General features: G+C 35.6%; 2 protein-coding genes across 2 annotated transcripts; both read right to left on the reverse strand.

The window, feature by feature from the left end:
- Positions 1-9305: 9305 nt before the first annotated feature.
- On the reverse strand, positions 9306-29298 carry CRISP2 (cysteine rich secretory protein 2). Its single transcript, XM_045542158.1, has 8 exons — positions 29244-29298; positions 26413-26490; positions 19992-20108; positions 18937-19024; positions 16177-16322; positions 15651-15748; positions 13646-13734; positions 9306-9835 (listed from the first exon to the last, which is right to left on the reverse strand). Exons 2-8 carry the CDS (start codon positions 26479-26481, stop codon positions 9708-9710), a joined length of 735 nt encoding a protein of 244 aa, XP_045398114.1. The 5' UTR covers positions 26482-26490; positions 29244-29298; the 3' UTR covers positions 9306-9707.
- An 8941-nt stretch (positions 29299-38239) lies between these two features.
- On the reverse strand, positions 38240-59913 carry LOC123632022 (cysteine-rich secretory protein 3-like). The gene is made up of 8 exons (XM_045542159.1): positions 59807-59913; positions 50064-50137; positions 47213-47329; positions 46328-46415; positions 44580-44725; positions 43701-43798; positions 41656-41744; positions 38240-39695 (listed from the first exon to the last, which is right to left on the reverse strand). The coding sequence occupies exons 2-8, from the start codon at positions 50133-50135 to the stop codon at positions 39568-39570; spliced, it is 738 nt and encodes a 245-aa protein (XP_045398115.1). The 5' UTR covers positions 50136-50137; positions 59807-59913; the 3' UTR covers positions 38240-39567.
- Between the last annotated feature and the right edge of the window lie 12176 nt (positions 59914-72089).

A 72089-nucleotide genomic window follows, 5' to 3' on the forward strand; every position in this document is an offset into this window, starting at 1 on the left:
TTTCTAATATTTTACAATTACAAATAATGTCTCAATGAATAATCTTGCATATATGTATTTTAATATTCTTGGAAAAACAATATGAAATTCCAAGAAGTAAATTAAAGATGAATTCTAAAAGAGTTAATGGATTAAAGAGTAAATGCGTATGTATTTTGATAGCTATTGCCAAATTTCCCTCCAAAAACCTGTACCAGGGTCTCCCCACTTTTGAATGAAAGTAACAATAATAAAAGAATTTATTTAATTTATATACAATTATCAGCACTGAGTATAAGCCTAAAAATTTGATTTTAAACTTATATTTAATGAAAAACATAATCCATAAATTATCAAATAAAACATGTAGAATGAAAGTATTCAATTAGTATATTTAATACAACATTGAAAAAGCATAAAATCATTGTCAGGCTATTAGCATTTTTGTTTTCTTATGCCGTTTTCTGCTAGAGGTAACATTATCTAACTCTTTCTTATCCTTTACATCACTAGAGCATTACAGGATGTATTTTTCAGAAACTTCTGCTGAATATTATGTGGACTTATTTGTGCAGTTTTGCTTCTTTAAGTGTATGTGTAGATTTGCTTTTCCATTTTCAAGCACTAAGTCTATATCTGTTTGTATTCTTTTCTAAACAAGCTTTATTAAAATTATAAATTTTATCATATAACTTATATACAGCTATAATTGTAAAAGTTAATACATATAATTAAAATTAACTTTTGAAGTGGAAATCTCCAGTAAGAGATATAGCTATTTGACTGTTCTTTTCCACTGTCTTTTAAAACCAGACAGCAATATAGTATTTTTTTGCAGACAAAATCTTGCTATTCTAAACATTTGTGGTACTGTTTCCTATTTGTTATACCTTCTAGGTTCACAATTTCAGTCTAGTTTTTGTGTAGTTATACAGTTTTATCCCTTTTCATAAATAATTTTTTTTGGAAAAATAGACCTCCATGAGTTTAATTATATGTTTTTAGAAAATTTTTATTTATAATAAATAGCTTTATTCAGTCCAGAAAAATTTTTGATCCTATTTTGTATGTGCCCTATTCTCATTATATGTCTACATAGTTCATCAATTTCTAAAAATTCATAAGCATAATTTTAAATTTAACCTTTACCTTTCCCCCTCATTCTAGATTACCTCAGTTTTAGTACAGGTTATGACAATGATATGAGATAGCTGGAGTCTGTTTGGAGAATATGCATCCTGCATGGGAAGTTCTGTGGCCAAACATTGCTTTTTAAACTTCCAATGATAGAGCGATATTTAAATAGCCCATCTCCTCCCTTTTCTGTTACAGGTATAAAACATTCTGTCAGACCCTGAGAATACAGCTGTGAATAAAACAAATGAGATCCTTGTGTTCAGGGAGTTCACATTCTAGAAGAATCTCGGCTGTCTTGTTCCTAGCTGTACATTCACAGCCAGTCAGAGTGTTCCACATAGGAGGGATTCAGTATATATTTTGGAAATAAAGAAATTATACATAATATTTTTCATCTTAGCTTTTGAGAAAAATCACTTTTAGAACTTATGCTACTTTTGCTAGTTTACGCTACTTACATGTAACTTAGTGAAATATTATTTAACAGTGAAATATTTAATAGTGAAATGACATTCATAGCATAAACTTTTCCCATTTTAGCATCTGTCAGTATTTCTAAAACTTGTCTAAAAAAGATAACTAGATTTTCAGACACATTTATGAAAATGTGTTTATGGCTGCATGAAGGATTCTCCTTCACTAAATTTTTAAATAACAAATTAATCATAAGATCTTCTTGTGAGAAAGAGCTGACTCACGAAATGATCTGTGTAATTGGCGCACTAAAATTAATCCAGTGAGCTTCAGATGTAGCAGTAAAAAGCAATCTTTGAAGGAAGATAGATGTATGCCTACTTTTTACACTAATAGAATCTGAATTATTAATACTATATCTTGGAGAAACATGGACTTCATTTATTTATGCGGTTCTTAAACAGTGCACTGAGGAGACCTAAGTTGCATCTAGAGATGGCTCTAACTTCTGGGAAGAAAAAGGAGGGATTAGAGGAAATGATGAGTAACTCCAGGTTACTTACTCACACGTTAACTGAAGATAGTTCCTCTTTATACATTATACATTATATACATTGAGCTGCTAGATTTTCCAAGCAGGAAGTTTGCGTTCCTAGAAACTTGAAATACGTGTTCTAGTCCAAAATGCTTGTTATGCAAACAAGGGCAAATGGCCAAACGGTATACATGCCAGAACTGCTGGAGTAGTGACTACTGGGGAAAATTCATAAAGAAGGATCAGCAGCAGATGATGGTCACCCTGTTGACCATCACCGTCTGAGGCAGTGCAAAGAGTTACAGTAGGTTCCGACATCAGGCTCTTAGAGATTTCTATCCTTGGGCCCTGGAGCCTTTAAGTTGCATGGTCACAAAACAGTGGGTCCCCTTGTGTACCCAGGGGCTAGGATTCAGGAGGGAAATGAACCTCACTCCAGTCCCATCATGATTTCTGTACTAGGGCAGGCTCAGGGAACAATGACCCCTCCCCGGACGTGCGTGAGCAGAGGCCTGGGGTCCAAGCCTATGGTTAAAGACATATGACATAACAAATAAACATCGGTGTCAGGTACACCTGTGTTCATGGCTGGGGAAATACCAGCTCTTCCTCTGAAATGCTGAGGCATTGGCATCCAAGTTTTGAGGAATTGATTGTCTAATCACTGGGCCATAGCTTGTTGCCATGGAGCTTTGTAGGAGGTTAGTTCCATCCCTGGGAGGTCAGCCTGCAATGGATCAGTCTTAAACAAGCAAACTCTTACTGTTCACTCTAGTTTTTCTTTTCCTTATTTTTTATTTGAATAAATTTGGGAGTACAAGTAGTTTACTATTCAGTCTTAATTTTATGTCATTAAAGCAAAAAAAATTACAGTCCTGAAAAATTAAGTGCCTTGCATATTAATAATTGGGAAAAAGCTTGAACAGGATTCAGTTGTCCTTGCACTTAGAAAAATATGTTTGTTTTTGAATTATACAATGCTTCTTCTGTTAATACTAGGAGGCTTTAAGATAAGGATGTTTCTTTTTATTATTTTTTACAGCTAGTCAAGTGAAGCAGTGGGAGTGAAGAAAGAACAAAGATATCTGTAACTGGTTGTAATCAATTAGTTGTAGACAGGCCACCCTGGGACCAAAGGAAATTCCCCTGGGAAGTGCAGTCTACTGATATTTATGTGTGCATTCTACTGAATAAAATGCAGATATGTTGTGTGTGTGTGCACGTGTGCGTGTGGACTGCATTTGGACTGGCCAAGGATGCTGAGAAGAGATAATTGTTAATAGCTTGGACATGTTTAGTGAGACCGTGTAATTTGAGCTTACCATGCCTCATATTATCACTACTACTAGCCTAGTGTTATGCTTGAAATTCTACCATTGCAAACCAAGTCATATGATTAAAATAAAAATGGAATCCTTAGGAGGTTCCTGTTAAAATTTTTTTTATTAGGAAAATGCATTAAGCCATTATCTGCTATAAGTGATTCACTGAGAATTTATTAGCAATCTAGCTATAACTAGCTGGACCTTGAAAGAACAGGCAATAAAACTGTTATGTGCTGATGAGAAATTAGTATGAATAAAGATCTTACCCTGTTAATGTTAATTCTTTTCTTCTTTTTGTAATTTCAAAATATTAAGGAGAAATGTTAATTCTTAGGTGGGGATTGTCTGTACATTTTTTAGAATATCCTGAATACCATTAATTTCAACACTGAGAACTCATTTCTAAAATGACAAATTAACAGGCCATTAATTTCACAAAAAATCCATTTTTAAATTTCATTATTTTTATTTAAAAAGTCGTATGTATTGATTAAGGTATTGGTAGTTGAAATATTTGTAGCGGTTACCTCTATAGTTTTCTCTGAGTAGACACCAGCTATATACTCTGGATTATGAATTTCTGATTAAAGAAAATGACTGTTCCTAAAGTGTAGTTTAAAACTAACACACAATTTAGATCACACTGTTTATGCTAGAGCATTTTAAATTATATTGAAGACATCAAAACACTTCTATTCTTGGACTGCCATTGTAATTTATATGTACCTCTAGAATGATATGTATCATATTGGATTATAGTTGTTTATGTATTTATTATTTCCCTTCCTTATAAGTCTTTTGATGCTATGGAAAGACTCTGAATTACTTATTAGACCATAGTAGGTATTCAGCAGATAAAATATAGTTGTACCATACATAATAGCATTGCTTATTAGTCACTCAGTTACTCACTATGTGCCAAGCAGTATTTTAAATAACAGACTATCTAAACAACTCAAAATATTACAAAAACTAGTTATACAGTTTAATGAGATGACTAGATAAAAGATAGCATAAAAATAATTGTCTTTAAAAAATAGTAGCAATGACATGTTAGTCATTAAAAATATATCATTACTATAACTATAAAAATTTTACATTTTTAGAAATAAATTTTATTAAAAAGGAATAAGAAATCTATATGAAGAAACATTAAAATCACTCTGTCTCCCAGCTAGATAGAGTATAGTGGAGTCATTGTAGCTCACTGCAACCTCAAACTCCTGGGCTCAGGTGATCCTTCTGTCTCAACCACCCAAGTAGCGGGGACTACAGGCATGTGCCATCACACTCAGCTAGTTTTTCTATTTTTTGTAAAGGTGAGATCTCACACTCCTGAGCTCAAGCAATCCTTCTGCTTCGACCTCCCAGAGTGCTAGAGTTACAGGCCAGAGCCACTGCGCCAGGCCTCAAATGTTATCTAAAAGCATGAAGTATACTCTGAATAAAAGGAGGAACTTACTATATTCTCAGACAGCATGTGTGAATATAACTTCTGATCAGAATGTCACACCTTTCTTAACAAAAAGGTGATAAATTCACCCTCCTATTTATCATCCCTCCCAGAAAGAAACCAGGGTAGTGGACAGTGTGAGGGTATTTTCAAAGTAGGAAACAAAGATGAGCATATAAAATAGAAACTCTCAGCTGTTTATAAGAGCATCTTCTACCCTTACTATTTTCATATCTACTTTTTTGTAATTAATAAATATGTCAAAAATTTAATTTGCAATAGGGAACATACTAATGGATTTTCCTAAAGTTATACAATTTATATTGTTTACTTATTAAAAAGCTTCTGCACAGCTAAAGAAATAATTAACAGAGCAAATAGAAAACCTCAGAATGGGAGAAAATATTTGCAATCTATACATCTGATAAAGGGCTAATATCTAGAATCTATAAAAAACTCAAACAAATCAGCAAGAAAAAAATTAACAACCCCATTAAAAAGTGGGCAAAAGACATGAACAGAAGTTTTTCAAAGGAAGATAAACAAATGTCCAACAAACATATGAAAAAATGCTCAACATTTCTAATTATCAGCAAAATGCAAATTAAAACCACAATGAGAAACTCACTGTACTACTGTTAGAATGGCCATTATAATATTAAGAAGTCCAAAATCAATGAGTGCTGGCGTGAATGCTGAAAGAAAAGAACACATATACACTGTTGGTGGGACTGCAAATTAATACAACCCCTATGGAAAACAGTATGGAGATTTCTCAATGAACTAAAAGTAGACCTACGTGGTTGATCCAGCAATCACATTACTGGGTATTTACCCAAAGGAAAAGTGGTCATTTTATCAAAAAGACACCTGCACTCAAATGTTTATTGTGGCACAATTCACAATTGCAAAGATGTGGAATCAACCCAAAGTGTCCATCAATACAGGAGTGGATTAACAAAATGTGGTATGTGTATACCATGAAGTACTACTCAGCCATAAAAAGGATGAATTAATGCCTGTTGCAGCAATTTGGAAGGAATTGAAGACCATTCTTCTAAGTGAAATATCTCAAAAATGGATAAACAAACACCACAAGTACTCTAATAAATTGGAACTAATTGATGGGCACACAAATACACAGAGGAAAGTAAAAGTCATTGGAAATCAAGCAGGGGAAGGGGAGAGGGGAAGGGCAAAACCCCATCTAACCAGTGCAATGACCCTATTTGAGTGAGGGGCACATTTATAGCCCTGGCTCAAGCCATGCATTAAAAACATCTATACCCCCTTAATATTTTGAAATTAAGAAAGAAAAAAAGCCAGTTTTAATATTTTATACTTTTAGGTATCTTGTTTCCCATTTAGTCAATACCTGATTGAGAACAGAACTGGTGATAAAGATGTCTGCTTTCATGCAGTAAATACTGAATGATGGCCCACTATATGTACACACCACTGTGCATGCACTGCAAGCCACAGGAGTAAACAGACATGGTTCTTGTCTGGGGGAATGTTATATTTAATGGCAGAAGCAGATTGTCACATAAATGAAATTAAAGCACATCTTGTGTGATCCAAGGGGAAGGAGTAATGTCATATGAAATGTTGGCTTGAGATTAAAAATAAGATTCCGACCAGAGTGAGTAAGAAAATCCAATATAAAGAAAAACAAGGAAGTATGAAAATGAATAGTTTGACTGAGGAACAATCAAATCTCAGAAATGAATGAATTATGGGTGCATGAGCATAGAAGTGAGCAGTGATGAATAGTTAATACGTGACCAAATCAAGGAGGAACTCGATTGCCATGCTTGAGTTAGTAATATCAAAACGCTCATTGGAAATGTTCATTTTGGAAAAGATTTAGCAGTCTATAAAGTCAAATGTTTGTGGATATTGGGAGTGGAGTGCAGTTACAGACTCCGGTGCTGGGCAACAGGCTCTTTCTGAAGACATTTCGGGTTAGATTTGGACATTTCAGTTGGTTAAAAAAAACTATATATAAAAACTTTTCATTAACATTTTGACAAAATTGGATAGTTATATAATATCTCTGAATTTGCTATATTGATAATTATTGTAGAATGAAATAATCTTAATGATACAAATCAAATTATATGAGACAAAAATACACTTACCGAAACAACTGTTCAGTTTAATGGGAGAAAATATTTTGAATGTTTTCACTTTTAATTAGCAATTACATTTTAAAGATTCTAATATAGTTTTCTGAGTGTGTTTTGGACTTCTTGCCAGCCACCAGAGTGAGATAAAATTTGGGAAAGTTCTGTTCTTGCATGGCCAGATAAAAGGAAAAAAACAAAACAAACAAAAAACCCAAAAACCAAAACAAAAATAAATTAAGAGCCCCATAGAGAATAGCAAAGGTTTTCCTATATCTAAAAGTATTTATAAAGGTTATTTTCTGGTCAATTCTGATAAGGACCAAATCAGATCTTTCACCCACAAAGGTAAATCTAATTTTAAAATAAATCCTGGCCTGGTGCAGTGGCTCATGTCAGTAATCCTAGCACTGTGGGAGGCCAAGGTGGAAGGATTGCTTGAGCTCAGGAGTTCAAGGCCAGCCTGAGCAAGAGTGAGACCCTGTTTCTACTAAAAAATAGAAAAATTAGCCAGGTGTCCTGGCTTGCACTTGTAGTCCCAGCTACTCGGGAGGCTGAGGCAGGAGGATCACTTGAGCCTAGGAGTCTGAGGCTGCAGTGAGCTACCATGATGCCACTGCATTCTACCCAGGGAGACAGAGTGAGACTCTGCCTCAAAGAAAAAATAAAAATAATAAATAAATAAATAAAATAAATCCTAAGAAAAGCTCTGTGTTTAAACCCCTATGCTACCTCAAAAACTGAATGCACTTCCTATGAAAACCACTCAAGAGAAAAATTCTGTATGCTTCCCTCACACATTGTCACTTCACCTCTGGGCTCTTGCAGTAACAAAAATAAATTTTACTTTTTCTTCCCTGAACCAGGCTTAAATATTTAAAAACACAGTTTATGACATAATTGAGTTATTAAGGTTAGGAGAAAGAGATACTAATCTTGTGGGGGAATCAATTTCCAAAGAAATTCATGGGGAGCTATGTATGCAATGAATGTACTCCATAATGAGCAATTTATCTGCTAAATAATGCCATTTAGGCCAGACATGGTGGCTCACACCTATAATCCTAGCACTCTGGGAGGTTGAAGCAGATGATTACTTTATCCCTGAGTTCGAACCAGCCTGAGCGAGAGTGAGAACCCCCATCTTTACAAAAAATAAAAAAAAATAGCCTGGTGTCATGGCTCGTGCCTGTAGTCCAGCTACTTGGGAGGCTAAGGCGAGAGGATCGCTTGAGCCCAGGAGTTTGAGATTGCAGTGAGCTGTGATGACGCTGCCACTGCACCTTACTCCAGTGACTGAGCTAGAGGCTGTCAAACAAACAAACAAATAAACAAAAAAACCCAGAAAACACAACAACAACAAAAAACAAGGCACAATGCAATTTAATTTTTGCTTTATTCTAGTAGTTTGCTCTGAGTCTTAGACAGGGTGTATTTTCCTTTTACTACGTTAGTAAATTAATTTAAACAATTGTTTGTTAAAAAGTTTTTCATCTGTGTTCATGATAGTTATACATCTGTATTTGTTTTCTTGAAATGTCTTTAGCATTGGGATAATATTAATACTAGTTTCAAAGACTGAATTGAGAAGTATTTCTTCCCATTCAATTTTCTGGAAGACATTATGTAAAATTGTTATTAATTATTCTTTAAGTATTTGGTAGAATTCTGCAATGAAACCATCTGGGCCTGGAAATTTCCTTTTTGGAAGCTTTAAGATTATGAATTCAATTTTTAAAATGGTTACAGGATGATTCAGATAATCCATGTAATCTCAGAGCCATCAGTAGCTCATGCTGTGTCACCATCTGGCCATACCTACTTTCTGACTTTCAATAATCTATTTACTTTTTTACAAATATATTTTTAGTGTATGTTTTTCATCTATAAAATGGGACTACTTCACCCTGTTGTTATCAATATTAGATGAAAATGTATGTAAAGCCTTGCAAATGATTAATCTCTTAAAAATATTATTCCTATTGTTTGTTTCCTTGGAAGGCTATATTTATATATTCTGTCAGATTATACCCTCTTTTTTATTGCTTTGTTTTGTTTTATAATCAGCAAAACCAGTAAAAAGGAGATCAAAATGTCAGAAAGGAAAAAGCAAGCAAGAATAGAATTGATTCCCTTTTTGTTAAAATTTAATTCTATAGACAACTATTTTGGAAATTGTGCTCTGTGTGATCATTTATCTGGGCTGAGTGTAGCTGGACTTCATCATGAATACTATAAAAAACACGGCATAAAATCACATCTATGTGGTAACTTATATATTTATTCTAAAGCTTAAAAGAAAGGCTGTAAGACAAATGTAGATGTCAAGCTTTGAATTTATTCTTCATACAGGAAAAAAATCACGTAGTTGGAATGACAATGTTACAGTCTTTTCTTCTTTAGCATGTTGCTTCAGGAAACACATAAATTTGCCATTTTGATGCAAAGTTCTAGTGATCTAAATCATACGGTTATACAGTTTCCAAGATCCGCGACTTGTTTCAGTTCATTGAATTTAAAGTACTAAGTTTATGCCAAAGTTCAAAGTTGTCATCAAAGACTACGCTACTTTTGTAAATCACTGTATGAAAGAGATTTCTCTAAAGATCCAGGAGAAAAAGATACACTGTTGTTTGGAATTAAATTGTAACTAACATGCCTACAGTTTTCCCCTGGTATGTATCAATTAAATGATGCAGCCCTTCTCTACCTAGCTGTCACAATGCACAATAGGCATGTTAGTAAATTTTGTTTTCACATAGGCAAGAAGCCTTGCACTTTTCCTTGAGCAATTCATGTTCACAGCCAGCTGTTTTCTTCAAGGAATCACAGTTACTAAGGAGATCTTCATACTGGCAACTATTGGCTGTAACAAAAACAGAGTATCATTATCATTTTTGTTCTTGAGGGACATATGGGGTATCTTAGTTGAGCTCACTTATAACTTCGAAAATTCTAAATTTGGCGATATGTTTCTAAAATGAATTGTCCCACTTTTCTCCCTCTGCAAGCAGAGTAAAAATGAATGTAACTAAATCTGTCTATACCTGCAGAGTCGCAGAGTCCAATATGGGCCCTACTAGCCACATATAGGTATTAAAATTTAAATTAAATTAAAAATTTAGTTTCTTAATCGTACCAGCCACATTTCAAGTGTTCAGAGGCCACCTGCGACTGACTAGTGGCTAAACTCCCAAGGCACACATTGGTAGAGAACATTTCCATCATATCGTACTATTGGAAAGCATGACTTTATAGGCCAATGTTTTCTTTCTGGAGTAAATAATCTTTGTGGGTGGGTACAGATGTAAAACAAGGACAATATGCCCTTTTTCCCTCTGATGTTTCTACTTGGATGTTCCCCAAGGGCTCCAAATTCAACAAATCTCAAACTAAACCCATCATACTTAGCCACAAGGCTGACAATTCTTAGGTACGGTCTCCCTGTCCCGCTCCCACAATCTCAGGTAAATAGCACTTCAACTGCTCCATAACTGAAGCCAGGAACTGGAATCAACCAGAACTCTTTCCTCTCTTCTTTGGAGCAGCACTCAACCAGCACAGGTAACAAACTCACTGACTATTCCACTTTCTGTCTCTCAAATCTGTCCATTTTTCTTCATTCATTTTGCTAGTACTGTAGTAAAGACACATAGTTTTTAAAAAGTTTTATATCATTCATGATTGACACATAATGATTGTACATATTTATGGGGTACAACGTGATGTTTCAATACATGCATACATTGTATAGTGATCAAATCAGGATAATTAGCATCTCCGTCACTTTAAAAATATAATTTCTTTGTGGTGATGACATTCAAAATCCTCTCTTCTGGCTATTTTTTTTTTTTTTTTTTTGAGACAGAGTCTTGCTCTGTTGCCTGGGCTAGAGTGAGTGTCGTGGCATCAGCCTAGCTCACAGCAACCTCAAACTCCTGGGCTTAAGCGATCCTCCTGCCTCAGCCTCCCAAGTAGCTGGGACTACAGGCATGCGCCACCATGCCCGGCTAATTTTTTTCTATGTATATTTTTAGTTGGCCAGATAATTTTTTTCTATTTTTAGTAGAGACGGGGTTCTCACTCTTGCTCAGGCTGGTCTTGAACTCCTGACCTCGAGTGATCCACCCACCTCGGCCTCCCAGAGTGCTAGGATTACAGGCGTGAGCCACCATGCCTGGCCTCTTCTGGCTATTTTGAAATACGCAATACATTATTGTTAGCTGTAGTCACCCTATTGTGTAATATCGGAACTTATTCTTCCTATCTAACTATAACTTTGTACTCATTGATCAACCTTTCCCCATTTTCCTCTTCTATCTCCCCTCCCCAGCCACAGGCAATGACTATTCTACTCTATACTTCTTTATATGGCTGAGGTGAGGTCATATTTCCTTGAATAGTCTCCATGGTTATGAACATATCTCAATATCTAGGCATTGAAGAAACAGGCATTTATTCTAGTCTGCACATTTGGGGATTGTTTGTACCTGTCTTTCTTCAGACGACCTTCAGGGAATTCAAAGGAGACTGACTGGTAAGTTCTCTAAGCCTGAAGTCACATCCTCTAGGATACTGGAGGGTATCCTAAGGCCAGGTTTTCCACAAACCTGGTTAGGGGTGGGTCACAAGCAATTCTGTGGCCACTACAGAGGATGCTGTGCCTTATTGCATCTGAAGCTGATCTCCCAGATTAGCACAGCACCTGGGCTTGCTGCCTGCTTCTAAAATTTATTTTGGGTCCAAGGCCACTTTAGTTGGCCAGTGGTGATACGGGTTGGGACTTGACTCTGTCCTACTGGGGTGGCCAATTCCCATTTGGTGCTGGGACAGGTCTAGAGGCTTTGCCTGTGCCAGGATGGATTCAGGGGCTGTGGGGTTCTTCCTGGTGCTATTTATTTTTTTGGCAGGCTTGGTACTAGATTCTAAGGGAAAGTCTCCCACAAGTTTCTTCTCTTTCCCTCAAGAGGATGTTGTCTCTCTCTAGTTGTGTTGCCCGGGGTTGCGGGGTGATGCAGGCAATCCTATGGCTCCATCAGCTGACACCATGCTGTGTCACACCTGAAGCCCAGGGCCTCCCAGACCAATGCAACAACAGAGCTTGCCTAAGGCCTGTGGCACCTACCACCTGCCTACTGCTCTAATTCACTTGGAATTCAAGGTCACCCTAGTCAGCTGGTGGTCATGAGGGCCAGAACACAAATGTATCCCATCAAAGTGGTGGCTTTCCCCCTGTTGCTGGAGTGAATTCAGAAACTCCTTACATGGCCATTGCCTGGAGTCAGGGTCTGCAGTGTGCTTCCTAATGCTGCGCTTTCCTGCAGAGGGCCTGGCACTGGGTTCCAAGACAAAGTCCCAAGCATACCTCCTTTTCCCTCCCCAAGTGAACAATGTCTCTTTTCATGCTGCCTGGGGTTGGGGGAAGGATAGGGCAGGCAATGTGAGACTGTCTTTCCTACCATCTTCAACATGTCTTTTCTTATTAGTATGCTAAAACAAGGTACTGTGATTTATCACCTAGTGTCCGTAGCTCTTGTGAAGGTATATATTTTTACATGAGTAGTTCTTCAAATGAATGTTTCCCTGGGGAGATGATCATTAAAGGGTCCTATTCTTTCCCACTCAAATTCCCATGAAAAAAAAAAAAGGTCCTATTCTACCATGTTGCTCCATCTTATACCCATTTTTCTTTTAAATTCATGTTTTTTTTAACAGTTTTATAGCTGACTTTCATTTAATTGTTTCTACATACCATTGCCAGAAAGCTCTTTATATAACATAACTGATCTTTTCACTCTTTTGTTTAAAATCTTCCAATTGAATGCCCATTACTAATAGATAAATAGAAAACCTCTTAGCAAATAGCATTCAACACATTTATAAATATTCAACTTTTTTCTTCATTAGTTGATTTATACCTTTATCATCAATAACCATTGAGTTGGAAGAAATGCTAAGTAAAGTTGAACACATTTAAAAGGTAAAAATCACAGTGAGTGGGTCAACTCTATCATTTATAAAAGCATCCCACTACATAAAGAAAATAGCTACTTTTACTTTTATTCATGGCAATTTAAAAAATGAGCTATATGACATTTATTTTATTCTCTCCTTTTGCAACATTATGTTTGTGGGTTCCATGAGCCAATTCTGTATATAGATTAAATTTTGTTGTTAAAATGTACCCAAAGCTACTATCAAATTATAGGGCAAATGATTCTAATTATATTATAGAAAAGAAGTGAGGAAATCAACACGATGAACTTAGCACAAATAAACAGTAATATTTGGTGTGCTTGTCTAGTCTGAGCCATAATGTGGTCTCACACTCTTAGATTTGTGCATTTTGAATCTTTTAAAATACCACTTTTGGTATAATGATATTAACTTGAATGAATTGAGCTATTTACCAGAAACGGATATGGTCAATATGGGCACTGCATAGTCACAAAAAGACACTGATGGTATGTGTCCCATTATGTTACACATGGTCACATTCTTTCCATTACAAATAATATGTAGGTTACTGAAATGTATAAAATGTTTATTTAAACACATTTTTGGAGCATTTTTTGGCTTTTGCATAAATACATTACTTAAATTGTTTACTTTAGGAGATTTCTTAAATTAAAAAAAGGCAAAGAAAATACCAACTATTTAATTATCTGAAACTTACTGCATAGTCCTTTTTCACAGTTATCAGGACAACTGGCACAAGGTGCTCCTTGTTGGTAAGGGGTACTCTTTTTAGCGACATTATTACCACTGAAATTTAAAATACATAAAGTCAAATATTTTTCACTTTGCTATTTAGTTTATACTCTTAGGGAAGCATCAGTCACCAAATATACATTCAATGTTTTTAGTATGTCAACAAAACTGAAAAAGTTACAATTCCCAATGTGCAGTTCAGAGAAGATGTTTCATATATCGACCCATCTCCTTGACCATAATTCCACAGGCTGAGCAACTAAATTGGGATAATTAGAGTCTAAAGTTTTCATAGTATATTTCAAACAAGACAACACTCTCCTCATCTTCCAGTAGACTCCATCAGATTGCTAAGGCAGTGCACCCCAAGGTGCTGGTTAAGGGTAAAATATATCCTCCATAGAGAAATGAGAAGATCCTGGAGGTAGTGGGTTGCAGTAGGAAAATGAATATTCAGTGTTACAATATCATTTTATATTTGAAAGATGAAAAAAATACCATTATTTCTCTAATATGAACTATAGAAAATACTGTTCCAGAATATTTTTTTTTTCTTTTAGATAGAGGCAGTGATTTTTAAGTAGTCAGTGGTATGTGTGTATTTGGCGGATGTGCTGAGGAAGGTCTGTGAGTTTCTGGGGGTGGTATGAGAAAGATTTTTATGTTTACCAAAAAAGAATGTTATTTTAGACAAAAAAAGATATATGACAATATCCAGGGTCTAACCTTTTTATACAGATTAACCTGTAATTCACTGATGATCATTATCCTATTGGTCATTTAATTCACTTAAAAACACATGGGAGTCCAAACCTCAGCAGTACCAAGTGGGGCAAGGACCCGAGGCAATGTGGCCGAATGTCAATCTCCCTGCACAGAATATAGCTATGTATGTGTGAGCATTGGCAAAAACTGAAATAGATATAAAATTGTTCTGGAAGTTCTCTCTCCCCTGCTTTCCCTCATTATTCATTCCAACTGTTACTTCTAATACCTGGCTTCAGATGCCCATCTCTGAGTGCCAGTAGTGAGTTTGGTTGGATTCTTCTAGGGCCTTTCAATTCTCTCTACTTAAGCCATAATACGTGTTTGCAGGAAAATGACTTTAGAGGTAATACTTACCAAACTGGAACACTACATAGGTTATCCGCAGTTCCAAAACAAATCCTGTAAAAGATCTGGTTTGGGGGCCCCCCAACCTCCCACAGTAAAGAATTTCAAACATTAAAAAATTTAAATCTAATAAGATATGTTGTGAATATATGTTTAATACACCTATAGGAATTTTTATGGATAACTTCAAACATATTGTCTGATCAAGGGGGCATGTTTCCTGCTACATTTTATTTAATAAGACTTTACAAGAAGGTTATGGAGTTTAACATGAAAAATTCTGAGAAGCAAAGACTAAAGATATTACCTTTTTCTGTGTTCTGAAGTAAATAGAAGATCTCCTTAAAAACTTCTGATACTCGAATGAATGTGAATAATTTTTAATGGTAATAATATATGCTTTTTTTTTTTAGATAAGTAAGAGTATTTGAGCAGAAAGGGTTGAAATCATAATATATCTTCCTCTATTTTAAATCTCAACAGGACCCTTTGATTAACCACAAAGCATCTGCACCCCTGGAGTGTGAAAATGCAAGAACTGGTGATACCAAACCTAGAGAAATGCACACTAGACATGCTCATGGATAACTAGAACTAAGGGAAAGCCAGTTGAGAGAACAGAGAATTGTTTTAAAAATGAGGAAAAAGATCTTCAGATTTTATACTTGGAACTGGGAAGTTGGTCTCTTCTCTGAGAAGTTGAAAGTGTCTCAGTCTTTAAAAAAATATTTCCAAACATTTATTCCCCCACTTTACTGAAGTGTGCTTTTTATTCTGGCTTGTTGAATAAAGGAGAATTTTTAAACAATGAATTGCACATAGATTTACTGGCATTAAACTCTAAAGGTAGTACTTACGCAGGACAATATTGGCAAACATAGTAGTATTTTAGAAAATCCTGATTGGGACAGTAGGCAATTCCACATCCAACGAGGTAAGATGAGTACCAAACAAGCTACAAATCCATTAGGGAATAAACATATGAGAGTACATTAGAGGAGAGGAAAAATATTAACAAAAACAAATAGTTGCAAATATAAAACTGAAAAATGTTACTGTTCTAATTTGTAGCCATATACCTTATAAAAATATTTATTGAATCAAAGTCATAAACTTTTAATATATTAAATTTTCACGTACATTCACCACTCCATCCATTTATAATGTAACAATAGTACAGAGTATGCTTCCCTACAAAGAGTTTGGCAGACCCTGGACAAAAATGACAGCTCTAGATGAAATATCTACTAGGCAAATGCCAAGACTGTATTATACCTATTCAGGCTGTTCCTCCAAATTGAACACTGGGAGTTGGTCATAATTTGGAGCAGCTTGCTATATTAGAGGTATTGTGGCAGAGGTATTTTCATCCATGCCTCTTACCTGAGTATAATGTCCAGTAATTTTATCAGGCTGTTTTTGTCCTACACCATACTGAAAATCTTGGCTCTCATCATACCAACTTTGGATTGCATTTGACCAGGAAGTAGGGTCACTGGACATATAGAGATTCTCACCACATTTTGTACCTAAGAAGGAACAGATCATTCAATAAAAAAGAAAAAAATGAAACATGCAGTGGTAAAATAAATGGTCTTACAAACACAAAGATACTGTCCTTCAAACAATGGGCACACAGTTACTAACTGTTGCTAAATTCAAGAGGAGGGTGCCTCAGGTCCTTATAAGCTGTAACACTGATTAGAACGCAAAATTGCCTAACACACTGAAGCTGGCCTGAACTTGCAGAACTCTGAGAAATTTGAGAAAACTCCACTTTTTTGTTTGTTCTTGTTTTTGTTTGAGACAGAGTCTTGGTCTGTCATCCATGCTGGAATGCAGTAGCACAATCACAGTTCACTGCAACCTCAAACAAGTTAGTTGCAAGGATCCTCCTGCTGCAGCCTCCTGAGTAGCTCGGACTACAGGTACATGCCACCATACCCAGTTAAATTTTAAAAATATTTTGTACATTATAATGCCACCGAATATTTATAGCAGCACAATTCACAATTGCAAAGATGTGGAAACAACCCAAATGCCCATCAATTTATGAGTGGATTAGTAAATTGTGGTATATATATATACGATGGAGTATTACTCAGCTATAAGAAATAACGGTGATATGGATTTGTTCTCCTAGATAGAGTTGGAACCCATTTTATTAAGTGAAGTATCTCAAGAATGGAAAAAACAAGCATCACATGTACTCACCAGCAAATTGGTTTCCCTGATCATCCACCTAAGTGCACATTTGGGAATAACACCAATTAAGTATCGGACTGAGGTGGGGGGTGGGGAGAGGGGATGGTGCATACCTACATGATGAGTGCATTGCACACCGTCTGGGGAATGGTCATGCTTGAATGTTCTGACTAGGGGGGATGGGGGGTTGGGGGAGGAGATGGGGATATAACTACATGATGAGTGCAATGCGCACTATCTGGGGAATGGACACGCTTGAAGTTCTGACTCGGGGGGATGGGCGGGACATGGGCAGTGTATGTGGCCTGAACTTTTGTACCCTCCATGATGATAAGCTGAAAAAATAAATAAATAAATTGTACAGCTGAAGTCTTGTTATGTTGCCCAGGCTGGTCTCAAACTTTTGACCTCAAGCAATCCTCTTGAGTTGGCCTCCCAAAGTGATGGGATTATAGACATGAACCACTGTGGCTGGAGCCAAGATGAAATTTTTAGATTTTTAGGATTTAAAAATCTTTCTTCCTCTGGATTGCCAAAGATGCATTTGTTTGCAGGCTAAATTCTTCACATATGTGTGTCTCCTGTGTTCTCAGCTTTATATTGTAAGCTTGCTCATGGAAGTGGCCACCTCTAATATTTTCTTGCTCTTGTAACCCTCACTAGAGATTTTTCACATATAGGACCCTAAATAAATGTTTCTGATTTTGTGTGAAGTTTGAAAAAAAAAAAAAAAAAGGCTTCTTAGGCAGTCTTTAAAAGTACCAAACAAGAGACAACTGACACCAGTAGGGATGACAGTTTTAAAAATTTGTGATTCTTTCCTTAACCAGGAAATCAGAATATCAAAAGCCCAAATCCTCCTCAGAGAGTTAGGCAAGAAGTGCCTTGCAGCCCAGCAGCATTTGTCTAGTTTTTGCAAGCCTTCACTTAATATTTACATTTTAGTAGTTTGAAATGTAATGTCTACATGCTGCTTAAAGATGGCATAAAACTTTCTCACATGTCTACTTTCATAGAGAAGAAAGAAATGGTCTTGAATCTCTAAGACCATTTGTTTCAATAGTCCACAGAATGCAGTCATCTCTCTTCATAATTTCATTATTATTATAGCATCAACAATAAAAATAATAATAGCTTGACTGAAATAACATGTATATTATTCACTACTTTCAAATTGGGCTGGCCTGTATGTATGTCATTCTTGATAATGTAAGTAAATATTTTATGTAAAGTTCACGCATATAAGTTTTTTTCTCATGGTTTTTATAATTTTTGACATTTTACTTTTGAGTCTGATATAGTATTCCACGCATTGTGGCACCCAGCCCAAACAAAATACTTGAGTACTTCATGTAAAAAAATTTTAAAATAAATCAACATATTCATTTTTGTATGAATTTTGAATATAATTTTTAGTATGATTTAGAAGGTTAAGTGTTTTTAGAGCAAAACTCAGGAATAACTAAAGATAAAATTCAATATATTTGATGAATACAAAATATAGATTTTAAAACATCAAACAGCTACCTAATGTCACAAAAGGGGCATTGAGTTAGAAATCAGAAAGCCTGGTTAAAAATTTCTAGTAAGACACTACTCCAAGTTGTGTTCTTGGATAAGACAGTTTTCTCTCAAATCTTTAAAATTACCAAAAATAAAATAAAATAAAAAGATGCTATGTGATGTGCTTTACTCATGAGCTGGTTGAGAGGAGCAAATGAGATACTGTGTGAGAAATTCTTTGCATAATGTAACCAGTGAATAAACATACAATTATTCTTACTGTAATTATTCCTCTGTATACAAACACTTTGACTTTAAAAAGACAGTAGTATAAGAAATATTTATTCTCAAAGTCTTCTTTATGCAATATCCTGCAATCATCCATTGTTATTTTATTTGTTCATTTATTCAACAGATATTTACTAATTTACATACTGGTTTTTCGGTCCTCAGGATCACTGTGTTCTAATGTGCACTTATTTGCCCACTTTTGAGCATTTGCTGATGCTTCTCTGTTCCATTCCTAAATGTCACAAGAAAACAAAATACACTTAAGGATTCAACCACAATGAAGCACGTATTTTATAATCTGATTGGTAGGTTGATTTGCAATACTTTAAAATTTCTGCAGATGTATTATCTAATTATTATTGTTATTAAAATGTCTTTTCGTTTGTTTGTTTTTGATATCTTTATCTCTCCCAGAGCCTGTCTCCCCATGAAGAAAAGTCCATAGGTAACCTGTCTGAAAAGCAAAATATCTAACGCAATAATATGTGGCTATTTATGAGAGCATGGCAGCCACATAGGATTTTTAGGAATGGTGCTACTCTAGGTTTTGATAAACATGGATTCTATTTATGTTTTAATAGAAATAATCTGGCCTTGGTTATTCCTAACTCCATTTGTAGACAATTGTTTTCATATTGGAGATACCTGGCTTTTAGGGACTGTGCCCTGGAAGTGGGCTTTTACTTACAATAAATCACACTGATCCTGAAAGGAAAGGGGATTTCTTTATTGTCTACTACGAAAAATAGAGAACAAAGAAATGTGACAGCTTCGTACTGGCTGCCCAAAGATTTGGCTTCTAATTCTGCCTTCCCAACTTAACAATCCTGTAACCATATAGAGACTATAATCAACAATATGTTAGTGTATACTTTCACTAAAAGAGTGGCATTGGAATGTTCCTAACCCAAAGAAATGACAAGTGCCTGAGGTGATAGATACCCCAATTACCTTGATTTGATTAATTCACATTGTATGCCTGCATCAAAACATCACATGTTACCCTATAAAGATACACCACTATTATGTACCCATAATAATAAAAAAGAAAAAAGGTGCAAAAATAAGAAATACAGTTCTCCTTATATAACAGTTCAAATAAAATAGCAAAATACAAAGTTCTTAAGAGATGCCAGTGGCCAGCTGCCTGCTCCTTCGTCAGCTAGTCCACACCCCTTTCCTTACATGCTGCCTCTTACCATCTTTAGCATGTTGCTGGCAGGTGGAGAGACTGCTCTCCTCAGTTCATTGTGTTTATTTACGATCTCTATTTGCACTTGTGTTTGGGTGGTTAACAAAGCAGTAAAAGCTGGATCCTAAAAGAAAATAAAATTAGCATTATTTTTTAACATATTTGGAAATTACATGTAATAATGAGTAAGTTAATTCAAGAGAACAAAGATCACTTTAAAAACTGCACAATATTTAGTTATCATGTGGTATTGCATAAATGTTAAAAGCAAATATTAGCTGTTAAGCATTGCCAGTGAATCTGAGCCAAAGCTATGACATTTAAATAGGAAAGTAGTAGATTGATGCTTTGAGACTTGGGAGTAATTAATGACAAATTGAAAACTCTTCTGAGGCCACATATGCCAATTTCACGTTTCAAGGGAGCCTTCAGTATGATTTTTACAGACATATGATGGATAATATTTTATAACCACAAAGGTACACAATTGGAACCTTAAGACATATGTATTCACATTTGATCAGGTTGTAACCAGGTGAGGTAAGGGTGGAAACATTTGATTAATCCTAGACATTAAGGGGAAGTTTGCCCTGACAGTATTAAGGAGTGAATGTTTAGGCCCAGTGTAAGTGTGTGTCTCACATTCAGTACTGCAGTAAAACCAACGTACCTATCATGAAGCAGATTTTACAGGGGTGCTCAAAAAACAGCTTTGTAATACTAAAAAAATCTTCAAGGCAAGGTGGAGGCAGCAGATCCATCTAGTGAATGGACTAGCATTGAATTTATTCCTTTTAGGAACAGGAATGTTACTGACAAGGTATTAAATCAGGTGCTGGTATTTTTGGTTTATCTTTGTGGCTGTGTGTGGGGGTGGGGTGGGAGTAACTGTGAGAGGAATAAACAGGGTGTGCAAACTGTTGGTTCAAGGTCTAAGCCATGTGATGCTTCAAATTTACACAAGAGTGTGATATTATATAGGGATGACCAAGATGTTGAAGTATAAGTCTAAAAGGACAGGGCCCCTTCTAGATTTTATCTGACACCTGGGGTAAGTTACCCTCCCCTCCTCGCACACTGAGTTCACTCAAGGCTCTCCACATACTGCCAGCAGAGGTTGGACCACATTTCATTGCCCTTAGCTACCATACGACCATTTCTCTTTCCTGCTTTCACGTTCCTAAGGACAAGGAGACTATTAGGAAATGCCGTTGTACCAATAAATATGGCATAGTTACTGACTCCTAAGTTAGAAAGGATGCATATGTCAAATATCAGTAGAGGCCAATCTCTGCATTACATCAAAGTGTAAAATAGCACACCTAGTTATTTTCTACTGAACTCAAAAACCTGCTTAAAGTAGTTTCATTGCAAAACACATCAAAAGTTGGTTTCTGAGAAAAAAAGAAGCATCTTGCTTTGTAGATAAAAATTCTACTGAAGAAGAGATGTATTTGGTTTTTTATGAGTATTCATAAAGCTTTCATTAAATAACTAAAAATATTAAGTGTTTGAGAATAAAATGAATAAAATATGGCATGTGTCTATATTTAGAAGGTTTATATTAGATGGGTGACATGGCATAAGTAAATAATTGTAATACCATATGATAACAAACTGATGGGGGGATCCACAAGACACAGACGGAGGAGGGATCGATTCTTCTTGCTCATAGTCAGGGAAGGATTCACAAAAGATGAATCTGGGCTGACATTTTGAAAGATGAACAGTGTTTTCTGAGCATCTTGAGAAAGCTCAGAAAATCATATTAGGCAGAGCATATGTAGAGTATCTAATCAGTAAACATTCTGTGGTGTGAAAGGCCAGGTGACAATAATTTTATAAATGAAGACCAGGAGATGGGCCAGAGAGGTTAAAGCGGCCTGGAAAGGGCCATAAAAGAAAAATATTTTGTGAAAAGTTGAAAAAATAGCAAATTATTTGAATGAATCCCTAAGTAATAAATAAATTATCTCCACATTGATAATTTGATTATGAAAACACAATGACTTATATTTCTGAATGACAATGAAGTTTGAACCAAGTGTCAGAATTCTCCAGTCTGAAGAGCCCTCGCTAGTCTACTGTGCCCAGAGTTAAAGAAAGTATGAGAACAACAAAGACCAAAGCTCCTCACATTCAGAAGCTATCTGGCCAGGAGAAACAGATCATATATGAGCAGTACACGCTCCACCATTGAAGATGATTGACCATATTCTGGGATCATTTAAACAAGGTAGCATATTACAAATAACTAGAAGATCTGCTGTTAAGACATGGGCCATTCACATACTAACTCTATGATCATTAACAAACAAAACACCAAGACCTTTAGGGTTACCATTTTTGTTTTAACTTTAAAAACAGGTCTATTCTTACACAGTAACTATAAAAGTTAGGGGTGCTGATACATGTGAAGCAGTTGTGCTAATTTAAGATTATACAAATATAGTGTTAATTTTCTGTGGGGATCACATTGAAAAGGATTAAAATTAAGGAAATCAGAAAAGATCTTGGGGTAGGAGAACTACCATTAGCTTTTTAAAACCATAGGGAGGAGGAGCCAAGTTCATAGACTAAAGCAGCGTGCACTCACTGCTCTCAAGGAGAGGAGCAGAGGTTGCGGGCAGAGGTTCACCTGTGGATGGACCATCTCAGAGAGAGCATTGTGAATCATCAGAGAAGCGACTTGAGACGGCCAAATTTTGGGAGAGGAGGGGTGCTGTTTCTCACTCAGCAAGATTGGAAGGTACCTGGGGAAAGCTACCACCATCTTGCCATCTTGATAGTACCAGTGCTGCTACCTGGGAGGCACCACAGCAGCTGCCAATGTCACATCTGGGTGGAGGTAAAGCTCTGGCCAATGTGGCTCTCCAGCAAGGCACCACACATCACCCTGGCCCCTTCAAACATGGGTGGCCCAGCCACTGCATCCTGAGGAGCCATCCCACCGTCAGCTGTGGTTCCGCAACCAGCCAAGACCCCTGACCTGTCCAGGCACCTGCCAAAGTCCTGTGCCCCACACAGTCACCTGCCAAGGTCCCGTGATCTGTGCAGGCACCTGACAAGTTCCTGTGACCTGCCCCACTGGCTGTGATCCTGCAGTGTGCCTAGGGACCTGCCAAGGTCCTACAACCTACCCAGGAGCTGGCCAAGGTCCCATGACTTGACCAGGCACCTGCCAAGGTCCTGCAACCCACAAAGGCACCTGTCAAGGTCCTGTGGCCCAACCAGGCACTGGACAAGATCCTACAACATCCCAGGCATCCACCAAGGTCCTGCAATCTGTCCCAATGCTAGCTGCAGTCTGATGACAAGCTCAGGAGCCCACCAAAGCCCCACAACCTGCCTCTGTGGAGAAGGACTTGCCCAGCCTCCTGCCCAAGCTTTCAACACTGGCCTGGGGCCCAATCCAAACAAATATCCCCCAGCACCAGCTTGGACTGTGACAACCACAGGAGAACAGCTGTGTTATGGACTCACAGTGCATCTGCCCTTCTCCTGCTGGGTCAATCTTCTAGAGTAGGACACAAAAGCTTTATACAGGGATTTCTCCTCCTTATCACTAAGTAGGAGAGTTCCTAGCAAAGGAGAACAGGTACGTTGTAAACCTATCAGCCCTGAGCTGGCAGATGAGAAGAAACCAGCAAAGAACTCAGAGAACCTGAAAAAAACCAGTTGGTTTAACACCTGCAAAGGATTGCAGTAGTTTCATAGCAATGGACCCTAACCAAATGAAATGTCAGAAATGGAATTCATAATATGGATGGCAAACAAGATGAATGGATTTGAAGAGAAAATTCAAACCCAACAAAATGAAGCCAAAAAAATATTTCAGGACATGAATGAAAAATATGAAAAACTCACTAAAGAAATAGACAATATTAGAAAGAATTTAACAGAACTTAAAGAAATGAAAGAATCATTTAGGGAATTACAAAATATGTCAGAAAGCTTCAAAAACAGACTAGACTAAAAAGAAGAAAGAATCTCAGAGCTTGAACACAAGCCTTTTGAACTAATCCAGTTAGTAAAAGATGCAAGAAAAGTAATAAAAAAGAGAACAATCACAAAGAGAAATATGGGACTATCTGAAATGAGTCAATATATGAATTATAGTTACCCTAGAGGGAGAAGAAGAATAAACAAAAAGCCTGGAAAACCTATTTGATGGAATAATAGGAGAACTTCCCTGATAATGCCAGAGATTCACATATCCAGATATAAAATGGTTATGGAATACTGGGAAGATTTGTAGCAACTAGGACATCTCTAAGACACATAATCATCAACCTGGCCAAAGTCAAAATGAATGAGAAAATTCTACATGCTGTAAGATGAAAGCAACAACACGAATTCACAATGCATAAAAGACTTAAATGTAAGGCATGAAACCTTAAAAATTCTAGAAGAAAACATAGGAAAAATTCTTCTAGACATTGGCTTAGGCAAAAAATTTATGACTAAGACCCCCAAAGTAGATACAGCAACAACAAAAATAAATAAATGTCACTTAATTAAATTAAAAAGCTTCTGAACAGCAAAGGAAATAATAGACAACTTACTGAATGGGTGAAAATATTCACAAATTATACATCTAACAAAGGGCTAATATCCAGAATCTACAAGAACTCAAACAAATCAGCAAAAACAAAACAAAAACACACAAAAAAAACAACAACAAAAAACCCCACATTAAAATGTGGGCAAAAGACAAGTTTTTCAAAAGAAGGTAGATAAAAGGCCAAAGATTTGAAAATATGCTCAACATCACTAATCATCAAAAAAATGCAAACTAAAACCACAGTGAGATACCACTTTACCTCCATCAGAATGGCCATTATTAAAAAGTCAAAAAACCACTGTTGGTGGGACTGCAAATTAGTACAACCTCTATGGAAAACAGTATGGATATTACTGAAAAAAAGAAATGTAGACATACCATTCAATTCAGCAATCCCACTCCTGGGTATCTACCCCAAAGAAAAAAAGTCATTTTGTCAAAAAGATTCCAGCTCCCAAGTATTTATTGCAGCACAATTTACAATTGCAAAGATGTGGAACCAACCTAAGTGCCTATCAATTCACAAGCAAATGTGGTATATATGTACCATGGAGTACTATGCAGCCACAAAAAGCAATGAAATAATGTTATTTGCAGCAACTTGGATGGAACTGGAGACTGTTAGTGGATTATCTCAGGAATGGAAAGGCAAACACCATATATTCTCAGTAATAAGTGAGAGCTAAACAATGGGCACACATGAGCACAAAGAGATATAAAGGACATTGGAATCCAAGAAGGGGAAAGGATGGGAGGAGAGGTATGGGATAAAAACTTACCTGTTGAGTACATTGAACACTATTCAGGTGACAGACACACCAAAAGCCCTGACTTAAGCATTACACAAGGTATCTATGTATCAAAAACATTTGTACCCTTTTAATATTTTGAAATTAAAAAAAAATTAATTAATTAAAAAATAAACCCATACACCAGTGCTGTCCATTAGAGATATAATTCAAACATGATGTACAATTTTAATTTTAGGTGGCCATAGTAAAAAAATAAAAATAAATGGGTAGTATTAATTTAAATAATATATGTAATGAGTTAATTGGTAGTCTCCTAAAGGATATATCCTAATCCTCAGAATCTGTACATGTGATCTTATTTGGGAAAAAAAAATCTTTATAGATGTAATTAAGTTAAGGATCTCAAGACAAGATTATCCTACATTGCCCAAGTGGGCCCTAAATCTAATGACAAGTGTCTTTATAAGAGACACACAGAGAGGAGCAGGTAATGTGCGGATACAGGCAGAGAGGCAGGAGTGATGTAGCCACAAGCCAAGGGATGCTAAGCACTGGCACAAGTCACCAGAAGCTACAAGAAAGGCATGGAATAATTCCTCATAGATCCTCCAGACGGAGTGCACCTCTGCAGATACCCTGATTGCAGACTTCTGGCCTCCAAAACTCAGAGAGAATACATTTCTGTTGTTTTAAGCCACCAAGCTTGTGGTAGTTTGTTACAACAGCCCTAAGAACCTAATACGTTATTTGCTAAATATCAAAAATATTATCATTTCATCATATATTTAATATAAAAATTATTAATACGACATTTTCTTCTTTTTTTGTTCTAAATCTTCCAAATCTGGTGAGTATCTTACCCTTGTAGTACTCCTTGTTTGTTCAAGCCTCATTTCAAATGTTCAATAGCCACATGCCACTGGTGGCTACTACATACATACATACATACAGCACCACCTTAGCCTTTGATCACAATGACTGTGTTAAGTGTTCTGAGCTAACAATGAGAGTTCTGTGACATATGCGACACTCTTGTGCCTTCCACTCTTGAAATAGCTTGTCATCTCCAAAAATTGCTGATAGCTCTTTCAGATTTTCCATTTTAACCTTACCTTTCCTTCGGTGGGTAAAGATGGAAGCAGTGTAGTAACCAGAAACAGCAGCACCGGTAATAAGGCCATTGATGGAAACTAAGTCAAAGAAAACAAATGTCAGCATTAAAACAAGTAGTACAAGGACTTCCTCATTAAAAGGATGAAAACCATTGTAACGATCTTGGTTATCTCAAAGGAACTGTGATTCTCAAATTCATTAATGATGTGACAAGAGAAGAATGCCATATGGTGCCAGTAGAATCATAGTAGAACCAACCTCGCCTCTGATAGGGACAATAAAAAAAAATCTTAAGAGTTTTACTGATGCCCTGGAGATACATCTATTAAGGCAAGGGACATACTCCCTTCTTTTTGCCTAGTTTTCTTGACCTTACCCCATCAAAAAGAAAATGTGGAGAAAATAGATTCCATAGATTCCTTCATTGGTAATTATGGTACTGACAATCATTATTCATCTCAGTTTTTTAGGTAAGTTTCTTGTCAGTATGTATTATCTTGATTTGCTATTCTCTAGGAAAAGTAGAATTGCTTGTATTTTTATTTACACAAGACTCTAATCAAGATTTCAAGGTTCTGATTGCACAGACATAAATGTACAAACACTGTATTAGTGGTTATTCTCTAATGCAGCAATTTTAAGTTATGTTTCTTTTCTTCCTTGTATTTGTGTATATTTTCAAATTTCCCTGTACAGAAAAACATAAATAAAATTAATGTATTGAAAATATAGTCTGTTCAAGTTTGCTCAATCCATGATTTGGTACAAAGGTTTTTAACATTTTCAATATTTTTTTAAAAGACAATCACCATTTCATTGCCCACGTTGTCCTTTCTCAGTATGTCAAAAAATGCTAAGTCCTTTAGATGAAGCAACAAGACCACTTAGTTTAGGAAGCACTCATCTTCCTGCCTTTCATCACAAATTGTTTACTTTGTAAATTAAAGGATGCTGCCTTGATTTTTTTCCTGTGCATGAGATTGGCACTCCCATATTCTTGGAGGGAGAGAAAATTCCAAACAATTTATCTGCAGTACTTCTCAGGCTTTGCTGATTTGTAAATAGTAGATAATTGATACTTGTTCCATGTATTCCCCCTATCCTCAATGGTGTGCCCATAACAGGGAGGGGAATGAACATTTACTGATGGTTCATGATAAAATATGATGAATGGGCCAGGCGTGGTGGCTCACACCCATAATCCTAGCACTCTGGGAGGCTGAGGCAGGAGGATCACTTGAGGTCAGGAATTCGAGACCAGCCTGAGCAAGAACAAGACTCCATCTCTACTAAAAATACAAAAAATTAGCTGGGCATGGTGGTGCACAACTGTAGTCTCAGCTACTCAGGAGGCTGAGGCAGGAGGATTGCCTAAGCCCAGCAGTTTGAGGTTGCTATGAACTAGGCTGACACCATGGCACATTAGCCTGGGCAACAGAGTGAGACTCTATCTCAAATTAAAAAAAAAGTGTGAATTAATTCTCATACCTTATTGGGTATGACTATATTTAACAAATGAAGAAATTAAGGCTTAGAACAGTTAATTAATTTATGCCAATGGTAAGTTCTTAGGTAATGTCAGAAACTAGTCTTCATCCAATTATGACTTCAAAGTCAATACATGTGGAAAGGGAAATAGTTTCAACTAGGAGAAAACAATCATTGTTATAGCACAATGGAGACCCTATGTCCTTATTTCAATAATTCCTGTATTAATGCATAACTATATATTAAGGGTAGCAAAATCATTAATATGGAAGCATATACAAAATATACAACATCCATTTTTCATTTTTCCATTAAATGTAGCTCTAGTATAATTGTTTCAAAGTCACAGACACATAAATTAATTATATTATTTACTTTTAGAATGAAACTATGTCATTCTGGTTCTCCTAAAGTGCCTGTAGGAAGAGCAGGGTGTATAGTTTCATAAACTTACAAAGTGGGAAAGCAGAGAATATTCAAAATGAAGATGTAAAGAATCCTCTTACAGATATCGTCTTTAATCTCTTGTAACAAACTTAAAATTTGACTCAACCATTTAGCATCTCATACTTCACTGTATTTATTTGATCCCATCATTAAGACCATAATCTTCTGAGATCAGATTCTGTTTCAATGTTTTGGTATTTCTTTTAAACACTAACAAAAAAGTGGACTTCTTAAACTTCTTACAGAAGTTCAATAATTATTGGTTGGCTAATTTACCTGGAAAATCACGGTATAGTTTTAAGACTCCCAGTCTCTCATCTAGGACTTCAACCTATACACTCCTCATGAGGTCATTTCTCTAAGTAGGGATCCACACAGTGAGCACTGACTAAATGGATTGGGGATGGGGAGTCACACCTTTATCTCGTCAAGTTTTTAATCCTGGAAGTCAATAGATGACATAAAGTCCAGAAGAGTCAATCACCTCAATTCTAATTGTTATATAGTTTCCAATAACTGTTCATTCAAAACATTAATAAGAAATTAAAGTTCTAATTTGACCTCATGAAAAGTCAAGCTTAGAAATGACTTCAGGCTTCTACTGATGATTCAGGGGGTTCCATGTGAACAGAATGATTTACCTAAAAGGTAGGTAAAGAGTTTCAATAGGCTAAACATAAAAAAAGCATGTCGAAAGTCTTTGGTGGATCCGTGCTAAACAACAAAAGCGAACTATCAGTCTGCCCTTAATCAGCTGACACGCCCTTGAGAGTGCCAGAAGAGGTGCCAAGGAGGAAGAGAAGCCCCCTCATCTCAAAGATCTTTTTCTCCTCTGTCTTCACCCCACCTCCCCAACCCTGCTCATTTCCGATCTCCCAGCTCGCCTAGTACTCACCCTGGCTCCGGAGCACAGATCTTCGTGCTGCAGGGTCGGAGCCAGAAGCTGACTGCTGCTCACTCCTCCTCAAAAGGCCATTGTGAAGTCCCCACGCCACCAGATGTGAACGACGTCACGGGGCTCTATGACGTCAGAACTGTTATTTCGTTGCCGGGATTCCTCCCCCCACTTCCCTACCCCTGTCTACGGCTGCACCGAGAAAAATCCTTTCCCTTATGGAAAGCACAGTTCTCTTTTCTCTCATGACGACCAGTTGGTGAGGAAAGCATTATGTTGGTGCTCAAAAAGTTTCAGATTTTGGAGAATTTGGATTTTGGATTTTTGGATTAGGGATACTCAACCTGTACCAGGATAAAGTGACCCAGATAACAATCAGCCTCATACATTTCCATGTTTAATATCCAAATATAATATGAAGATGCAAATTAACCTATTTTTAATTGTAATAAGACATTTAACATTTTCACTGAAGAAGGAAGAGTAAAAGAATGAAAAGATGAAAAGAAATCCTATAAAATACTATAAAGGAAAAATGATTCAATATTAATAGAGACAGAGGTGGATCAGAAAAACTAGAGTTGATATAGCCAACCCAGAGAGTAGTTAGGATGTAAAAAATTGAGAGAAAATTTAGATTCAGGGAATATATTAATGTACTAGTTAAAAATCAAAAAGTAGCATCAACAAGGAACAAGGGAATATGTGTAAGAAACTAGAGATCAAATTAGAACAAAAAGTAGAAGTCAGTTAAGCAGTTAAGAGAAGATAACTGCTTTCAAAACAAAAATTTAAGTTGAAACCAAGATAGAACTGACACAGAAAGTGACTTTCAATGCTGGGAGATCAAATTAGAACAAAAAGCAGAAGTCAGTTAAGCAGTTAAGAGAAGATAACTGCTTTCAAAACAAAAATTTAAGTTGAAACCAAGATAGAACTGACACAGAAAGTGACTTTCAATGCTGGGAGTCAGTTGAAGTCCAAGTGGGTCCCTGGCTTTGTGCCACAAAGAATTCAGGAGTGAGCTGACAGTATAAAGTGAAAGCAAGATTTATTCAGAAACTGTAGAAAGTCTACTCCACAGACACAGAGGCAAGTTCTCCCTACCCCGTGATTCCTGTTGCCTTTCTCTGTAAGCAATGGGCTAAACAAGGGGACGAATATTCATGGTAGGGGCGGTGTTCCCCCACCATCTTGGTCTTAAGCAGTTGGAACTTGCCCTGCCTCCATCCTGTTTTGATCAGGGCACTTTGAAACTTTGTTTTGCGACTTCCTGACTCAGTTAGGGAATGCTGCAGTAATGCCCAAAGCAATGCCCAAGGTATTGCCTGCAGGAATGCCGTACCCAAAGCAGTACCTGCCAGTTCCCTGTCTCTGAATTGTTTCTTATGCTCTCCATATTTACTGTTTTTTTTTTCAACATATGTTCTTCAAAGCAAGTAGAAACTCTGAACTTCCATCATACAGCAAATCATGTGGATGTTGATAATTTACCTTCTTAGAAAAAGTGCAGAAGTCTCAAATGATTCTGGTATTTCATTATGGATAAATTTGCTGGCTTTCAAAAAGAGGCTAGTTTTGAGTTCTTAGCCACAAAGAGACAAAAGCAAAATCTTAAGGCTATGACTACTTGTTGGGGAAGATAGATATCTTTCCCTAAAAAGCTCTGCCCAACAAATGGTAGCCCCAATAGTAAAAAAAAGGATGCTATTAATATTTATTTTCAGAGGTTGTATTCTGCAATATTATCTTTACTTTAGGGTTCATAGATTATCAAATTCTGAAGTAACAAACAATGAACAGAAAAAGAATACTCTTCTTTATGCCACTTTCACCCAGCCCCCTAGATCCAACTTCCAAATGTAATTATCAATACCGGTTTCTGGTGAATCATTCCAGATATATTTTATGCATATGCAAAGATATGTACTCTTATTTGGATAGATTTTTTTTTTCTGTTCATCAAAAGCTATTTGGATCAGGAGACTCTTACCAAGATATTGCCTAAAAATGTAGCCCAAGGCTTCAGTGAAACCACTATTTGCTCACGGTTAGTCTCAGCTGTACATCATCATGACTGTGGATCTTATCAATGAAGGTGATGTGGAAAGTTTGGCTCTTGATACTGAACAAGAGAGGTAAAGATATAGAGCCCTGCTGTGTTCTGGGTCACAAATCTTTAAATTACTTCCAGTGTGTATCTGTTGCTCCCTGTCCTGGTATATAGCAGTAAAACTGTGATCTGCTTCATCATCATCTTGATTTTTTTTTTTTCTTTCAACATTTCCAATATTTCACTCCACCATCATTTTGATTACATGGTTTAATTAGAAGTTCACCGTAATTCTTATCCTGATCCTGTATAGGTAAGAGGCCTCCCCCTTGTAACAACGTGACCTTGCATATTAATTCTAGTAGCTTTTTTTGTAGATTTCTCTGGATTTTTATGACAAGATTATTTTAATTTGCAAATTAAGGCAGTTTCTGCCTTTCTAATCTCTATGCCTTTAATTTCTTTTCTTTTATTTATTGCGTTGGCTGTAACTTAAAATGTGAACAGAAGTGGTGCAAACTGACATCCTTGCCTTGTTCCTGACTGTGAATTCCAGACTGAAAAGGACTTCAGTGGTGCTTTCACCTGTAAAGTAATATAAAGGGAAAGCATTCAGCAATTCATTAAGTAAGTATACGGTTAGCTTGGGGATTGATTTTGTAATGCTCCATATTAGAATGAGGAAGTTACCTTTTATCCCTAGTTTTCTGAAACTGGTTTTCATTACATGCCATTGAATTTTGTCAAGTGCATTTTTTGCATCTTTTAGGATAATCATATAATGTCTTTATTTTATTAATATAGTGTATCACATTAACTGATTTTTGAATGTTAAAATAATCTTTCTTTCCCAGGATAACCCCACTTTAACATAGTGTATAATCCTTTTTATATATTGCATTTATATTTATGAGGAATAATAGTCTGTAGATATTTTTTCTTATGATCTGCCTGGCATTGGCATAGGGTAATCCTAGCCTGAATTGAGAAATAGTTTTCTTGTTTTCTGTCATGATATAAACAAAGGTATACTGACACTGAAGTTAGAAAAACTTCAGTGCCTCCTTTATGATGCATAAAACACATATGGACATTATATATGCTTATGTTTTATATATATATATACAAAATCTAGTACAATTTAGCTTAGTCTCTCTTCCAGTCAACAGCTTTTTTTACAAAAAATTAAATTGACACATAGTAATTGTACATATTTATGGAGTACATAGTGATGTTTCCATACGTGTAATGTATAGTGATCAGATCAGGGTGGTTAGCATATACATCATCTCAAACTTTTATCATTTCTTAGTATTGGGAATATTCACTATTCTCATTCTAGCTATTTGAAACTATATGCTATATTATCGTTAACTATAGTCAACCTATGATGCTATAGAACACTAGAATTTATTGCTCCTATCTAGTTGTAATTTTGTATTTTTTTAACAAATCTTTTGCTATTCTTCCCCTTTTTCCTATTCTTCCTAGCCTCTAGTATCCTCTGTGCTACTTTTTATTTCTATGAGATCAATTGTTTTTTTTTTTTTAGCTTTCGTATATTAGTGAGAACATGCAGCTTTTAACTTTCTGTTCCTGGCTTATTTAACATAATATCCTCCAGTTCTATTCATGTTGTTGTGAATGATGAGATTTCATTCTTTTTATGGCTCAATAGTATTCCATTGTGTATATACACCACGTTTTCTTTATTCATTCATCTGTTGTTGGACATCTAGGTTTCTTCCATATCTTGGCTATTGTGACTAGTGCTGAAATAAACATGGAAGTACAGATGTCTCTTCAATGTACTGATTTTCTTTTATGTGGATAAATCTACAGTGGGATTACTAGATCATATGGTAGTCATATTTGTAGTTTTTGAGGAACCTCCATACTATTCTTTATGGTAGTTGTACTAGTTTATATTCCCACCAACAGTGTTTAAGAGTTTCCTTTTCTCTGCATCCTGGCCAGCATTTGTTGTTTTTAGTCTTTTTGATAATAGCCACCCTAACTGGGGTGAGATGATACCTTATTGTAGTTTTTATTCACATTTTCCTGGTGATTATTGATGTCTGAGAAGTTTTTCATATATTTGTATGCCATTTGAATTTATTTATATATATATTTTTGAGACAGAGTCTTGCTCTGTCACCTTGGGTAAAGTGGTGCAGTGGCATTATTGTAGCTCACTGCAACCTCAAACTTCTGCACTCAAGTGATCCTCTTTCCTCAGCCTCCCTAGAAGCTGGGATTACAGGCATGTACCATGACACCTGGCTAATTTTTCTATTTTTAGTGGAGATAGGGTCTCGCTCTTGCTCAGGCTGGTCTTCAACTCCTAGGCTTAAGCAATCCTCCTGCCTCAGCCTCTCAGAGTGCTAGAATTACAGGCATGAGCCACTGCACCCAGCCTGAATGTCTTCTTTTGAGAAATGTCTGCTCAGATCATTTCCCCATTGTTTAATTGCATTGTTTATTTATTTATTTATTTTGAAATGTTTGAGTTTTTTGTATATTCTGGATATTAATTCCCTGTCAGATTAACAACTTGCAAAATTTTTCTCCCATTCTGTAGGTTGTCTTTTCAGTCTGTTGTTTCCTTTGCTGTGAAGAAGTTTTTAGTTTGATGAAATCCAGTTTGTTTATTTTTGCTTTTGAGGTTTTATTCATAATATCTTTTCCCAGATCAATGTCCTGAAACATTTTCCCTATGTTTTATTCTAATAGTTTTATAGTTTTGGGTATTACAGTTAGGTCTTTGATTCATCTTGAGTTGATTTTTGTATAGGAAGAGATATAGGGGTCTGGATTCATTCTTCTTCATATGGATATCCAGTTTCTCAGAACAATTTATTGAAGAGACTGTCCTTTCCCCACAATATATTCTTGGTACCTTTGTCAAAAATCAGTTGGCTGTAGATAAGTGGATTAATTTCTGAGTTCTCTATTCTGTACCATTGGTCTATGTGTCTCCTTTTGTGCCAGTATCATGCTGCTTTGGTTACTATTGCTTTGTAGTATATTTTGAAATCAGATAGTTTCATGCATTCAGCTTTGTTCTTTTTGCTTAGGATTGCTTTGGCTGTTTGGGGTGTTTTGGAGTTACATACAAATTTTGAGGATTTTGTTTTTATTTCTATGAAAAAATGTCATTGGTACTGTTTTTTTATTTCAGCATATTACAGGGGTACAAATGTTTAGGTTACATATATAGCTTCAAGCGTGTCCATCTCCCAGACGGTGCACACTGCACCCATTTAATGTAAATATACCACCCCTTCCTGGCCCCTCCCGCTTGCCTGACACCCGATGAATGTCACTACTATATGTGCACATAAGTGTTGATCAGTTAATACCAATTTGATGGTGAGTACATGTGGTGCTTGTTTTTTCACTCTTGGGATACTTCACTTAGTAAAATGGGGTCCAGCCCTATCCAGGATAATACAAGAGGTGCTAGATCACCATTGTTTTTTGTGGCTGAGTAGAACTCCATGGTATACATATACCACATTTTATTAATCCACTCATGTATTGATGGGCACTTGGGTTGTTTCCACATCTTTGCAATTGTGAATTGCGCTGCTATAAACATTTTGGTGCAGATGTCTTTTTTATAGAATATCTTTTTTTCCTTTGGGTAGATACCCAGTAATGGGATTGCTGGATCAAATGGTATTTCTATTTTTAGCTCTTTGAGGTATCTTCATATTACTTTCCACAGAGGTTGTACTAGTTTGCAGTCCCACTAGCAGTGTATGAGTGTTCCTATCTCTCTACATCCACACCAACATTTATTCTTTTGGGACTTTTTGATAAAGACCATTCTCACTGGTGTTAAGTGTTAGCTCATTGTGGTTTTGATTTGCATTTACCTGATGATTGGAGATGTTGAGCATTTTTTCATATGTTTGTTGGCCATTAGTCTATCTTCTTTTGAAAAGTTTCTGTTCATGTCCTTTGCCCACTTTTTGATAGGGTTGTTTGATTTTTTTCTTGCTGATGTTCCTGAGTTCTACATAGGTTCCTCATATAGCCATCTAATCTTTGACAAATCAGACAAAAACATACACTGAGGAAAAGAATTGTTCTTCAATAAATGGTGCCAGGAAAATTGGATAGCCACATGTGGAAGACTGAAACAGGATCTATACCTTTCACCTCTCACAAAAATCAACTCACAGTGGATCATACTTAAACCTAAGGCATGAAACTATAAGAATTCTAGAAGAAAATGTTGGAAAAACTCTTATAGACATTGGCCTAGGCAAAGAATTTATGAAGAGGACCCCAAAGGCAATCACAGGAACAACAAAAATAAATAAATGGGACCTGGTTAAATTAAAAAGCCTCTGAACAGCCAAGAAAACCATCAATAGACTGAATAGACAATCTACAGAATGGGAGAAAATATTTGCATGCTACACATCTGATAAAGGGCTGATAACTAGAATCTATGTCATTGGTATTTTGACAGGGATTGCGTTGAAACTGTAGATTGCCTTGGGTAGTATGGTCATTTTAACAATGTTAATTCTTCCAATCCATGAGCATGAGATGCTTTTCAATTTATTTGTGTACTCTTCAATTTCTTTCTTCAGCATTTTGTGGTTTTCCTTGTGGAGGTCTTTTACTTCTTTGGTTAAATTTACTCCTAAGTATTTTCTTGTATGTACTATTATTCAATAGCCTCTTGACTGGTTTCTAATTTCCACTTTAGTCCTCTTACAATATAAATCTCATCTATTATTCTCCTCTTTAATATACTCTGACTTGCCACCTTACTTACAATAATATCTCAATTCTTTACCTGTCCTAGAGGGCACCATGTAACCAGGGTTTCTGCCTAACTCTTTTTACCTCTTTCTAAAATTTTCTTTATTGTGCTCCCTCTGCTCTAGTTATTTTGGACTTTTTGCGTTTCCTCAAATGTGACAAGTTTATTTGTACCTCAATAACTCAATAATGAGTAAAAGTTTTTTACTCATTATTCTCCTTGCCTGAAAGTCTTTACCATCGATTTATCTAATTGGCCCTTCTCCCACTTCTCTTGTGTTCCTGTTCCATAAACACAATGCAGATCTGTTTAAAATCTTTCAGTTGGATGCTCATTACTAATAAGATGAATTACAAGCTCCTTATCAAATAGCATTGAGCACCTTAGAGATGATTTACCTGATAACCCTATCTAAATTGACTTTTCCCCCTCCCAGCCTATCCCCATTATTCTCTGTCCTTTTGCCCATTTTAGTTCATAGCATTTATCACTTCCTGAAACTGTTTTCTTTCCCCTCTCTCCTACTAGAATGTGAACTCCTATGAAGCTTGGAACTTGGTCTGTCTTGTTAATAGATCTCTTTCAAAGTGCCTAATTAAGTACCTGAGACATAATTATCTTCAATAAATATTTTATCAAATCCAGGTATGAATTATTATACATTGTAAAGATTATTATGGGAGAAAAGAGAGAGAGAGCTATGAGAGGTGCTTCTTTAGATTATTTACTAAAAGGAATCTCCTGAATGAAATAATGTTTAATGCAAAGTAGTGATTCCAGCAAGTAATAGAGTAACTGCTCTTCCATACAGAGCTAATAGCAAACACAGATCCCCTAAGGTAAGAATGATCTTGAGCTTGAGAGTGTTCAATGGGCTTATAGTACTGGAGCATAGGAGATGAAGGAGAGTAGAGTGAAGTGAGATCGCGGAGGAAAGTATAAAAAAGATCATTCAACTCCTGCATATTAGTTTAAGACTATGAATATTATGCTAATCACTTGAGAAGTCTATTGAAAGGTTTTGAATGGAAATTAGGAAGTTTATTGCTTTAGAGATTAAGAGACTCTGCAAAAATAGTATCTGGTAGCTGCATTGGTGGTCTTGAACCTCCCTGTTTTCCTTTGCCTCGTGACTACTTATATCCTTGAAATTATTAGTGAAGTTTGATACTGTGTAGACATGTGAGTCCAATTACTGGTATTATCTGAAAGGCCCATTAAAAGATCACAAAATCAAACACTTAGCAGTAAAGTAGAGGAGTTAAAGGTTAGGAGAAAAATCTGGGAAAAATTTCAGGGAAATGCAAATCAAAATCACATTGAGATATCACCTAACCTCAGTGAGAATGGCTTTTATCAAAAAGTCCCAAAACAATAGATGCTGGCATGGATGGGGAGAGAAGGGAATACTTTTACACTGTTGGTGAGTCTGCAAACTAGTACAACCTCTATGGAAAATAATATGGAGATTACTCAAAGAACTGAAATTAGACCTCCCATTTGATCCAGCAATCCCACTACTAGGTATTTACCCAAAGGAAAAAAAGTCATTTTATCAAAAAGATACTTGCACTAGAATGTTTATAGCAGCACAATTCACAATTGCAAAGATGTGGAATCAACCCAAGTGCCCATCAATACATGAGTGTATTAAAAAAATGTGGTAAATGTATACCATGGTGTACTAATACTCCACCATAAAAAATGAATTAATACCTTTTGTAATAATCTGGATATAACTGAGACCATTCTCCTAAGTGAAGTATTGCAAAAATGGAAAAACAAACACCGCATGTACTCACTACTAAATTGGAACTAATTGACCAGCACTCATGTGCATAGATGGAAATAAAACTCAATGGAAATCATGCAGATGGGAGGGGAGAGAAGGGGAATAGGTGAAATCACACCGAACGGGTACAATGTACACTATCTGGGTGATGGGCACACTTACAACTCTGTCTCAATCAGTATAAAAACAATCCATGTAACCAAAACGTTTGTACCCCCATAATACTCTGAAATTAAAAAAATAAAAATAAAAAATGAAAAAAAGAGTCACCAGGTAATCTGTAGAAAAAGTATGAAGTGTCTTGGAGCCAAGAAAACAAACTTCTTGGTTTGGTTTTTAAAAAATACACTTTGTATTTTGGATTACTTTTTTAGATTTACAGAAAATTTGCTAAGAGAGTATAGAGAATTCCCATATACTCCTCACTCAGTTTCAGTTTCCCTAACTTATCCTTTTATAATCCCCTGGTACAATTTTCAAGATTAAGAAATCAATGCTGCTATGAAAAACACTCCAGACTATATTCAGATTTCACCAGTTTTTCCATTAATGACCTTTTTCTGTTCCAGGATCTGACCTAAGATACCACATTGCATTTAGTTCTCATGTTTCTCTAATCTTATGTGGTCCTGTGACTGTTTCTTGGAATTTTTTTATATTTGATGATTTTTACAATTTTGTGTAGTACTCTCAAATACCTCAGGGATATTGTAGAATATCCCTCCATTTGAGTTTGCTGAAGTTTTAAACTCATGATTAGTCTGGGATTATGAGGTTTTAGAAAGAATACATAGAGGTCGAAGTACATGACTTATCACTGGTGATGTAAATTTAGATCACTGGGTTAAGATGGCATTTGCCATATTTCTCCAGTGTAAAGTTAGTTTTTTTCCTTTCCCATATTCTACTCCTTGGAAGCAAGTCACTAAATTCAGTGCAGAGTCACACAGAAAGGGACTGAATTCTACCTGCTCAAAGGGAGAGTACTTACATTTATTATTTTGAACTTTTTTAAAAGGAAGATTTTTCCAAGAGAAGAGAGGTTTAAAAATGAAGGCCTGATCATATTCTATTGTACAATTTATGCAGATAAAGAACCAAAAGTTTTTATTGATTTTGGCAAAATAAAAGTGAAAGTTTCTTTAGGAAGAATGGTTTCAACTTAATCGTGAGGATGGGAGGCAGATGAGTGGGAAGAAGGGTGAGTGCACATGCAGGAATGAAGACAGCATATGTGAACATTTCTTTGAAAATGTTTAGCTGGACAGTGAAGCTGGGAAAAATGACTGTATCCCAGGGTTCATGTGAAAATGATATTGCATTCTGTTCTTTTTGTACATCTGGTCCTAGGAACACGGTTCTCACTTGCGATCCAGGGATTCAGTGGTGTTAGTCAAATGAGAATACAACTTTCAGAATCCTCAAATCCATCAAATTTAAATCACAAAATTTAAATATAAAAATGCAAAGTTTGTTGCCATAGATTTTATTATTTTTTAATTGTTTGTGTAAAAGACATTTTTGTAAAATATGAGGCAGATCCAAAAGAAAAAGATTCATTACTATTTGGAATCAAATTTGTAGTTAATGTGCCTACAATTTCTCTGCTAGTATATGTTAAATCTAAGTAGATGTCAAACCTAAGTAGACGATGTAGCTTTTCTCCACATGGCCCTCTTTACTGTGTATTGAGCATTTAATAAATTTTGTTTGCACAATTGCAGGCAGCCTTGCAACTATCCTTGACGAGTTGATGTCCACAGCCAAGGTTGTCCTTCAGATCTTTACAGTTACTATATTTATCTTCATAGTTGCAAACATTGGCTGGAATAAAAACACAGAAATTAGTCATTCGTTATCACTTTCTTCCATAGCAGCAACACAAGTAATACATTGAATGTGAATGGGAACTGAGCAAACAAGTTGACATCATTACACTATGATTACCATTTTATATACTGAGGAAATATAAATTAAACACATCAATGAATCCATTGCTGCTTTTTGAAATGTTCCTAAGATAAATTGACATTCTTTCCTCAGTCAAAGACTAAACAGAGTAAAATTAATTTAAATGAACTGCTCTGGAACTGCACTATCCAAAATGGTAGCCACTAATCACATGGCTGTTTAAGCTTAAACTTAAATAAATTAAAATTAAATTAAAGTTTCAGGTCTCTCCTCAGCAATCCCAGTTACATTCCAAGTGCTCAATAACCAATGTGTCTGAGGGCTACTTTAAAGGGCAGTGAAAATATTGAACATTTTCATTGTGCAGAAAGTTATATTGTGCACAGTTGCTCCGACTCTAATACCACCAGTCTTTCTCTCAGGAGTAAGTAATAATTATGGGAAGATGCCAATAGAAAATGTAAAAGGTGGGGAAAATGTCACCATGATTAACGGACATTTCTACTTGGATGTCCTTCAGTGGCCACAAACTCGACAAATCTCAAACTAAATTCATCATTCTATCTATAGGCTTGATATTTCTTTTATATTCCCCCACAACCCTTCACTCAATTCATCCTGTCTCAGAGAAATGGCACTCCCAACTACCATACAATTCCAGCTAGGAGCTAGGAATCAACCAGAACTTGTTTCCCTCTGCTTTTTATCAGCACCCAGTAAGAATAGGTAATGAAAACTGACGATTCTATTTTCTTCCTATCTCTCAAACCTATTTCTTTTCATTCATTTTACCCTAATGCAGTAGATACTAATTTGTTTTTGAGCTGAGGTTTTTCAACAGTTTTCTAGCTGGCTTTCATCCAGCTGTTTCTTCTTACTACCATCAGGAGCTCTGTATAAAATATGGTTCAGATCTTGTCACTCTTTTGTTTAAAATCTTTCAACTGGCTGCTTAATTGTATAGATTCCAAGCTCCTTAGCAAATAGCATTCAGTAGAGCTGTGAATATTTGGCTTTTTATTCTTTAGCTGATTGGTAGCTTTGATATTATCAATACTCTGAATTATAGCTATATAATTCAGTCAGAAAGAAATGCTACAATTTAGTCAGATGAGTGTACTTGAAAGGTAAAAATCTCAGTGAATGGATCAACTGTATTGTCCATGATAATTTTAATAACATATCCTAATTAAAAATATATCAACTCTTTGTACTTCTATCAATAACAACACTGGAAATGAGGTAATATATGATATTTATTTTATTCCCTCTCTTTGCTAAAATGTTTTTGAGGCTTCTGTGAGCTAGTACTATAGACAGATTTGATTTTGACTTTTAAAAATGCACCTAAAATTACTAGCAAAGAGAAGTATAAGTGACTGTTAAATTAACTCAATGATTCTAACTACACTATGGCAAAAATAAGGCAGTATGGTAAACTCATTAGCATATAAGAAATTGTAATATTTGGTGTGCCTTTCTGAACTGAACCATATTATATGGTCTCCACACCCTTAGACGTATATTTGTTTTCTTTTTTAAAAAATTCCACCTTCAGTATAATGGCACTAACTTTGATGAAAAGAAACCTTATATCTAATTACAATTAATTATTTCCACAGAAAGATTTTCATATATGCCAATATGTAACATTGATGGTAGATATTTCTTCAGGTTACATATAACAGGCCAAATTTTACATTGCAAATAATACATAGATAGTGAATAGTGTAAAATTTTTACTTAAAAATACTGTTAAGCAATCTTTTTTTTTTGTCTTTTGCATGAAGATTGCTTAACTTGGTTACATTCAGATGATTTCCTAATTCTTCCTAATTTTATTATACGAGCAAGCTAATCACTTCAAACTTACTGCATAGTCCATTGTCACAGTCTTTAGGGCAACTGGCACAAGGTTTTCCTTGTTGGTAAGGGGTATATATTCTTGCAAGAGAATTTCCACTGAAATTTGAAATACAAAATGTCAGAAGTGTCAGATACTTTTCATTTTTCTGTTTAATTTATGCTCCAAGGTAAGCATCAGTCACCAAATATACATGGGTATTTATTAAATCTTTTTAAGTATGTATTCACATAACAATGAAAAGAGAATAATTCATACATTCACTCACTTTGTTGAGCATAAAATCTCAGAACCCGAGCAACTGAAACTGGATAACTAAAGTGTACAGTTTTTAGAGTATATTTTAATGGGGCAACACTCTCTTTATTTGCCAACAGACTTGGTCAAATTCCCCAGACAATGCACCACAAGGTCTGGCTAGGGGTAAAACACATCCCCTAGAGAGATAGGAAAAGTTTCTGTGACACAGGAGATTGCAATATGAAAAATAATATTTAATGTTAAATGTAATTTTATAATTAAAATTGGAAAAAATACCATAATTTCTATAATGCGAACTAGGGTGAGTAAACCTTCAGCATAACTTTTGCCTTTTAGATGGGGTAGTGATTTTCATGTAGTTTTCGGTGCGTGTTTGTGAAAGGAGGTTGTACTTAGGAAAGTTTGGGAATGTCTAGCGGTGATGTGTGTGTGATTTTTTTTTTTGTTTACCAAAAATGAGAATGTTAAAATAAACGGATTTCATTAACACCAATCTCCAGGGTGTGCTTGTCTTACAGCGACTATTCTGTACCTCACTGATGATTATCATCCTATTGGTCATTACCATCTGAAAATACATGGGAGTCAAAGCTTTGATTGCCCCAAGTGGGTCAAGCGTCCAGGGCGATGCAGCTGAGTATCAGTCTCCTCACATGCACCATAGCTGTATGTGTGTGAGCACTTGTGAAATAGATATAAAAGTGTTCTGGAAGTTCTCTCTCCCCTGCTTTCTCTCACTCTTCATTCCCACTGTCACTTTAGTCACTGGCTCCAGATGCCCTTTGCTCATGGCCAGACATTTGGATGCAGTCTCTTAGGGCCTTTCAATTTTCTCTACTAAACACCAATAGGTCCTTGCTGAAAAATGATGTTGAAGGTCATACTTCACAAATTGGAATGCTATATCCTCTGGGTTATCTATAGCCTCAAAATAAATCGTGTAGGAAGCTTGGTTTGTAAAGAACCCTTCCCCCTCTAGTGGTGAATAATTTCAAATATTAAAAATAAATTAAAGCTACCATGTATTTTGTAAATATCTTCAATATATCCACAGGATTTTTTTTTTTTTTTTTTTGTGAATAGCTCAAACATATTGCTTGAGGAAGGGGTGGGTTTCCTGTAGAAAAACCAAGATCATTAAGAAATCAAGCTCTTAATGGATTGTTCCTTCAAAGTATTTTTCATGATAAATTCTGAGAAGCAAAGACTGAAGTAACATATTATCTCTTCTTGATTAATTGAAATATATTAAGGATCTCTTGAAGAGCCTTTGAAGTCCAAGATTTAATCATTTCTTAATAGTATAATGTGGCATTTTTTTGATGACCAGGAGTAAGAACATTTGAGTAGAAAGGGCTGGAATCACTAAAATATGTCATTTCCCATTTATTACCCCACGTTCTCCCCTGACCTCACTGTCCATCTTTCACTTTCTAGTATGTGAACCTAGCAAGAACTGATAATACCAAATCTAGAGAACTAGACACTACACATACTCATGAAGTAAACTGAACTGTTCCCTGAACCCAGGGAAAGGCAATTGGGAGAGATGACAAATTATTTTAGGCATGAGGAAAGAGAGCTTCCTATCCGATAATACTTGGAACTGGAACCAAAAACTAGATTTTTCTGAGAAGTTAGTTGAAGGTGTCTCATCTTTAGAAAACTTTTCTAAAGGTTATCTCCCTCTGCTTTACTGAAATATGCTTTTTAGTCTGTTTTTATATGATAAATTTAAAAATACTAGGCTGCATTTGACCTTACTGACAATAAACTCTAAAGTGTATACTTACGCAGGACAATACTGGCAAACAAAGAAGAATTTTAGAGGATTTTGATTGGGACAGTAGGCAACTCCACATCCAACGAGGTGAGAAGAGTACCAAACAACCTACAATCCCATAAATGAGAATGTAAGAGCATGTTAGAGAAAAGGGAACTATCAAAAAACAAATAGTAGGAAATAAAAAACTGAAATGAATGTTACTGATGCACTTTGTTTTCATATGCCTTATATTAATAGATACATTTAGTTAAATTATTGAATCACATTTGAAATACTACATTTCCATGCGCATTCACTGTTTTGTCTATTTAGGCTGTTAGAAAAGTAGAGTATATTTTCCTACCAAGATCCTCTACAATCTTGTGGTCCCCAACCGCCACAACAGTACCCAGTCCCCGCAGGCCTGTACTGATCCTTGTCCTGTTAGGAACTGGGCGCCCATCAATGCCTAAGCTCTGCCTCTCCCCCACTGGTGGAGAAACGATCTTCCATGAAACTTAGGAACAGAGGGCTGAACAGCAGGAGGTGAGAAATGGGCAAGCTAGGGAAGCTTCATCTGTATTTACAGCCACTCCAATCCCCATTGCTGGCATCACCACCTGAGCTCTGCCCCCACACCCCACCCCATCCCTGGTCTGTGGAAAAATATACCGTCTTCCATGAAAACTTTGGTCCCTGATGCCAAAAAGGTTGGGAACTGCTGCTCTGGGCTATTGAAAAATGATAGCACACAGCTGAAATACCCACCAAATATTAGGCTATTCTATATACACTTGAAGCCTTTCCCCAAATGCATCATTGAAATTGAAACCAGTCAAAATTTGGAGATTTTTTTTTTTTTTTTTAGGGCACTTAGGGCAGAGGGTTTCTTGCTTCTTCCCTTTACCTGAGTATAATGTCCAACCACTGCATTGGAAGTCTTTGGCCCTACAGCAAAGACAAAGTCATTTTTCTCATCATCCCAATTTTGGATTGCGACTGACCATGAAGTGATGGCGCTTGACATAAAGAGATTCTCACCACAGCTTACATCTAAGAAGGAACAGATCACTCATGAGGAAAATAATAAAACATGCAATGGCAAAATGCACACACAGACACAAACACTGCGCTCATAGTTGCTAACTATTGATTTATATATAAAGATGGTGCCTCAGATCTTTATCAGCTATAAGCTGAATGGAAGCCAGATGTGTCCAACACATTGAGGCCGGCTTCAACAAACAAAACTTTAAGTGGATAGAGAAGTCCTCACACTTCAATAAATCTGCTCTCTCTGGACTAATTCATTTACACGTTAAATTCATCACATGCGTATGCCTGATGTACTCTCTCAGCTTTGTATTATAAGCTTGCTGAAGGCAGAGACCAACACAGTAATTTCTCTCTGGCTCTAGCCCATCCTCACTAGAGATTTTCATATATAGGAATCTGAACAAATGTTTAGGATTATTATTTTGTGTGAACTTTGAAAAAAGCCTTATGCTCAGTCTTTAAATGCCCTGAACATAAAGCAAATGATTCCATAAGGGGCGATATTTCCCAAGTTTATGGGTCTTCCATAAATCAGCAAATCAGAATATCACAGGCCAAACTCTTTCCAAAGAATTAGGAAAAAAGTACCCTGAAGCCCAGAAACATTTCAATTTTTTTTCAAGCCCTGTGATTAATATTTACATTTAGATGCCTTGAGATGCAATGTCCACATGCTGCTTAAAGGAAGTGTAATCTACTCTTGGATAAATCCTTTAAAGGGGAAAGAAAGAAGCTAAAATTTTAACAGTAGATTGGGATCTGTAAGACTATTTTTTTCAATCTTCTGCTAAATATAGTCACTTCCTTTCATAATTTTATTATAATTATAGTATCAAAAATATAAAACAATGGCAGCCCTATCTTCCAAACAGGCCAGTTATTTACTACTTTCAAATTGGGTTTGCCTTTATCTATGTTATTTTTGATAATTCAGTAAATATTTTATCTAATAGTTCATCCACATAATATTTTATCTTGATAAAATATTGCTTGCTGATCATTCTTAAGGTAGAGAAAATATCTTGTAGTCTAATATAGTATGCATTTTAGACACTCAGAACATATAAAAGTCTTGGCTTACTTGGCATGAAAAATTAAAAAGAAAATAGTAAAAGTAAATGCTAATGTTAAATATTTTTGAGTAAAATTCAGGAACAGTTTGGCAACATTTAACATATTTTATAACTACAATAATAATTATTTTCAAAACACAGAGTGCATAATATCACAAAAAAGGTATTGGTTTAGAAGTTAGAAACTCTAATTTCAAATTTCCTATATATGGCATTAGTTGCCAATTATTTCTCTCCAGACAGTTGGTTTTGTAATCTCTAAACTAGAGAAAGAGATGATCCATAACCTGCTTTACTCATGAGCTGGTTAAAAGATACAAATGTGATACTGTGTGAGACAATTTTTGTAAAATATAAAGCATTCGATAAGCACAAAGTGGTGTTTCCGAGTTATCTCTACTTACAGAGATATTTCAACTTGAAAAAGCCATCATTAAAAGCAGCATTTAAAGTTTTCCTAATGCAACATCATAAGACGGTCCCTTGCTTATTCATTTATTCAACAAATATCTACTAATTTACGTACTGGTTCTTCGAAAGTCTGCGGTACTGTGTTGGTACTTGCACTGGTCTGCCCACTTTTGGGCATTTGCTGCAGACTGACTACTCCATTTCTAAAACAAAGAGAGAAAAAAAGGATACCCACTTAATGACACAAACCTCAAAGAAGCATTGACTTTATAATCAGGTTGATAGGTTGACCTATATCATTATAAAATTTCTGTAGAGGCACCTTCTGATTTTCATAGTAATCAAAGATATATTTTTTGGTGTGCCTTTCTCTGCCCCGCAAACAAATATAGATAGTATGCCTACCCTAAGTGATTGAAAAACCTAAAATAGTTTATGGTCGGATTATTTATGACAGCACAGCAGACACACCTAAAAGTTATTTAGTCATGGTCATACTCTAAATACTGATAAACACGTGGAGATATTGAGGTTATTTTTCCAATAGTAATTAGCTGGCCTGCTTCATTTCTGCTTCCTTTATTTTCCCTCACTGAATACATTTGGGATACATGTGGCCTTTGGTACCTGGGCCTAGAAAAGTGGGCTGTTATTTACTCTAAATGACACTGAACATAAAGGGAAAAGGATTCCTGATTCTAGATTAGGAGAGAGAAGACAGTGAGTAGAAAAACATAATGGCCATTCACTGGATGGTCAAAGATCTGATTTGAATTCTGCCTCCATAACTTAAATAGCCTTATAAACTTGACAACTTATTTCACCATTATAAAGAGAAATTAAGAAGTTCTGCCCTGCCTGCCCACAACACAGCTCCAAGGAAATAACAAAATAGAGGCAGAACTTTGTAAACCATGAAGTTCTTAAGAGATGCCAATGGCCAGCTGCCTGCTCCCTCCACAACTGGTCCACACCCCTTTCGTTACACGCTGCCTCTTACCATCTTTAGCATGTTGCTGGCAGATGGAGAGACTGCTCTTCTCAGTTCATTGTGTTTGTCTACGATCTCCTTTTGCACTTCTGTTCGGGAGGTTAAGATAGCAGTAAACTTTGAGTCCTAAAGAAAAAGAAAAATTAGAATTATATTTTGAGAACTTTGAAAATGGCAAATAATAATAAATAAGTTAGTTCGAAGGAACAATGATCATTTTTAAAAAGTGTTCAAGTCAATACTAGTTGTTAAGCATTGCCAATGAATCTAAGCTGACACTATGACTTTTTCATAGAAAAGTAGTAGATTGAAGCTTTTAGAATGGGTACGTAATTCATAGCATGACAAACTAAAAACTCCCCTGAGGCCACAAATGTCAATTTCTGCTTTCAAGAGAGGTCTTAATGTGATTTTTCTAGATATATGAGCTATAACAACTTACAATGACAAAGGTACATGAGAGAAACCATTAAGACTTCTGTACTCGTGCTGCAACAAGGGAGTCGTAAGGGTCGGGGCGTGTGATTCACCAAAGCTTGAGAGAGAACTTCCACCTGACATGTCTGGTATTTAGAGAAAGAATGCTTAGGTCCAGTCCAAGTGCAAGTATAGCATTCAATAGTAAAACACTTTTATGTATTATGTAGCAAATTTTATAGGATTACTCAAAAGATAGTTTTGAACACATTAAAAAAATCTCCTAGGCAATTTGGGGGAGTGAAGTCATTCAATTAATGGACTACTGCTGACTTTGTCTTTTTATTAACAGAAATGTAACTGATAACAGTATTAAATCATGTACTACTATTTTCAACTTATATTTTTGTGAGTGTCTGGGTCTGAAGAGTGCAGTGGGGTTGTGTGAAGCACTGGCACAAGAGATAACAGCAGTTTCAGCAGTTTGCTTATTTAAATTGACACAAGAGTATTATGTATTATCGGTATGAGCAAGATTTTGAAGTATAAGTCTAAAAGGACAGGGCCCTTTATAGATTTTTATCTGACACATGGGAGTAAGTTGTCCTCCCCTCCTCCCACACTGAGTTCCCTCAAGGCTCTCCAAATACTGCCAGCACTGGTTGGACCACATTTTACTGTCATTATCTGCTATCTTCTATTTCCCCCTCCTGCTTTTATGTTCCTAAGGACAAAGACCTGGCACAACTAAGTGAGTCCTAAGTTAGAAAGCATGCACATGCTAATTATCAGTAGAGGCTGATCTCTGCATGACATCAGAGTATAAAATAACATTGCTGGATAATTTCCTATTGACCTTAAAAATCTGCTTAAAGTAGTTTTATTTCAAAGGTCATAAAAATCGGTTCCAGATAAAAGAGAAGCAATTATATCCTTCTTAACTCGCCTTGCTTTTTCGATGAAAATTCTACTGAAGGAGAGATGAATTTTTTTTTTGTAAATGAGTATCAATAGAGCTTTTTATTAGGTGACAGGAAATATAAAAGGTATTGCAAATAAAGTAGATAAAATATTGTATCTGTCTAGCCTTACAGAGTTTATATTAGGTGATATGACGTAAATAAATAATTACACTATCACATGATAACAAAACTGATAGGAGGGGTGTACAAGAAAGATACAGAGGAAGGAGGGATCAATTCTTCTTGTTCGAGATCAGGGAAGGCTTCACCAAAGATAATTCTGGATCTCTCTGACATCTCACTTTTTAATCTTTTCATAAAGGAAGATGAAGAAACAAACCAGAGAGGTTAACAGGGGATTGAGAGGTCACAAAATGCCATTTTTCTGGGAAATAGAAAGAAAGCAGACTACTTGAATGAATCCCTGGACAATGACTAACTTGTCTCCACGTTGATAATTTGATTACGGTAACACACTATTTCTGAATGCCAAATGAGATTGAACCAAGTGTCAGAGTTCTCCAGTCTGAGGAGTCCTAGCTAGTCTCATATACCAGGAGTTAAAGGAAGGTGTGAGAATAAACAGCAAAGACCAAAGCTCCTCACTTTCAGGGACTTTCTGACTGGGAGAAAAACAGCTTCTCTGGGCACTACACACCCCATCATTGAAGAGAATGATTAATCCTGTTTCTGGGATTATTAAAGCAAAGCAGCATCTTAGAAATATTGAGAGCATTTGGCCCCTTCACATACTTATTATCAGAGTAGGGAAAAAACACTAATGCCTTTAGTAAATTTTCTTTTTTAAAATTTAAAAACAGGCCTAGGTATTCTCAATCAGCGAATTATGAAAATTAAATGTGTCCATGTATGTAAAGAAGTCATGCTACTTAAGATTATATAAAAATATTGTTAGTTTTCTGTGAGGATCACACAGAAATGAGTTAAAGAAAAGAAAATCAGAAAAGGTCTTGGAGAAGGAGTTTCATTAGCTTTTAAACCCATAGACCTGTGCTGTACAATAGAAATATAATTCAAGCATCATATACAATTTTTAAAATTTCGGTGATCACTTTAAAAAAGAAAAAAAAATAGACAGATAAAATTATGATTAATAATATATTTTATTTAACTAATATATCCAAAATATTATAGCTTCATCAATATTAAATGCATCATGAAACATTTTACTTCCTTTTTTTGCATTCAGTCTTTGAAGTATGCTGTATATTTTAAATTTATGTCCATCTCAGTTCAGACAGACCATATTTCTAGTGTTCAATATCCTTATGTGGTTAGGGGCTCCTATATTGGTCACCACAGCTTTAAAGATAATTATGCTAACTACCTTGAGCTACCGATGAGATGAGTACTTTGTGATGTACCAGGCGCTCTAGCCCTTCTTGAAGATTGGTCTAGTAGCTTGCTACCTCTCATGGTTGCCCGAATTTTTCTCAAAAGATTTTCAACCTTAACCATACCTGATAGTCATCTGCAGGACAGCACGGAAGCAGCCCAGCAACCAGGAATAGCAACACCAGGAATAATGTCATTGCTGGAACAACAAAACAAATGGAACAAAGACCTGAATTAGAATGTTTAGTACATGGGCTTCTGAGTGACCTGGAGCAGAGGTGGAGCGTGGGGAGAGTAATGGTCTCCGGTATCCCAAATTCATCAGCAATGTCACAAGGGAAGAATTGTCACAAGCTGCCAGCAGAATGATAGTGGATTCGGCTCCAGAAGCATGCCCCCAGTGGGGAAAATGAACAAACTGAAGTACTTGACGGAAGCCCTTGAAGCACAGCTACCAAAGCTAAGGGCATATTACCCCCTTAGTCCCCAGTTCCACAGTCTTACCTGTGTAGCGACTCTCTTTAGGTTCTAGGAATGGCTTCTTTCACATTGCCCATTCAGGAATAGTAATAGCTTCCAATTGTTACAATTGTTGGAGTACAACTGCATTAGTTCTTGCTAGTTTCCTTAAATCCTACCTACACCTTTGTAAATAACCCCTTATTAACATCTCTTCAAATTGGAAATTGACATTTCTTTTCTGTCCAGACTCTGGCTCCTACACATGCCATTTTCAGAATCCTGGGTAAATCCTCTAAGAATGGTATATATTTTTTTTCATACTTTTAAACCACTCTCCTCAACTTCACCCATGCAGCTGTAGTTTTAACTAATTCCCTCTCAAACCTATGTCTTTAGCACTATATTTCAAATTACAAAAAGGGAACATTCTTCTGTGTATTAAAACAATAGATAATAATTTGATTTCTCATTTTTAAGGGATTACTAACCATATCTGTGTTAATATCTTTAATATGTTGACATCCTTTGCCTTACTAATTCAACTTCTTAAAATCCTAATAGTAAACCATACTGAAAAAGTTTTAGGCATACATTTTTCTTCTCATTGTGATTATTTATAAGGGTAAGAACATTATAAATTAATTACATGCCCAACAATGGAGAGATAAAATATCTAAATAAATTAGAACACATACTCTTATCACAGCATATTAGACATACAAGCCACTATACATTTATGGTGGTTTTGTAACCTAAGGAAAAAAATGTTATGCTTCAAAGTTAAGTTAAAAAAAGCAGCACAAATAGTATATGGTAGATCTTTAGCCTTCTGTTGTGGACTGAATGCTTGTGTCCCTCTCCTCCCCCAACCCTCAAGGCCAAATTCATATATTGATGCCCTAACTCCTAGTGTGGCTATATTTGGAGATGGGGCCTCTAAGGAAGTGATTAAGGTTCAATGAATTTATAAGGGTGGGGCCCTAATCCAATGGGATTAGTGTTCCTATAACCTTACAAGAAGAGACACCACAGTGCATTCTTTCTGTTTCTCTCTCTCTCTCCCCTCCCCACCCTGCAAAAAAGAGGCCATGTGAGGACACAGTGGGATGATGGCCCTCTGCAAGTCAGAAAGGGAGCCCTGGCCAGAAACCAACCCTGCTGGCACCTTGATCTCAGAATTCTAGCTCCCAGACTGTGAGAAAATAAATTTTTGTTGTTTAAGCCACTCAGTCTGTGGTATTTTGTTATATAGCTCAACCTGTTTAGATGCACATTCTCATATTTAATCTCTGGGGGTTAGGTAATTTCATAGTGCATTCCAAGGTGTATAACGCAAAGTAATTTGAAATCTTCTGGAGCCCCAGATCTGCATCCTGGCAGTATGTTCAAGCGAGGCACCAAGACAGTGAGTAACTACTGACTATTATCCAGTATCCTCTCTCAAGGCAGCTTTGTTTTTCTCATTGATGTATGGCAACAACTCTATGAGATAGGTATTTGGGCCCAATTTTAAGATAAGTGACAGAGGACCTTCTATTACACAGTGGCATTGATGACCTTAGGATGAAGGGAGATCTGGGAATGCACGTATCGTAAATCTCCCGAAGGACAGTCACAGAAACAAAACCTCATCCTCTCCTCCTACAAAACTTATGATCAGACACAAAGCCACACAAAGAACAAAAGAAACTAAACAGAAATACAAAAGAATGAGTTTATTTTCACATGGTAAGATATTTTCTCTCCTGCAATTTCTATAATGAGTCTACATTACTGTAATTATAGTAATTCACCAAGGCAGGGACTTTTATTAAAAAAAGATTATTAACTCTTGGTAAAGTGCTTCTAACTTTGCTACACTTATTATTTCAGTTACATTTTTGCAACTCATTGAATCTCATAGTTTAGGCTTTATAATGTCAATGTAAGAGAAGAAATGGAGGCACAGAGGTATTAAATGACCTCCTGATGGTTTCATTGATATTGTGTAGCTGGAACAGAACCCGAGTTTTCTTTTAATGTCAATATTAATTTCTCAAACTATATTTTACTTTCTGGGGGGCATGGTGTTCCAGGTAATAATGAAAGCATTTAATGGATTTTTTATCTTGACAATAACAGTTATACCTTACTATTAATCTTTGACTGGATGGCAAACAGCTGGTAGATTATTAAACACATATTTGGGAAAGTTAGAAAAAAATAGATACAATATTAACAATTAAGTCCATCCTTTTCTGCTGGCCTTCAAATATAAAATAAGACTCCTAAGACTTGGAGAGCTCAGATAATATTTTCTTAGTATATACAGTTTAAGTTAAAAACATAATCCATTATGATGAACTTTACTATGCCACTTTTTTGAAACAATGAGAAACTTTGTTGGTTAGAGGACATTTTAATGAAATATTCTTGTCTATTCAGTAACTAGAATGAGAAGGGGGGAAATTGGAAGGACTAACAAAATTTATGGACTATTCCTGTAATGGATAAAAATTATAGAAATGTTTCTACAATGTTTTAGAAATCTGAGGTCTTTGATACATTAAAATTTAACTCATAGCAATATGAAAATTTTGACTTTGTTTATACTGTAGTTTTTAAGTGGAACAGAGGAAAAGATGGAACAGGATGAAAATTTTGAAGATAAAAAAGGAAAAACATGGAGAAAAATGAACTTATTATGTACAAAGCGGACACACAAATTTCATGTGACAAGGATGCCATTTTGGGGTCTTAGAGATACCTGGCCCCATATTGAATGAGATTAAACTTTGCTACATGGTAGGATAATAAAAGAAAGTACACTCTAAGTGTTAAGAATCAGGGGGTATTTGTTGATGATGCCGCTGTTTCACCCAGTTCACCTCTAGCTGGATATATTGAAATTGAAAATTTTCTTTTGTCAAGTTAGGATAATGGTGACAGAGGGTCACTTCATAAGGTTCTTTTGACATTTGAGGAAATACGTAGTATGAAAGCATTTTGTACCTCCATGATAGTCTGAATTTTTTTTAAAAAAGAAAACATAAAAATCATATACACGCAAGTCATAACATTCACATTACTATTTTTATGATCATTTGGCATGATTGCTCCCTCCACTGAGAGTTCTGCCAGCAGAAATCCTTCAGCCGCCAGGATCTTTAGGGATTGGCTTTGCTGAAGAAAGCCTCCTGGCCCAAGGTCGTGCTCCCTTCCCAGAGCATCCTCATCCTATGCCTAGGGGATGTGGGGTAAAAAGGCCTGACCTCTTTGCCCCAGCTGGAGACAACTCTGAAACACCATCTTGGTTTCAGAACTACCTGTGTGGTGAAGCCTACTCTATATCATAAGTCCATTTCTACCTCTGCCTAAGCTTTCCTTCTCCTCTCTTCTTTGGGAATTGATTCCAAGGGCATTCCTTAATAAACTTCCTGTGTTTCAGATTTTGTTATCATTATCTGGGGAACTCAACCTATGATGTCATTCCTTAGACAATCTTTTTCCACAACTCTAGTCAGGACAGTCTTATTTGTACCTTCATATCCTTTGATCATATGCACCTTATGTCTCTGATCATGTTAATCCTCAAGCTGGGAGTATAGCCACATCCTTCAAGAACATTTCTAAGTCCCTCTCCCCAAAGAAACTCACAAGGTAACTTCAAAACACTGATCTTGTCCTTGGATAGGAGCATTTAAGGGTACACACAGTAAATTTTTCATCATATAGTATTCAATTTTTCGACTGATGTGTAGGACCTTATTTCTCTCATTTTTTTTTCATGTGTTTTTGGCTTTTTTCCATAACTAGATTGTGAGTTTGCAAAGATTAGACTAGCATCTTCAAAATCCTTTAAAAGCCTTATGGCTAAGGATTGTTCATTCCGTACTTGCTCAGTGGTTGAACTACATAGACTTTCTAAATCTCTAGACAACCTTCTTGGAGCCTAGTTCCCTTGGGCATGCATACACCTTTAGCAATGGACTCAAGTGAGCTTCCTGAAGAATTTGAGAGCAAAAGAGAAAAATGGATTCTTATTTTCTTTCACAAGTCATTAGGTATTTTTCATTCTTTTAACAAACATTGATCAAGTTTTGTATACTTTCTCCAGGATTGCATGTTAAACATTGCTGTGCATGGTGAAGTGAACCAGATATGATTCTTCCCCTCAGAGTCCTAGCACGTCATAGGCTAGCCCATCATTCAAGTACCCAGAATGTGAACTGGCTGAATTTTCTCATGTGTGCAAAAGTGGAGGGTAAAGTTTTATATTTTCTTTTACATTGACCCATTCCAATGCTTTCTGGAGAGAGATGGGGAAGAATCCAGCACAACTCAGGGCTCAGGGAGTAAACACTTCAAATGAGGTGAATAGGAAAAAGAGCCATCATCATCTGAAAAACCAAAGGATTTATCTCCACCTACCCTCTTCCTCATGGGCTGCTTGCTGTAAATAGCAGGTGCAAATAGGATATGGTTTGTTTGCAGTTCCATTTGGTAGAGTCACACAGAAGGCATTAGAAAGAATTAAGAAAAATAATATCCTCTTCTTGTGATCCACTTGTATGTAGACAATTTCTAAATGTGTGTAAACATTTCCTCTGGTATTTCTTAGGAACAAATCTTCAGATTTCTTTTCATTTATTTTCCTTGAGTTATTTTGCTATTTGCAAGTCAATGAGTTCCTCCTTTTATGTGGTTTTCTGTTCTGCCTTCTGTGCTTTTCCTTTCTCAAAGAGATTAGTAGATACTCGTGTGATCAGAGAAAAGCCAAATCCATGGATTTCAAAGATTTACAATCTCAAGTGTTGACGGTTTACTACTTTCTAGTTACAAATCTATAGCAGAACAAATTATGTTTTTCTGAAGCATAAATGTATATAGTGCAACTAAACTGTAACATATTGCTCCCTCTTCACCCTGATGTTAGGACTACCACTGTTAAAAACACTCACTTGAAAAAGAAAAAAATTATTTTCTCAAATGACATATCACTGCACATTAACTGATAAAAACACATATTTATGAAAATTATATAGGCATGTTTTGCCTTACTAGTCCACTTTGTGGAAATAAGGCTTTTCAAATTGTAAAAATTTGCTTAGCTGTTAAGAGGAAAATTCATCAGACTGTCCATTTAAAAAGCAAGCTTTTTGGCTTTTATTCTAATCAGGATGTCAAAATAGGCAGGTTTCTTGCTGCCACCCCAAAATCAACTCTGAGGGAAATACAGAAGCTGGAGGGAAACAGGGATTCCAAGAAAGTATCAAAAAGACAGAAAATCTGAGGAGAATAAAGTCTCTCATGACTTTTAGAATGTGTGTATGGATGTGTGTGCACAAGTGTGCATGCATGCATGTGTGTGTGAGTGTGTGTGTGTATGTATGGTCAATGTGAAGTAGAGCAGAGTGTTATATCCGAGAGCAGTGGCTGGCCTGGGAGGTGTAGTAAAAGTATTGCCTTGTAGTTCCTACTTTTGCCTCAAGACAATCATTGATTCCCCTTTATTTCAAAATTCTGCAGCAACAGACAGAATTGTTCTGGTGCTATATGTCAACAAGATAGCATCAAGGAAAGGTTAAAAACCATCCAATGTGCAGAACTGATGAAAATAAAGTTATGTGTTATAGCACTTTCCAATGCCACAGACATACCTTTATTCCTTTCTACCCCCTAAGGTTGTGTGATTATAAATCAGCTTGACTACTTCTTGCCAATTCTGTTTCTTCCTAAGGTGTAACCTGAGGAATGGTAGGATATGGAAACGACTCTGGTATTGATTCTTACAACAGATAAGGATAATAGTAAATCATACAGAGGCCGACTTCATAGATGAAAAATCCTAACAAAATATTAACTTACCAATTTCAAACACACACTAAAAATATTACAATCATGTAAAGGTATAATCAGGACTGCAAGAATGATTCAAAATTTGAAAACCCATTGGTGAAATTCATCACATTTATAGATTAAAGAAAAATCACACGGAAAAAAGGTTATTAAATTCAACCCATAAATATGGCTTTAAACAAAACACAGGAAAATAGAGATCATTAATTTGGTAGTAGTCATATACTACATACCTATAGCAAATACAATGGTTATTAGAGATACTGTAGGTACATTCCATTTAATACTGGGAACAAGAAAAGGATGACTAATATTATTGTTTAACACAGTATTGGAGAGATCCTGATCGAAGCCTTAAGATAAGAAAAAATATATTTACTATTTGGAAGTCTTGTAAGGAAAGACATAAAATTGTTATTGTTTTCAAATGATAAAATTGTCTATCTGGACAATATACCATAATCAAGTTTGCCAAATGCACTATCAGCTTACAAAAATACCATTGCTATATATTGGGTACACTCAACTAGAAAATAAGACTTAAAAAACACTCACAATAGTAACAGAAACTATAAAGTATCTAGGAAATAACCAAAACTAAAAGAAATCCTTTTTGGACAAAACTTTAAAACTCTAATAAAGAACACAATAGAACACCTGAATAAATTGAGAGGTTTTTTTTTTTTCATGTGCTTTTGAATGGATAAAGATATCAATCCTAGTTAAAATAATTATAATTATAAACTATAATTATTTATAATTCTGATACAAATTATAATTGGCCCTTGGATAACTAAGTAACCTTTTAAAATTAAAGGTTTAATTAATTAAAGAATTAGTTGGGATATTTATCCATAGTAGTTATTAAGATCAACTTGAAACCTTTGTTTACAAAAATTTGATATTATTGTAGGAACAGAAAAATGGACCAATGGAGGTGAATAGAAAATTTAAGAGACAAGACCAAATAAAGTACCATTGAAAAGCATTGAAGGGCCGGGCACGGTGGCTCACGCCTACAATCCTTGCAATCTGGGAGGCCGTAATGGGAGAATCCCTTGACCTCAGGAGTTGGAGACCTGCCTGAGCAAGAGCAAGACCCGTCTCTATTAAAAATAGAAAAATTAGCCAGAAATGTGGGTGCACCTCTAGTCCCAGCTACTAGGCAGGCTGAGGCAGAAGGATTGCTTGAACCCAGGAGTTTGAAGTTGTGAGCTACGATGACGCTACTGTACTCTACCCAGGGCCACAGGGTGAGACTCTCTCTCTGCCCCCCCACAAAAAAGGAAACTGAAACTGAAAAAACATTGGAGGAAGAACACATTTTCCAACATACCCTGTTGGGAAAACTTGTCACTATGTGGAGAAAAACAAAGCCAGATCTTTTTAAAGCATTACCTGTAAATGTAGGTGGAATTAAATTTATAAATAGACAAAATAATTTACATGCAACTTTTCAGGGTCAGACCCCTTTGCCTTATTAAATGAGCCACACATAATGATGCCATAGATACAGTGATCATGTGTTTTGCGCCAGGCACCGTGACACTCTTTACGGTACTCATTTAAAACTCATAAAAACTTTGGTAGTGGATGATGTTACTCAATGCCCCAGTTTACAGATAGGCAGTCCTAGGATCAGAGATTTAATAATGCCATAAACTTGCAAGTAGTAGGTGTAGGGAATAAGGCCAGACTATTTAGCTTCAAAGTCCTTATTCCTGAAAGAGAGGACAGAAATGTTTACAATGGCCCCCAACCCTTTTGGCACCAGGTGCTGGTTTCATGGAAGACAATTTTTCCATGGACAGCAGGGTGGGGGGCAGGGAGGTAGGGAGGTGGAGCTTGGGCTGTGATGCGAGCATGATGCTAGCGAAGGGGCTGTAAATACTTGCCCGCGCTCGCCTCCTACTGTGCGGCCAATGGTTCCTAAGTTTCATGGAAGACAATTTTTCCAAGGGGAAGGGGGTGCACGGAGCTCTGTAGCCCGTTCCTGGCAGGCCACGGACTGGTACCGGTCCATGGCTGGGGTTGGGGACCACAGTTTTAAGGGATTATACACATCAGAGAACATGTCATTGAAAGCATTACACCTGTGTGTTATGTGTGCACTATAGGGTATAGGTATAGACACATTTATATACCATCCACAGCACAGAAAAGTATCTGGTGAAATATTTTCCAGTTTTAAATGTAATATTTAAACATCATTTTGATCATTTTCTTTTATCTCACCATGTATCTATGAGACAGAAAGCAGCCTATGCCGATATACAAAGATGATTTGCAAAACTGCTAGACTTCATCGCACAGGAAATCTGTAAAGATATCTAAATAAAAACAGCTGCCTTGCCTGTTCCTGAAAAGCATTTTTTTTTTCCTTTCCGATGATGAATTCCTTCCCCCTTACTTGAATTTACTTAAAAACATCACTGACATTCTTAACATATCTGATATATATATATATTACTTGAGAATTTTGACACTCTTCCTCCCAATTTACTTCTGCCTCTTATAAATCTGAGTTCAATTCCAACCCCGGTTTACCTCATGATGAACAGGGTAGCTCCCGGGCTTGAAACTTGTTATCAATTTAATTTCTTTTGATCTTCCTTCAGAGGTTTAGTCATACAGGAAAACATTCTAGGTTTTGATTTTAACTAACAGGAGAGGCAACACCGGATCTTCTCTGGCAGTGGTGTAAGTACTCCCAGAGCTTCCTGGACGGCATTTAGCCATAGGGAAGATAAGCATTAATAAAATACTTTTTGAAAGTAAAATCTTCCCTCTAGTGGCAAATAACTCCTTTCATGTTGTCATTAGGTACTTGTGTGATCTCCTAATATCTGATTCGGTAGAATCACTTCTTATTTGCTAAAGAATACAAAATTCTATGTGAAAATTGCTTCCTTAGAAAAATATACACACAAATAGACGTTATATTTAAATTACCTACATAAATGTGGCTCCCTGAGTGGATTTACTTTTAATTAGAAAACTTCTAAAATTATTTTCTTTTTGATTTGAGTGCATTTCATGGGGTAAGTAGTATTTTGTGTTGATGACCTTATAAAATATTTTTTATCCCAAAGTAAGTGCTATAGTTTTGTTTTGACCGATTTAAAACTATTAATGATTCCCCATCTTTAATAATGTCTGTATTAACACATAGCCATTTGTATTAATATTCGTACAAATTACTGATATGGAAGTATGCACATATATGTAGCCATAGTTTTTTATTTTTCTATTAAAGGTAGCTCTAGTATAATTGTTTCTAAATGTCTCTGACATGGGAAGTAATTAGATTAATTACTTTAGAATGAAATGTAAAAAGTTCATTTAAATATCAATAGGATAAAAATGCTTTAGGAATAATAAAGCTATTTATATGTTAGCTTCTTAGCTCAAAAAAAAAGAATGTACTAAATTACTCTTAATATAAGTTATCAATAGAGTTTTGAAAATCATAGATAAATTTACTAAATACACCATCTTACTACTGACAAGGTATAAATGTATTGACATAATAAAACATTCACCTTGAAATGAAACAGTTATCACTTACCTGTGGTTCTCAGAGCAGGATGAAGTATGTGTTTTATCTGCTGGAAGAAGAATGGTAGGGAGAGAGGTTAGAGCCGTCTGTATATAAGACACCTATTTCCTGTTTTGGCAAACTCTGGTTGTGCAAGTAAATCTAAGTCAACAAGGTCTGAAACAGGATTTGTCATGCCAATAGTCTCAAATTTCATTGCTGGTTGTCTAATCATGATTTTGACATTATTTGGTTATTCCTCACGTGGCTTGTAAAAATAAATTGCTCTATGAAATATTGTTATTATTTTCTTTCTTCTTTGAGGCTCATATATTGTTACAATTTGTCCATATTTTTACCAGTCGAGACCTTGAACATTCTTAATCAAATTTTTCTCATCACAACTGCTGGGAGTTTTCAAAATTACTTTTGTAAAAGTAAAGCTAAACTCATAATTTTCATGAACTCTAGAAAACACAGTGTTTTCTTACAGAGACCTAAAACATTTGTTAGTAGTCTACTAGACGTTATTGTTCTGGAGAAAAATTTGATCTTTTATCTTTTAAATACAAGGCCAAAGTGCCTTTCAGAACACAATGGCAAAAGACACCATAACTTGTTGCTATTTCTAAGTTCTAAGATCTCCTGTATTGACTCTCATTTTCTGGTTGTATGAAATTCAACTTAACATTGATCTACGTACTAAATTATTATCAATTGATTTTTTTCATCTATGGAAGGCTTCAATCATTCCAGGCTTATTTCTATATCACAAAAATGAAGTAAGGTGGACTAACAATTTCAAATTCCCTGTACTTGTAAAACGCAATAATCTTGAATACTGTGTTCTTATAAAGGGGTACTAATTAATAATTTACAAGTAGCACATACATAGCACTGACAGGCATTTCTTTGTGCTCATGTTAGCATATATATGCGTCACGTGGTGCACAATTCAATAATTTCTGCTTACTTTCATGTTTATATTTAGTTTTATTATGTGGCAAAAATGTACAGATCGGTATCTACTCAACATATTATTTAATTATAGTTAGTTATAAGTTCAAGAATTAGATATTACTCTAAATGTTCTCTAGAGGAGAGTTTAGAACTCAGAATGGAGTTTACCATTAAAAAATGGTTAACCATTTTGCTGCCGTGTCTCTAGTCAACTCCTAAAATGTGTTGACTTCATGTACATGTGAAGCGGAAGCTCTCAATAAGCCAGATTAGTCACCTAAATAAAATCACCTTGGAACTGCCTTCTGTGCAACCGTCTTTCTGTGGGAGAATGTGTTTCATGGGCAAGACCAGACCCAGAAGCACCCAGAGCCCATTCTGCTCCCTACTTAATAGTGTAGAATATTGTTAAGAGGGTGAGATTTATGATCTGATGGACATGGGTAAATTTCTATACTAGTGTGTATTGGGAAATTATTTGTCTAACTAAATTTTTATAGCTGTTAATGGGAATAATCATTTTTATTAAATTGTGATATAATGATATATGTGTAAGTTGCCTGCCATGTAATAAAAATTTCTAAAGTGTTAGTTCTTTCCTACTTCATGTGCTTCGTTTCCTCTATATCTAGCCAAATTGCCCCTAACATTTGTAATCTATGGGATTCAACCTGAATTTTATAAGACATGGGTTGACTAATAAACTATAGGCAGTTGTTTCAGAAATTACTATAAGAAGTAGATAGAAAATGGAATAAAAAGGGAAAAATGTTTTTTGACTCATTATTCACACTTGATATTTTTTTATCTAAGTTTGTTTTTCTCTCACATATTTATTTGTAGTGAGAACACATAAGATCTAGTGTCTTAGCAAATTTTAAACATACAAATCATTATTATTAACTGTAGTCATGATGTTGTACATTTGGTCCCCAAGAATTATTCATCTTATTACTAAAAGTCTGTACCCTTTGAACAACATCTCCCCACTTTCCCTGCCTCCGGTCCCTGGCAGCTGCCATTGTACTCTTTGCTCCCATGAGTTCAACTTTTTTATATTACCCGTATGAGTATGCGTAACACGTCTGGCTTATTTTACTTAGCATAATGTCTACCAGGTCCATCCATGTTGTTGAAATGGCAGGATATTCATCATTTTTATGGCTGAAAAATAGCCTATGGTTTGTGTTTGTGCACTTACATTTTTTAATCTATGCTCAATAGGCATTTGGGTTATTTCCATTGTTTTGGCAATTATGCATAAGGCTGCAGTAAATATGGGGGTAGAGATATTCCTTTGATTTTATTTTCTTTGTTTATATGCTGAATTATATGCTAGCTCAGTTTTTTAATTTTTTAAACAAGTCTCCATGATAATAATACCAATTTGTAATCAACAACAGTGTACAAGGTTTGCTTTTCTCCACACTCTTGCCAATATTCATTCTCTCTTCTTTTTGATATTAGCCATCCTAATAGGTGTGAGGTGATATCTCATTATGATTTTGATTTGCATTTGCCTGATGATCGGTGACGTTGAGTACCTCTTCATATACCTGTTGCCCACTTGTGTGTTTTCTCTGAAAAACATATCTATTCAGTCTTTTGCTTATTTTTCAATTGGATGATGATGATGATTATGATGATTGTTTTTGCCTTTGAATTGTATGAGTTCCTTATATATTTTGGATGTTAACCTCTTAACAGATATATAATTTGCAAATATTTTCTCCCATCCTATTTTCTTATTTTGTTTGTTTCTCTTGCTGTGCAGAAGTTTTTTAGTTTGATGCAGTCCAACTTGTTTATATTTGCTACTTATTTATTTACTTTTATTTCAAAATACTATGGGGGTAAAAATGTTTTTGGTTACATGGATCACTTTTGTAATGTTTGAGTCAGGGCTATAGCTATGTCCATCACCCAGATAGTGTTCATTGCACCTGTTAGGTAGGTTTTCACCAATTCCCTCCCCCCTTCCACTTAATTTCCACCGAGTTTTACTTCCTTCTGTGCACATGTGTGTTCATAGGTTAGTTCCAGTTGATTAGCGAGTACATGTGGTATTTGTTTTTCCATTGTTTAGATACTTCACTTAGGAAAATGGTCTTCAGTTCCATCCAAATTGTTGTAAAAGACATTAATTCTTCCTTTTTTGTGGCTGAGTAGTATTATATAGTACACATGTATCGTATTTTGTTATTTAACTCATGAATTGATGGTCACTTGGGTTGATTCCACATCTTTGCAATTTTGAATTGTGCTGCTATAAACATTTCAGCACTTCTTTTCCTTTGGGTAGATACCCAGTAGTGGGATTGCTGGATCAAATGGTAGGTCTACAATCATTATGTACACGACAACTTATAAAGTATTTTGCTTGCCAAATATTAGCACCTTTATTATTAAGCTAAATAAATATATGTGGTCCCTTTGACACAGAAAATATCATACATGTATTGGATTTACAGATTGACCTTAATCTGACCTTAATCTTCCAAAATGGCTGTTTCTAGTAAACTTTGTTCTCTCATCTCCCATGATTAGGTTGTCTTTTCTGCATTTACACATACCGTGGTCATCGTTGGTACTTCATGACCTGTCTCCCAGTTTTAGCGGTGAGTGTCTTCCAGATCCTTGTTGTTTGGATATCCAAAATCTACGTTAAAAGGGCAAATAGTATTTTCTGTGTATGCATTTTAATAAATTGCAGCTATTCTTGTAATGAAACTTATATTTGAGTCTGTTAGTGACCATTGCTATTAATCATTACATCCTGTTTAAGGAATGCTCCTTTTCTTACTCCGTATAATTATTCTTCTATTCCTGGGGTTTGACCAGTACACTCTAAACGGATGGGCTATAACATGAATGAATAAAGCATGGCTTCCATCCCTCCCAGCCCTTCTCTCTTCTTAGAAACAGTAGGATCTGGATGCTGCCTTTCTGAAATTTCTATGCTTACCATCCAAAACTGATTAGTTATTGCAAAGGTGACTAGGATCCCTGCTTTACAGCTGAACTCTCATGACCCAGCTTTCTATGACTTTTATTCACAGTTACCAACCACCTATAACCTACGGATTGAGAGCATTGTCTTTGCAACTGCCAGGTCTTAGAAATCCCCTCTGACCTTCAGTTTTCTCTTCTCCAGGATGTGGATTTTCATAGCATAGGTTGGCTTTGATGACTGAAAGGCATAATGTATGTGTATTGAATATGTACTGAATACATAATTAAACTCTTATTATAATGTTTGGAACATGATACTCAATAAATGGAACTGTTAACATTTTTATTATTATCCGTTTCAAAGCCCAGTATTTCCCCGAGTATTTAAAATGTTCCCATAAATGCATTTTATTTGATTGAATTGCTAATTCAGAAGTCTTTATAAGAACTTCTTTCTTCTTTTAGATGTCATAGGAGAGATTCAGTATATTTTAATCACAAATTTAAGTGTTCAAGTCCCAATTCTATTAGAGACCACCAGCGCGACTTTAGTAAAATAATTGATCATCTCTTGTTCTTTGTATCTTTGCCAAGAAATGAAAGGTCGTAGAACCAGGTGCATTTTGGAATTTACATTAATTTAACTATGTCCTCATTAATGAATATTAGGTTTATGAATAAGTTGTTGTTTTGCTGAATTATCCCTTAATATAATAGTTTAATTTAGTGACATTAATTTCCAGGTAAGAGATAGTGTGTTAGTTTATTTGCGTTGTTCTCTTGTTTCCTCAGTACTTGTAGTTATTTCCCTAATTCCTTCTTGTCACTCATATACATAATTATGTGAACAAAATATCTGAATTATAAATTATTTATGTGCTCTATCTTTAGTGTATGCTCCATTTACATATGTGGACATACACACACACAGTGTCTTAGGTCAGGTTTCCTAGAAGCAAAGACTGAGACACAGATTAGAGTGCCTGTGACACTGAGGAAGGGCACTACAGCAAAAAGCTGTAAGGAGGGGAGTGAAGCAGGACGAGGAAGGACAAAGAGCTAAGGAACAATGTGGTCTCAGCAAAACCTAGCCTTCCCTGGCCAACAGCAACAGTAATCCAGACAGCCTTTTTTAACCTATGATCAGTTAGTCATTAGTGACAGTGGGAGGATGAGACTTCCCTGGCCAGGTGGCTCCCATCAGCTAAGAGCAATTCTCTTGAGAAGAGGGGCAAATGTGGGCCCTTCATAGCTAACACCCACAGCAGCTGAGGGACAGAGGCATTGTCTTTAAGATGGAATCTCTGTGTGATACCTGAACAGGATCTACCATACTGTGGGACAATATTTGCATTATTATAATAGTGCATATTATAAAGGTGGTGTAAAGAAAAGTGAAGGCATTTATCTTCAACAAGACTCACATATCTCATCTGAAAAATAAGAGGGCAAACCAAAATAACTCAAAAATCTTTAAAATAGGGATAAAAATAATACCTAGTGTTGTGAGGATCAACTAAATTTGAGGTATGAAAAACATTTTTAACAGTATCTTGCACGTATTAAACACCTCATAAAAACTAGTAATTATGGATATATGCAAAGAGGTGAGATTTTAATAAATGGTGTTAAAAACCTATTCAGTGCTAGATTTTTGGTCTTGTAAAATTCACTTTCAGTATATTAAAATTGCTATATCTCATTGTAAAATTTATAAAACTAATAAATCACTTGTTGAGGATTACACAGTGTTATACATGGATGTTCTGGTATTTAGCTGAACTGACAGCTCTCCGGAAGAAAAGTTAGTAAAGAAGCATCCAAAACTGGCAAGAAGAATTCTTATATTTTGGCAAGCAACTTTTATCTTTGATGTTCTCACATGTGGTGTCACCAAATAAAATATACATAAGAGACAAAATATTTCACAAAGAGAAAACTGGATTTTTTTTCTTCATAGCAAGAACTGAATCATGTATGTTAATTCTTATAATTATAGGTACATAATAGAAATTTAATATATATTTGTTGAAAAATTTCTAAGCAAAAAGTAGAATTAATAGAATGGACGTAAAACTTTCCCCCAGGTAAGTACTCCTTAAAGTTGCTCAACTCCTCAGTAATAAAGCCAGAAATTAACTTCATGGTTATGGTTTCCATAATTATAATCACATAGGCCACGCTATGAAAATGTATTTGAAAAAACATTTTTTAAAATCATCTAACCTCTTTCCACCCAGAGATGAATGTAGTAAACATTTGAGGGTAGTTTCTTTCAGTTTCTTTGATATATTTGCTTTTTAAATTTTTCATAACAAAGTAGAATTCAGACTTTTTTCTCCAAAGTTAACACAGAAACATTACATGACCTATTTAGAAGATGATAAAAGATTGGCATTTTGAAAATCGTCTGCCACCTAGTGGTTTTTTTAATGCATTTTCCCTTTTTCTTTTCTTTTTTTTAAATTTCAGAGTATTATGTGGGTAGAAATGTTTTGTTCACATGGATTGCCTTTGTGCCGTTTCAGTCAAAGTTGTAAGTGTATCCATCACTAAGCATGCATTGTACCCATTAGATGTGAATTCACCCGTCCCCTCCTCCCTCTTCCACCTGCTATGTTTCCGCTGAGTTTTGCTACCATATGTACACATGGGTATTGATCGATTAATTCCAGTTTAATAGTGAGTACATGTGGTGCTTGTTTTTCCATTCTTGCAATGCTTTGCTTAGAAGAATGGTTTCCAGTTCCATCCAGGTTGTTAAAAAGGATATTAGTTCACCATTTTTATGGCTGAGTAGTACTCCATAGTATACATATACCACATTTTATTAATCTACTCATGTATTGATGGACACTTGGGTTGTTTCCACATCTTTGTGATTATGAATTGTCCTGCTCTAAACACTCGAGTGCAAGTGCAGGTTTTTTTTTTTTTTGAATGTCTTTTTTTCCTTTTGGTAAATACTCAGTACTAGGATTGCTGGAGCAAATGGTAGTTCTACTTTTAGTTCTTTGAGTATCTCCATACTACTTTCAATAGAGGTTATGCAAGTTTGCAGTCCCACCAACAACATATAAGTACTCCTTTCTCTCCTCATCCATCACAGCATCTGTTGTTTCCTTTCTGAAAAATGACAGCTACTTAAGTTGTTCATAATGAATTTTAAAGATGTGGAAACTCATGTCTCAGATTTATCTAGCAATAATAATGGTCATTCTGTGCTCTTTGCAGTTCTCCATTTGAGGCTCAGAAGGGGAAAAAAATAGAAACTTTAGTTAGTAATCTTGCATCAGTGTCCAAAACAGAAAATTAACACTGGCATTTTTAGAGAGATATTCTAGAATTATAGCTGTAGTTTTCATATGAACACTGGTCCTGAAGAATGTGGTTCAAGAGATACATATCCTGGCAAGAATAGAAGCAAAAGAATAACTAACATAAGAATCTGCAAAATCCAAATGCCACAATTGAAATAATATGTTTGAAACCCACAATAAGAAAGAGAACTTCACAAATGAGACTGTATCATTATTTCTTAACCTTATTTTTATCTTAGGTGGCTTGAGTATATTACTAAAGAAGTTTATCAAGAATGAAAATGAGTGGCATACAGGCCTTTATGTAGCTGAGGCTCTCTTTTTGTGGCCTCAGAACATTAAAGATAATATAGCTTGAAACAAATTTTTAGGGCATACCACTCTTTCCCTAAAAACTCTGTAGAATTTTTGTAATTTCTTTTGTTGTGAATTTCTAAAATAGTGAACCTAAATTTTCAGCTTGAAAAAATACTGATGATTGGGACCCACCTAGAGAGACTGGGATTTAATTGATCTGGTTATGTCCTGGAGATAGTGATTTTTAAAAGCTCCCCAGATTGTTATAATTAAAGTCAAGGTTGAGAACCACTGTTCTAAAGAATAAATCACTGGAAAAATAAATCAATTTATGCTCATTTTTTTTTTTGTCATAACTGTAAAATCTGAGCACTGAACCGTTGTTGCTGGTAATAATGGGGTCTTGGGAATTAAGGCATTTGAAGAGAAATACAAAACTAAAGTCCTGATTTCTGACAAATGAAAATTAATTTTATCATCCATCTGTAAACTTTTATGTGTGGTGTAATGGTGTCCATAATCTGGATATAGTTATAGGTATCACTAGAATGAGTTGTGCAACAAATGGTTAGGTATGCAGAAATTAATACCATTCACTGTTATCTTCAGACATCTAGGACAGTTGTATTTGTGTGTGTCTGTGTAATTGATAGAGATTAAATCTTCATTGTTTGCTAAAAATCTATGAGGAAGGAAGATATATCTTTTGTTACTTGAGGAGGAAGTTTGAGAATCTTGTGAACAGTGGCATAATTTATCCTGTGAGTGGCACAATTCATAATGATGATGCATTTTACTTCTGGCAAACAGAGCAGTGCTTATACATGAAGAAAACATAAAAAGAATAAAAAATTCATGGTGAATTATTTGCAAACAATCTTTTTGGTAGTGTTTTCCTATTAATCTCAGAAATATTTTCCAATGAAGATGACTATAATTGAACAGCCAACCTGTACAGGTGTTTGTATTATTGCTATTCTCTTTAAGGTTTAAAATTAATCCAGTCTTTCATTCATGTTACCCAATAAGAAGTGCTCAGTAGCCTTGACCATAAAAAAGCATTCTATTCCCACAATTGATGAGAATTCTTTACTTTGAGTATGAGAATTAAATAGTAGCTGCTTTCTATTCATCTTTGTTCCTTTATTCAATATTTTATAATAACATACATTTATCATGAAAAGAAAGTTATCACACTTAATTTTTGTATTTGTAACATGAGTTTAACTCCTGACTAGTTAATTTCCATAAATTGAAATTCTTGTAATTATCAATAGTACCTCTTATGTATGCCATGAAAATTATACCCATAAATTAGAATATTTGATAAGAAGCACCTGATTATATGTCATTTCACATTTCCTAATTGCTCATGGCTAGTTCTTCCAAGAAATTCAAATGCCAAATGAAAAGAACCATTATTATATTGAAAATGTTAAGCACTTTTTGAGCCATTACTTACTGCTGCAAAAATTTTTATCCAATTATATGCAAATCTTTAAGTATTAGGTGTGGTATGTGTAAGTGGGAATAGAGAATGTGATTTAGATAGTCAAACTAGATGGCATTTCCTTATTGAGAACAATTGTGAAAAGCCAAATTGTTTCCTAAGATAAAGGATATACACATCTCAGCCAAGACTATTTACTTATATCTTATTTAATTCTTTTCAGTTCTTCTGTTTATTTTTTAATATTTTTAATTTCAAAATATTAAGGGGGCCAAATGTTTTTGTTACAGGGACAACTTTTATAATGCTTTCATCAGGGCTATAAGTGTGCCCATCACCTGAATAGTATTCATTGTACTTATTAGGTGGGTTTTTACCCCACTCTTCCTCCCCTTTCCCCACTTCTCAATTTTCAATGATTTTTACTTCTTTCTGTGCTCGTATTTGCCCATAAAATAGTTCCAAATTATTAGAAGTACATGGGTTGTTTGTTTTTCATTCTTGAGATACTTCACTTAGGAAAATGGCTCTAGATCCATCCAAATTACTACAAAAGACATTAATTCATTTCTTTTTATGGCTGAGTAGTACTCCATGGGGTGTGTGTGTGTGTGTGTGTGTGTGCCCACGCGCACACACGCCTGTGTGTGTGTGTATATATATATGCATGTATATATATATATCATGTTTTGTTAATCTACTCATAAATTTATGGGCACTTTGGTCTCTGCAATTGTGAGTTGGGCTGTAACAAACATTTGAGTACAGGTGTCTTTTTGATAAGATGACTTCTTTTCCGTTGGGTAGATACCCAGTAGTGGGATTGTGGGATTGAATGGTAGTTCTACTTTTAGTTCTTTGAGAAATCTCCATACTGTTTTCCACAGAGATTGTACTAATTTGCAGGCCCACCAACAGTGTATACGCATTCTTTTCTGGATGCACACCAGCATCTGTGGTTTTTGGACTTTTTAATAAAAGCCATTCTAACAGGCATAAGGTGATCTCTCATTGTGGCTTTAATTTGCATTTCCTTGATGATTAGTAATGTTGAGCATTTTTTCAGATGTGTACAGGCCATTTGTCTATCTTGTTTTGAAAAGCTTCTGTTCATGTCTTGTGACTATGTCTTTTTAATGAAGTTATTTGTTTTGTTCTTGCTGATTTGTTTGAATTCTTTGTTGATTCTGGGTTTTAGCTCTTTATTGGATACATAACTTGTGCTTGTTTTCTCCCATTCTGTAGGTTGTCTGTTTCCTCTGTTGATTATTTTCTTTGCTGCGCAGAAGTTTTTTTTTAATTTAATCAAGTCCCATTTATTTATTTTTGCTGTTGCTGTAATTGCCTTTGAGTCTTAGTCATAAATTCTCTGCCTATGCCAATATCTGGAAGAGTTTCTCCTAAATTTTCTTCTAAAATTTTTATGGTTTCTAGAATTTTGTATCCTGCAAAACTGAGTTTCTTATATGAGGGAGAAATAAAGACTTTCTCAGACAAGAAAACACTGAGAGAATTTGTCAAAACCAGATCTGCCCTGCAGGAAGTACTCAGAGCTGCGTTATACATGGATATGCAAAATAGTCACCCACCAGTGTGAAATTATCCAAAACCTAAAGCTCAGAGACTATATACCATAATGACTCAAGTGGTAAAACAAAGCAATAAAGTTCTACTCAACAGGATGAACAGAAATCCACCCCACTTCTCTATTCTCTCAATAAATGTAAATGGCTTGAACTCCCCACTCAAGAGACATAGGCTGGCTGAATAGGTAAAAATATACAAGTCAAGTGTCTACTGTCTCCAGGAAACACATCTAACCCACAAGGACTCATTCAGACTCAAGATGATGGGATGGAAAACAATAGTTCATGCAAATAGAAACCAAAAGAAAGCTGGTGTAGCCATTCTCACATCAGATAACATAGACTGCAAATCTGTAAAAGTAAAGAAATACAAAGATGGTCATTACATAATGGTGAAAGGACTAATTCAACAAGAAGACATAACACTTCTAAATATTTATGTACATAACACAGGTGTGCCCAGATTCATAAAGCAAACCCTACTTGAGCTAAACAAAATGATAAACAGCAACATTATAATAGGTGAGGACTTCAGCACACCACTGACAGAATGGGAGAGATCCTCCAAGCAGAAAATAAGAAAAGAAATTATAGAATTAGACAGAACTTTAGAACAGATGGGCCTAACAGACATTTACAGAACATTCTACACAATAACCACTAAATATATGTCATTCTCATCAGCTCATGAAACATTCTCTAAGATTGATCATAACAATGGACACAAAACATATTTTAACAAATTAAAGAAATAGAAATTATACCATGTGTCTTCTCAGACCGCAGCAAAATAAAATTGGAAATCAATTCCAACAGAAACACTCATCTCTACACAAAGTCTTGAAAAGTAAACAACCTACTGCTACATGATTATTGGATCAAGGAGGAAATTAAGATGGAAATTAAAAGATTCTTCAAATTAAATGACAAAGGGGACACAAGTTATCAAAATCTATGAGATTCAGCACAGGCAGTTGTAAGAGGAAAACTCATAGCCATAAATGCCTCCATCCAAAAGACAGAAAAATCACAAAATAACAATCTAATGAATTGTCTCAAGGAATTGAAAAAAGAAGAGGAAACCAATCCCAAACCCAGCAGAAGAAAAGAAATAACTAAGGTCAGACCAGAACTAAATGAAATTGTTAATAAAAGAATTATACAGAATATTAATAAAACAAAAAGTTGGTTCTTTGAAAAGAAATACAGTGAAGAGGCCTCTTGCTACATTAACCAGAAAAAGAAAGGACTCTAATAAGCTCAATCAGAAATGAAAAAGGAGATATTACAACTGATATCATAGAAATACAAAATATCATCTGTGAATACTATGAAAACCTGTATGCACATAAACTGGAAAACTTAGAGGAAATGAAAAAATTCCTGAAAACACACAACTAAAACAGCATGGTACTGGCACAAGAACAGAGACCTAGACCAATAGATTAGAACAGGGAATGCCCAATGTAAAACCATCCTCATATTGCCATCTGATCTTTGACAAAGCAGACAAAAATATGCACTGGGAAAAAGAATCCCTATTCAACAAATGATGCTGGGAAAATTGTCTAGTCACACATAGGAGGAAATAGGATCTGCACCTCAAACCACTCACAAAAATTAATTCATGATGGATAACAGACTTAAACCTAAGGCATGAAAATATAAGAATTCTAGAAGAAAATATTGAAAAACTCTTATAGATATTGGCCTAGGCAAAGAATTTATAAAGAAGACCCCAAAGGCAA

The sequence above is a fragment of the Lemur catta genome, chromosome 2, assembly GCF_020740605.2.
Source record: "Lemur catta isolate mLemCat1 chromosome 2, mLemCat1.pri, whole genome shotgun sequence".
Classification (NCBI taxonomy): domain Eukaryota; kingdom Metazoa; phylum Chordata; class Mammalia; order Primates; family Lemuridae; genus Lemur; species Lemur catta.

Bases quoted from the DNA above. Each gene is read 5' to 3' on its own strand.
- CRISP2 (XM_045542158.1), bottom strand. From the start codon at position 26,481: ATGGCCTTATTACCGGTGCTGCTGTTTCTGGTTACTACACTGCTTCCA. The intron at 19,025-19,991 runs GTAAGAGGCAGC...TGTGACATTTAG, and splicing joins CCAGCAACATGCTAAAGATG to GAATGGAACAGAGAAGCATC. The intron at 15,749-16,176 runs GTAAGAGGCATG...ATGGATTTGTAG, and splicing joins TTACTGGACATTATACTCAG to CTTGTTTGGTACTCATCTTA.
- LOC123632022 (XM_045542159.1), bottom strand. From the start codon at position 50,135: ATGACATTATTCCTGGTGTTGCTATTCCTGGTTGCTGGGCTGCTTCCG. The intron at 47,330-50,063 runs GTATGGTTAAGG...CTTTTTCTTTAG, and splicing joins GTCCTGCAGATGACTATCAG to GACTCAAAGTTTACTGCTAT. The intron at 41,745-43,700 runs GTAAGTATACAC...TTCAAATTTCAG, and splicing joins GTTTGCCAGTATTGTCCTGC to TGGAAATTCTCTTGCAAGAA.